Source organism: Anastrepha ludens, chromosome 2 (assembly GCF_028408465.1).
Source record: "Anastrepha ludens isolate Willacy chromosome 2, idAnaLude1.1, whole genome shotgun sequence".
NCBI classification, from domain to species: Eukaryota; Metazoa; Arthropoda; class Insecta; order Diptera; family Tephritidae; genus Anastrepha; species Anastrepha ludens.
This window is the reverse complement of record NC_071498.1, coordinates 134,228,062-134,289,009: the sequence shown is the minus strand read 5'-3', so window position 1 is coordinate 134,289,009 and position 60,948 is coordinate 134,228,062. Positions and strand designations below refer to the sequence as shown.

General features: G+C 37.6%; 7 protein-coding genes and 1 pseudogene across 7 annotated transcripts; 3 read left to right on the top strand and 5 right to left on the bottom strand.

Moving 5' to 3' along the window:
* Positions 1-3,369: 3,369 nt before the first annotated feature.
* LOC128855373 (gelsolin) lies at positions 3,370-30,336 on the bottom strand. The gene is made up of 11 exons (XM_054090228.1): positions 30,205-30,336; positions 12,443-12,629; positions 12,067-12,235; positions 8,978-9,052; positions 6,930-7,122; positions 6,139-6,432; positions 5,021-6,072; positions 4,716-4,961; positions 4,535-4,645; positions 4,339-4,464; positions 3,370-3,618 (listed from the first exon to the last, which is right to left on the bottom strand). Exons 2-11 carry the CDS (start codon positions 12,469-12,471, stop codon positions 3,544-3,546), a joined length of 2,370 nt encoding a protein of 789 aa, XP_053946203.1. The 5' UTR covers positions 12,472-12,629; positions 30,205-30,336; the 3' UTR covers positions 3,370-3,543.
* A 637-nt stretch (positions 30,337-30,973) lies between these two features.
* On the bottom strand, positions 30,974-33,374 carry LOC128855374 (ATP-dependent RNA helicase abstrakt). The gene is made up of 3 exons (XM_054090229.1): positions 32,460-33,374; positions 31,863-32,394; positions 30,974-31,790 (listed from the first exon to the last, which is right to left on the bottom strand). The coding sequence occupies exons 1-3, from the start codon at positions 33,291-33,293 to the stop codon at positions 31,288-31,290; spliced, it is 1,869 nt and encodes a 622-aa protein (XP_053946204.1). The 5' UTR covers positions 33,294-33,374; the 3' UTR covers positions 30,974-31,287.
* Positions 33,375-35,975: 2,601 nt separating this feature from the next.
* Positions 35,976-37,523, top strand: LOC128855370 (pre-mRNA-splicing factor RBM22). The gene has a single exon (XM_054090225.1). The coding sequence runs from the start codon at positions 36,107-36,109 to the stop codon at positions 37,367-37,369; it is 1,263 nt and encodes a 420-aa protein (XP_053946200.1). The 5' UTR covers positions 35,976-36,106; the 3' UTR covers positions 37,370-37,523.
* LOC128855371 (NF-kappa-B-repressing factor) lies at positions 37,420-39,175 on the bottom strand. The gene is made up of 5 exons (XM_054090226.1): positions 38,760-39,175; positions 38,424-38,631; positions 38,239-38,365; positions 37,814-38,172; positions 37,420-37,742 (listed from the first exon to the last, which is right to left on the bottom strand). Exons 1-5 carry the CDS (start codon positions 39,094-39,096, stop codon positions 37,526-37,528), a joined length of 1,248 nt encoding a protein of 415 aa, XP_053946201.1. The 5' UTR covers positions 39,097-39,175; the 3' UTR covers positions 37,420-37,525.
* On the top strand, positions 39,166-40,640 carry LOC128854995 (uncharacterized; annotated as a pseudogene).
* On the bottom strand, positions 40,545-42,034 carry LOC128855372 (28S ribosomal protein S22, mitochondrial). Its single transcript, XM_054090227.1, has one exon. The coding sequence runs from the start codon at positions 41,920-41,922 to the stop codon at positions 40,741-40,743; it is 1,182 nt and encodes a 393-aa protein (XP_053946202.1). The 5' UTR covers positions 41,923-42,034; the 3' UTR covers positions 40,545-40,740.
* Positions 42,035-45,120: 3,086 nt separating this feature from the next.
* Positions 45,121-48,061, top strand: LOC128855368 (uncharacterized). The gene is made up of 5 exons (XM_054090223.1): positions 45,121-45,729; positions 45,785-46,055; positions 46,303-46,425; positions 46,510-46,671; positions 46,731-48,061. The coding sequence occupies exons 1-5, from the start codon at positions 45,467-45,469 to the stop codon at positions 47,712-47,714; spliced, it is 1,803 nt and encodes a 600-aa protein (XP_053946198.1). The 5' UTR covers positions 45,121-45,466; the 3' UTR covers positions 47,715-48,061.
* A 13-nt stretch (positions 48,062-48,074) lies between these two features.
* LOC128855369 (nucleosome assembly protein 1-like 1) lies at positions 48,075-52,010 on the bottom strand. The gene is made up of 6 exons (XM_054090224.1): positions 51,807-52,010; positions 49,019-49,185; positions 48,830-48,953; positions 48,477-48,708; positions 48,332-48,411; positions 48,075-48,269 (listed from the first exon to the last, which is right to left on the bottom strand). The coding sequence occupies exons 1-6, from the start codon at positions 51,885-51,887 to the stop codon at positions 48,075-48,077; spliced, it is 879 nt and encodes a 292-aa protein (XP_053946199.1). The 5' UTR covers positions 51,888-52,010.
* Positions 52,011-60,948: the final 8,938 nt, after the last annotated feature.

Genomic DNA, 60,948 nt, shown 5'->3' with positions numbered 1-60,948 from the left:
TAATGCAACATTTATTTGGCAAACATATATTGGTTAGTTCATAAAAATATCGGGTCGTTTTTTAGCTGCATGAGATATAGATAATTATAGAGGTAGACAATTCTGTTCAGTAAGGTTTGTCCTCATGAATCGTTTAACGCCAGAACAACACTTCCAAATTCTGGAAATTTGCGTTGAAAAAAAAAATAAATTTGTTCGCAAAGTTAATAGAGCACTGGCGGCATCATCGGTCCTTACTTATATCGAAATGAGGAAAGAGCTCCCGTTATAGTGGAAAGCGAGCGCTAACGAGCCATGCTGACTAAATTTTGGTTTCCAAAAATTAATCAGCTCAACATCGATGCATTTGGTTTGAACAAGGCAAAGCAATTTGACTCTCGTTACTTGTAGCCGCAGCAGACTTATGCGGGATATCATATTCAAAAAATAAATTCAATGAAATTATCTACCAATTTATAATAAAAAAAAAAGCATTTCAACAATATTTCTGTTTTGTGTTATCATTTTAATTTATCAATCTCTTAAAAACCACCCGATACATGCGACAAATTACAAGTTACGGATGAGGTTCAGCGCACTAGGCAGGGCTAGTTTACTGGGGCGGCAGCCCAGACTTGGGGGAAGCCCCACTCATTGCGGTACGTAGAACCGGATGCCGAGGGCATTGTATTTCAAAGTGAACTTTTATCTCGTCAACATTTCTCGTTTTTTCACTATGAGGAATCTCCAACATTCACCCACTAAATTCACGGCAACCCTCTTTACCACCTGGTCGAAAGAGGTCAACCTGCAGCTAAAGCTGAAAGTCGATGACACACCAATATCGACCCTTAACAATCCCAAAATCTTGGATATCATCTTCGATAATTTGCTCTCCTTTTCAGCGTAATTGCCACTAAAATCCAAAATCGCAACAAGGTCCTAAAAATCGCTAGCTCGTAGCAAAATCGTGGCACTTAGGGCTAAAACAAGGAAATGTTGCTAAATACATTTAAAGCAATTGACCGCCGGTTCTGAATCATGCTGCTTCCATTTGGTCACCGGGCATTAGTGATTCGCAGTGGACAAAGCTCCGCACCTGTTGGATGGATGCAATCAAGACTGCCACAGGATGACTCCTGATGGCTCCTTTGCCACATCTTCCCAATGAAGCTTCCATGCTCCCGGTTAAGGAGCACAACAAAATGCTTAGTAATCAGTTTCTACTTGGGTGTTACCGTAGTACTCACGCCTGTAGACATTTGCTAGAGCCTGAGCCACCGCCAGGCGAGTCAGGAGTCATCTCTTCAACTACACTGACGAGATCCAGGACGAAACGCCACTGCAACTACTGGACCAGACAGTATATAGACAGACATTAGACGACATTCGCCGATATTCACAGGGAGACTCTCACCACCTTTTCCATCTCCCGTTATCGGAGGCCAACCACCTCCTATTGCAGATAAAGAGCTTCAGCTGTCTCGCGAAACCTGCGTAACTTTGGCTCAATTAAGTTCTGAATATTGTAGTAGGTTGAACTCCTACTTATCCAGAATAAATCCCGACATACTCAATATAGGTCCGACGATACTAATCCCCCCACGATACTAAACACCTATTCACATGCCCTCTTAAGCCCACTCAACTAACACCCCTCTCCCTCTGGCCGCAACCTGTTGAAACAGCACTACACCGTACTGGCAGAGCCGGCTGCAACAACTACAACTTACAAGTAAAATAAAACAAATATTAAGCGATGTAAAACTTTAGTTCCAGTTTTATTTCAAAAACATTACGATACGTATAGCGAAAACATAAAAAAATATGAAAATAAAAATAGTTTTTACACAATTCTTGTTAGCTTGAAACAACGCCATATTTTCTTGGTGTATAGAAAAACATAAAAAAGCTTGTATTGAATACTTTTCTCACTTCTTCTTCTTTGCAATCATATATTTTTTGTAACTAAATAGTTGTTGTTGTGGTTGTAGCGGCATAAAAGTTCCCCATACATTCACGGGAAATGCTGCTGGAGTGACAGTCCTTGGCCGGATATACAAGGTGGAGTTCAAAATAAACAAGACTGAGCTAAAATAAAAGCGACAGAAGCTTTGTTCTGATAACTTCGAGTTTATTTATTCAAAATAGTCCCTTCTGGTCTAGATACACTGCTTTGCGCGATCTAAAAGCTTTTCGAAAGAGTGTTTCAAATCATTAACCAGATTATCCTTCAGGTACAAGACTTTTGGATGGCCTCTACGGACACAAAACGTTTTCCTTTCATGGCCAAATGCAATTTTTCGAAAAGGTAGAAGTTACAGGGAGCCATATCAGGCGAATGCGGTGAGTGATTGATGGTTAAAATGCGATTTTTTGTCAAAAAATCAGTCACAAGAGTGGATCGATGAGATGGTGCATTATCATGCAATAAGCGCCAGCTTCCTCCTTCCCGGTATTCAGGGCGAATACGACGACTGCGATGCAACAAACGATTCAAAACGCCAAGATAGAAAATCGCAGTGACGGTTTGGCCCGTTGGCACGAACTCCTTGTGGACAATTCCCTTGGAATCGTTAAAACAAATGAGCATCGACTTGATTTTCGACTTCTTCAAATGCGATTTTGTGAGTGGTGGCTCGTCTGGGGTCTTCCATTCGGCAAAACGTGCACAGACCTTTCGTAAGCCCAACTCAACTCCGAGCGGCCCGTATGTTCATTGTCATTTATGTCCTCACAACCATCTCTGAAACGTGTAAACCACTCATGAACTCTGGCACGAGACAGACAATCATCGCCATAAACTTTTTTCATTGATTCAAATGTTTCGGCAAACGTTTTACCGATTTCAAAACAAAATTTGATATTAGTTCTTTGTGTGAAACTCATTTTTGTACCAATAACACAAACATGCTGACACTTTAGACGCAATAACTTCGCTTTCACTGAACCGAATGTCACCAAGCTTTCACTGGAAGTCAGTTAGGGATGTAACTTCCAACGCACTAACTCATTAAAAAGATGACGCCATCAAAAACAGTTTTATGACGCCAGTCTTGTTTATTTTGGACTTCACCTTGTAAATCCGGGTCGTTCCGGTAACGCAGAACCGACTGTCATGGGAATTTGTAAGTAATCATTAATTTGGTTCAAGTGACTTAGAATAACCCATTGAAACTTGCCGCCATTTACAAATATGGTTGAAGTGTACTTACCTATTTTTCTCTAGAAAAGGTAAACAAAGAAAAGAGCTAAAGCTATATAGATTCTTTTCATTAGGTTGATGGGGATTATCAGTGGAAGACTAAAAACCAGACCTACGTGCCATCTATCTGAAAATTATTTGAACTATTCTTAAGCCCAAAATCCTTACATCATTTATATACCAAATTAGGTAAACATTTTAAAAAGTCTGGCACATTTTTGATACCAGACCCACTTTTAATGTAGCAATTCAAACAAATTTCTTATACCAAACTTAAAAAGAACTGTTTTATTTATTGCACCAAAATTGAGTATTTTCCATTATTAAATTATGCGTGACGACTTTTTGATGAATCGCTTTTAAACTTCATTCAAATCGAAGATGTCGTTACTTTCCTCAACTTCCTTCCCGATCTCTTCGTTCCTTGGTGTTGTCTATTTCGATTGTAAAAAGGTATGCAAAATCAAAATAGTAAGTCATTTTGAAGAATCTATTTTATTTAAAAGCATGCAATGTTAGTCAAAGTGAAAGATATGAAAAATTAGCACAAATGCTTTAAAAAATAGTACAAATACGCGTGCGTGTTGTTGTTAAAGAGTGAATAAATAGAGTGTAATAAAAATGGTAAATCAATTTATTTGTCAATAGATATGGTTTGGTGTAAAATTAGAACAGAAAATCGGAAACTGGGTACGAGTAAATACATATGTATGTGGGTATTTAAATAAAATAGTTAGTATGTCTACTAATACAAGGCGAAACGTATAAAATGTATTTAATAACTAAAAAAACAAATAACATTTTAATGAAAGACACTACCAAAGAACTACCAAAGCAGAGAAGCTGCCCTTCCCTACCGTACTTTTACCAAATTCACAAACGTCATTCACCACCCTAAAAGCCAGTTCATGCCAATTATTTTTCTATTTCAGTTAGCAGAATGGTGAATGTCCGTTCTGAATTTTAGTGCAGAAATTGGCCGGAATTGCATCTTCTTCATTTTAGACAGTCTCTTCTACCACTAACCACCATAAATTATCCGTAGCGAAAGCGATCAGCGGTAAATAGAGAGCTGAGGTTATGTCATGCCGATGAAGTGAATTCTGAGAAACTTTTCGCTACGGAGTTCCTTGCTCATTTTTGCTCTCACTGACCTGCCAGTAATCGATTTCCCATGAGGGGAACATGCGTGTGAAGGCACGTGGCTCATTGCCCTGTACAATGCGTATGACAGTGACTGTGTCAATTGTGCGTTCAGTTGGTTCAGCTTTGATGTACTTCTGCATGTAACGAAAATCAATACATTTAACTTTTAACATCTATAAATGGCAAATCATGCGCAACACAAACCTCCACCACTTCAAGCATCATTCCATTATCTTCAGCTGTGGCGCCTGAGCCCACCCACATGTAGATTTCATCACCCGCATCTAGGAGCATTACATCGTTCGGATCGAGATCCTTTGAGCGTCACACAAATTAATAAGCTTTTAAACAAATATTTCAATTATGAATATCCATGCAAACCTACAGCTTGTTCGAAGCGCGTAATTTCCTCTGCTTCTAAACGTTTGCCAACCAAGCGACAATGGAATAATCTGGGTTCTAGCAAAGGCTTAGTAACATCACTCATGCTGCGATCGTAGATACCCTCCCCATGCAAAAGTTCCGAAAAGTCATCGGGCTCGGCACCTTCTTCAATCACTTCAACGACAGCATCAGGCCAATAGTTTGAAAATCTCTCTATAGCCATATCCTTCTCGAATTTGCTAGCTCCCTGCATTGCATCAGTTATTCATAAACATTCAATTTGCTAATATTATGATTAATACTCACTAAACCAATCCATATGTAGACTTTGTGTGCATCCATTGTTAATAAAGCGAAAACATCTCTTGAAGCTAACGACGATGAATCGGCAGTCACTTCGTTGGCATGCACATCGCTGGCTTCTGTGCCACGAATGCGGTATAATTGTGGATTAATGGGTATAGCGGTGTACGATGTAACAAGTTTTCCTTTGAACATCTTTAGGAAGTGACGCGGCTCGTGGTTCTGCGTTGTGCGCACTAAAATGGCATTACGTTCGACAGCCAATGCCATAGCATCTTCGAATGCGCGTTCCTTTGTGGCATGGCTAGCTTTCATGCCATCCCATACATAAATAATAATACCCGCTTCACCATTTTTGTTGTTATACTTGTAAGTAATCAAGTAAGAGGCGAATCCCAGAAGTGGCATGTTGGGCTGTAGTTGGACTACGTTGCGCACTGTATCCACACGCCCATGTTTATTCACGTACTGCACCACCTCTTTGATGTCGTTTTCGCCATTGTCGGGCATGAAACCGATAGCGCTACCCCCACTCTTTTTCAAGTCTTCGACATCAATGAGGTCGGCAAAATCTGAGTCATCGGAATCATAACCCATTGCAGAGCGTACCAAACGTGTGTGTGCCATGCCAGCGTCGCGCCAAGTGGCGAAATATTGCTTGAATGGCGCCGATTCGGCGCCCTCAACTACACGATGTACTTGTGTCCAAGCTGGATATTTTTTAGTGCGTAGAAACTCTTGTGCCTTGTTCATAGCATCCGATTTCTCTCTTTGTGTCGACCGACGGCCTACCCAAACGTAAATGCCAGAGCCGGTGTCCAAAATAAAGCAATCATTTGTGTCCAGCATTTCTTGACGCAATGGCTTCGTTGAAATTGGATCGATTTTCAGACCACTTTTGGCATCTGAGACCTTGTATAGAGTGACAGAATTAGCATCAGCTGTCTCAAATGCACCATCTTCTTGCTCGGAAGCCTCATCCGGCACTTGTGTGGGGGAGCCAGAGCCTAAAACCTCGAAAAAGTGTTGCTTATCCACATCCGAACTAAACTCATCTAAAGTGAAATGAAAAATAAATAAAATTAAAAACGCACGAAAACTTAAAGCGTATTCATACTCACCAACAATATCGACCCTGGCACGTCCGTTGTGATCTTGATCGCGAATTTGATTAGCAGCGCTGATAGCTTTCAGCTTCTCCACTCGCTTTGCTTGTGGTCCTACATAGACGAGTATCTCATTGCCAGCATCTAAGATGAAGCAATCGCCTTTGTTCATCGACGACACGGACAGATTAACCTGACGTACACGCACGTTGCGCTTGCCCTTCACCTGAAACAAGCGCTTCTCGCCAGCGGCATTGGTTTGCACATGCTTGAAGCCGGTTCCTACGCCGCCTTGCTCGTAGCGTACGCCTGAAAGAAACCAATGAAAAAGCGTATAAATGTGAGAAGATGTAAGTTGAAGATATTAGAGTCATTTAGCTCCGAAGCCCTGCGTAGCGAGAGGCTATATTCCGAATTTCCCTTATTAAATTGTGTTATAGAACTTTCTCTAGAACCGTCAACATACAAGCACGGAATTTTTGGTGTATTTCTGGAGCATTACAGGCACCATTCAGTATTTGCAAATTTGACTCGCTTTCCGACGTTTCTTGATTTGCATTGGTAATCTACGGCAATATTTAGCTCGTACCTTTGCTTGTACATATATATGAACATTTTTATGCATTGGCTTACTCGTATGTACATACATATGTACATACTAAATCAACTGATAACCACAGGGACTACAGCACGCTTGCAAAAGATTACGCGTTTTTATACATCTATGTAGATATCCACATGCATCGCAGTGCAATCCTTGAGTGTTCGCTTGACAAATGTACGCTGAACTGAACTACTGAACTTACCATTCCTAAAGTAACTAAGAAAGAGCTGTGATTCGTGATCCTGAACTTCACGGTGTTGCACCGGCGCGCCATTAAGCAGGTCATCCAGCTGCACAGCGTAAATAGCAGCAGCGCCAGCCTCGTCGGTGGATGTATCCGAACCAAGCCAAAAGTGAATATCCCAGGAGAGTTGTTTATCTTTACGTTCGATTGTCTGCCAAATGAAGAAAAATTTGTAAAAGGAAATAAGCAGATACGAATAAAGTAGCGAGTTGAATACAAGGTAAAGACAAAGGGAGCTATTTTTAATATACATACATACGTACATACTTGCATGTAGGCAGGATATGAAGCTGTAATTTTTGTCTAGCTTCCCAAGAAGAAAAAAATCGTGAAATGTGGGTTGAAAAAAAGTTCATCTTACGACGCTGTATAACGGTTATGGGGCATATGCTATATACCTAAATTTAATATGCTCTAGTCGATTCAAAATTGAGGGGTTTCATAAAAAGTGCAAGTAGAGGAAGGGTCAATATCTTCATAAGTCAAACGCAAATGCGTATGAGAGTAACACTACAACCCATTTCATGGCATCTGGAGGTTTAGGATAAGATTCAGAAATTGGTAATTTGGCTCCGTATAAACTGAAACCAAGAAATGTTCTAAGGCGTTTTACTGCGTCTGCAGGCCAAGGGAAATATAATAATTTTTGAAAGTAACCAATATAAGGTTTTGGAAAAATCCATGGAATCTTATGCTAAGTATGGCTAGGCAGAAAAATCTATAGTGAAAATGATTCGTTAGTAATGTTGTATGTTTGACAGGAACAGAAGGAGCCTAAAAACTGTATAAGTTATGCTAGAAAGCTTCTAAATCAGAAAAGGTAATGATCCGGTAAATAATTCTCATCCGAGTTATTCCTTTTCGCAAACAAACGAACAAGTTACGGATCAACATGAAGACCCCCACCAAAAATAGGAGAAGGAGCTCGGCCAAACACGTAACAGCCACACCTACACGCCAATTATTTTTTTATTTCTTTTTTTTTTAAACGAATCACTTCAAATAGCAATCGGATAGAATTTTAGAAGCAAAATAGGCCATAACGTTCATCCCATCTCGCCCTTTTCCACTTTCATTTGTTTCGATCGATGTGGAATGCTTCATCTGGAATAGGCTTTCGCTTTCAATGGAAAAGGGCAAAAAGTGGCTTGTTACGTTCTCGGACTTGAAAAATAAGTACTGTCCAGGAGTGGAAAATAAGCGGCCGCCGTGACCAAGTGGGTTGGTGCGTGCCCAAGTTCGATTCTCCGGGCATGAAACACCAAATGATAGAAAAAGTTGTATCTAATATCGGTCGCCCATCGACAGACAATGGCAAACCTCCGAGTGTATTTCTGCAATGAAAAAGCTCCTCATAAAAAATATCCGCCGCTCGGTGTCGGCTTAAAACTGAAGGTCTCTCATTTGTGGAACAACATCAAGGCGCACGCCACAAAAAGGAGGAGGAGCTCGGCCAAATACCAAAAAGGGTATAAGCGCCAATTATACATGTATATAAAAAATAGTGCAAAATATTTCCTCATTCTATGGGCAATGCTTTGAATAAAATGTTTATATTGTTCCTAATTTTGTAGGTAAAAGTAAGTACAAAAGTTCAGAAAAATATCTCAAAAATGTCTAAAAGAAAGAACTAAAGACAAGCAACAAGTCCGTTCATTTAACAAAGCTCCTGTGGTGGAATTGTCCGAGTTTTGTTTGAGAAAGGATCCCAGATTGAATCTTCTTTCCCTTTTGCCCCCTTAACTCTCATAGCTTAACGAATTTACGGAAATTAATTAGTTTCCATTTGATTAATATTAGAGCAAATTGGATTTTACGTGGAGAAGTAAGTTTGCGGAGGGAGCCAGGAACTAATAACTTGTTTTTGTTGTTATACGTTTCTTGGGGCAGTTTCTATACACTTGACGCTCTCTGACCTTTATTAGATTTTAGGAATGCAGTTTTAAAATTCTATGAGAAACTACTTAAATTCCAATTATCTAAAAAATATTAAAATAACAACTTACATTTAAAACGATATACGAATCCCCAGAATAAAATTTTCCATAGTCGTTTTTCGGGTAAGCAACTGGTTCGAAATTCTGCAAATAAAAGAATGGAAACAAAAATTACAATAAAATTATATGTACCAATATATCAACACTCGAATTATTTATTTATTTATAAATACAGTTGGCCCACCCTAACCTACTAATGTTAAGCACAAATAACTTTTTTATTTTTTGACATATTTATTTTTCTCTTTTTGTTGGTTATAATTGAATTGTTGGAAATTTCTTATGACATCCTACAGTACAACACAACGCGTTAAAATTATCGAGTTTTTCTATTCTTACACAATTAGCCACACAAATTGATTTTTTAAATAATTTTTTGATATCAGATGAAGCGTATTTCCATTTAAATGGTTATGTCAACAAACAAAACTGTAGATTTTGGGGCTCTGAAAATCCAAGGGCAACACACCAACATCAGTTGCACCCATCTAAATGTACTGTTTGGAGCGGTGTTATGGCCACTAGAGTTATCGGTCCATATTTCTTCGAAAATGAGGATGAAACGCCGGAATCGATTCCAGGAGCTTCTTACAGAACATTAATTGAAAACTTTTTGCGGCCAATGGCGGAGCGGTATCCTAATTTGTGGTTTCAACAAGATGGAGCAACTGCGCTTACTGCTAGGCAGCAGTCGTTAGTCATTAAGCTCATCCTGCATATAAGACCTCATTGTTATGGCGATCGGTAAAGCCGAGTGAGCTTAGATGTGACTACCTTTCGGTTAACCCGAGTTTCAAGCTCGCAGTGTACATGAAATACCCCTATACAAGAAACATTTCTACCATGAAAAAGCTTGTCATTAAAATTATCTGTCGTTCAGAAGCGACATAAAACTGTAGGCCCTACATTTGTAGGCAAACCTCCGAGTGTATTTCTGCCATGAAAAAGCTCCTCATAAAAATATTTGCCTTTCGGAGTCGGCTTAAAACTGTATGTCCCTCCATTTGTGGACAACATCAAGGCGCACACCACAAATAGGAGGAGGAGCTCGGCCAAACACCCAAAAAGGGTGTACGCGCCAATTATATATATAACTATATAAGCTGTCATATCATAACGTCATATTATCGGAAGTTATATTACGAGTATTTGTGCCAGAATTTTGCGTACAACTCTTGACGTGTGTCCCAACTTTTCGGTAATGCACCGTCACACCCTGCATTCATTATTCGAAACCATTTGGTCTAAAACTCGACTCATATATGTAGGCTGTAGAACCCTTCATATTCGACTTATTTAGCGACTACCAGACGATATTCAACAGTTGACCCTCCCGCTGGGACTGAAGAAGTGCTCCGCGAACTACCTGAGTGGTCGGCATTCGTCAGTAATCTTTCGAGATCAAAGCTCGAAGCAGAGGAGGATACCGCAGAGTGGTGTCCCTTAACACTTGCTTTTCAACTTCTACATCTCGAAGTTTCCCCAACTACCAGAGGGAGTCTCACTGGTCTCCTATGCTGACGATTATACGATAATGAGGTCGGGCAATGACATCGATGAACTCGCCAGCTTTTCTCGTTCTTTCAGTGCAAGGAATCTCCAACTTTCACCCAAAAAATTCACGGCAACCCTCTTTTACCACCTGGGCGAAGGAGGTCAAACTGCAGCTAAAGGGAAGAGCCGACGACACACCAATACCAACAGTTAACAACCCCAAAATCTTCGGCGTCACCTTCAACTGCCACTAAAGTCCAAAACCGCAACAAGGTCGTCAAATCACTAGTCCGCAGCACTTGAAGCAAAGGCAGGGAAATGTTGCTGGCGACATTTAAATCAATTGGACGGGCTGTGCTGAGTTTTGCTGCGCCTATCTGGTGGCTTGTCTCCAGTAATACCCCATAGACAAAGCGCAAGATCTGTTACAATACTGCAATCAACCACGGATACCTTCTTATGTCGCTTTTGCAACACCTACACAACAAGATTTCCATGCATTCCATTTCCCGCACAAATGCTCAGCAAGCAATTTCTACTTGGGAATACCGTAGGAATCACACCTGCAGACATTTGCTAGAGCCTTCAACTTCAGTGTCGAGATGCAGTACAAATCACAGCTACAACTACTAGACCGGACAGTATATAGACAGATGTTAAACGACATTCGTCGAGATACTCTTATCTCCTTTCAAAACTCCCGACCCCCGAATGCCCTTAGTCGGAGTCCAACCACCACCTATTGCAGGCGAAGAGCTTCAGCTATCTCGCGAGACCTGCGTAACTTTGGCTCAATTAAATTCTGAATATTGTAGTAGGTGACACTCCTACTTATCCAGAATAGATTCCGACATATTCGGCACGTTTTCTGGGTCTACCAGATGAGTTAGACGATGACTGTCGGTGATTGCACCTCACGAATACAACAACAACAACTTATTTAACTACGCTCCGCATCTAAATATTCATTAGGACAACTTCGAGGGCACAGTTTCCAGTCCGTAGAAAAGTTGAAGCAACGTTGGACGATTTCCAATATTTAGAGAATTTATGTAGAAAGCACGCTGGCATACATAAATTAATTTTTTTGAGGCGTATGAAATAAATTTGTAAAAATGAGCGCATATTGCAAAATTTATGAACAAATCACTTTTCTATTTGTATATCGACATTACCGATGATATTAGCGCATAACTATTTTTGGTTATTCAACCGAAACTGTTGCAGTCTTTTACGGTAAAAGTCGCTTTCCGGCCATGAACTTATTCTATCAGTACTTTCTTTGAAAAAATGTTGTTGCATTTTTATTCATCTTGTAAATTGCAATTGGCTTATCAGCTAAAATCACCAGACATTGCCGATGATACAAGAGCGTGTTGCGTGCGTTGGTGATTTGCATAAACAAATCACTTTTTAAATTTTCTTACAATCTGCTAAACACGCAAGACATCCAAAGTAGCAATAAAGAAAACGCGCGAATTTCGGGTTATGAGCATAGGCATGGATATATGTATATATATAATATATATGTATGTATATGTAAAATAAATATAAAACCAATATAATCAGGCTATAAACCCTTAAACAATTTATCCATAGCTTACCTCAACCCTCCAAATTTCCAAACCCGGCGTCCGACCTGCATTTGCAAATGCACGATGCATGACGCGATTCGGTGTTGATTTGCCGCCACTTTGGGGTTGGGGTTGTATTTGGGTCGACTGCACGCGAAAAGCTGGACGGCCCGGTAGCAGCACAAGTACAGCCAAAAGGCTAGAAAAATATTTAATATGTAGCACAAGTTGGAAAATCTTAGCTCAAAATACAACAAATATATTGCAGAACACATAACAGTTATTGCATTTAATAAAAGTATTACACTGGCAATTAAATCGAAATGCAAGTGAAATTCACTCTTAGTATCTCGAACAATTTAGTTGTGTTGCAAATTCGAAAAAGTGAACTATTCAATTGGATTACCTGAAGATTACTGCCATCTTCGTCGTCATTTTCAGCCGTAGTCTCAACAACTGTTAAAGCTGAGCTCGAAAACCTATTTTGTATTCTTTGAAATTGAGTTTGTTGCTTTACTTTAGGATAAATGCTCTCTATGTGGCACGCTCCACTCCGCAATCACGCGATGCTCAATGAGTTGTTTTACTTTTAGCTAAAAAGAAACATAAGTTAATAATTAAAATACATACAAACATACATATCACTATTATGTATTTGTATCTAAACTAAGCTGTTGTATCTTTTGACGTAAAAAGAAGTAGGAACGTGCAGTTGAAGACATTGCGTTTTATACCATTTATGAAAAATTATTATTTTTAATCGTGAATTGGGTTTTAAAACGACAATTTGGAGGACATTTTATATTTAGTCAATGAAATATTAGTTGTTTAACTTTGTGTGTACGAGTATGTATGTCTTATCTATAAACTATCATATCGACAATTTTTATTTTTCGATTACACATCTTTTTAGAATTTGTTTACACAGAAGTTTGCAGCAAATAATCGTGGATCATTACACAGGTCAGCGATGTTTACAAATTCTTCATCTTAATTACATAGATTAGTTCGTCACACTTCTAGAGCACTTCGTGAATTTTGATAATGAAGTGGCGCCGTTAGATTACCATATGGGCGTATGTCTTCTGTTAAAAAAGTACCCGGCGTTTCTCATTTAAATATTAGTCCATTGTTTGGATATCACTTTGAAACATAATGAGTGGGGTGGGTATTCGAACTATCTTTCTTAACCAGTCATTGCTTGGTGTATTCAGCGAATTTTACTTTAACGAATTTATTTCACCAAAGAGTATATCCCTTTTTTTCTAACAAAAGTCATGTGCGAAGGTATTAAGAAGGTTACGTGTAGCTTACGGAGACTCGGCATTTTGCATTGCCCAAGTAAGCGAAGCGTACAATTAGTTTAGTGTGAGGTTGTGCTTAACGATTAACTAATTATTTTCCCACTGTAAAAGACGGCAAAAAATCCGTCCCGCCCGTTTTGGCAGGGAGTCAAAATTAAGAAAATCAGCATCAAAGAGGTAGTAGCCAATATTGGTGATTAGCATGGTGAAAAGATGTTTAATGGTGTGGCCCATATCAGGCCGTTAGCTGGCTCTCAGCGAATTTGACACACTCAGCAGATGGGCTGACGTAGTAGGAGTTACGAATCGGTTTGTTTACGAAAAAACTAAGAATGTGTTAGTGAGCCAGGAAAAAATTAACACAATGTCACTTGGGTGACGTCTGAACAACGACAGATTTGACGAGTGTGTGAATACATGTGAAATGATCGTGGAGAATTTGGCTGGCGAATCACCCGCGTAGGTGGCAGCCGAAGTTCCCCACACAATTTTGTTTTTCACCATAGTTATTGGCCACACCTAGTAATCTAACATTCTTGTGCGTGATACACAATCTTCTAGCGATAGGACGAGTTGAAGCGTGACTTTGCGCCGAAATTGTTTTTTTTGCAAGCCCAGCATCGTATTGTTGTCTATAAGGAGCTTATTTCTTTGAATCAAAATGTTATCAAAGATATCGAAACGAAGTAACAATCGTCGAAATAGCGCTTCCTAGACTTTTCCAAATCCAAAATACAAAGTCGATTCAAAATGAAAGATTCGTGTGTCGGCTTCTTTAATTGCCGTGGTGGGATCCACTTTGAATTTATTACGTTGTTGTTGTTGCTGTTTTTGTTGTTTAGCCGGCTATAAGTCCGGGTCGTTCCGTAAACGTAGAACCGGCTGCCGGAACGGAATTTCCTCTGCCAAACCAAACAGTAAATAAATAGTATTATGCCAAATTCTACGTACAAATTTGATGAAGCCAAAAGGTAATGAAAGTTTGCACCTTCCGTAACAAATCCCAAACGAACTTTTAGCTTATAGATCTAAATCTTTTTCGTACATATTAATGTTGGTGATTTAAAAAAATGTTTTTTTTTTCTGAAACTATGCTAGAAAGTTATAATATCTCTTTGTTTTTGGGCAGTAAAATTAAGTTCGATATTTTTTTTTATTAAAAAAAAAAATTTTTCGCAAACTATTCTGAAAAGTTATTGTATTTTTCTAATTTTGGGGTAGATGAATTTATTTTTGCTATTTTTTTATTGAAAAAAAGTGCAGTAACAGAAGTGACATTTTCAAAGCAGACAAAGAAAAAGGGAGAGACCGAGATGGAATGAGAGAGAAAGAGAGAGGGAAAGAATATATATTTAAATAAATTCACAACATTTGTAGAGAATACAAATAGACAAAACTTACAAAAAACGGAGAAGGGTCGACCGGTGTAGGTGAACCCCGGACACAAGCCGTGGCAACTACACGCACTACTCCGAGCGTTTATCACCCGCACAAACGCAGCGATTCCAGGACCCCAGCCACGACATAAATTACCGCAAAGGCAATACCAATAAATCCGACGCCGGAATGGATTGCACTTTATAGTACGCACAAGCACTAGCCAGAAAACGGAAATAAGCGCCAAAAAGTGGGCCACCAAAAAAAAACGGCGGAAAAATTGGGACCAAAAACGCCCCAAACAGTAGGCACCCAGGAAATATAACGCCAAAAGGTAGGCACCAAAAATATATTTCCTACAAGTTTGCACTAACAAGCGGCAAAAAGTAGGCAGTTTTATTTCTCACTAGAAATTAGCAACCACAAGGAAAAAATCTGGAAAAATAGCCTAAAGTGTATCTAAGATATATATAATTTATAGCCCTCTCTCTCTCTTCTATTCTTCTACGTTATATCTTTTTTCTCTCTCACGGAACGAAAATGCCCAAAACGTTGCATGGCCTTGAAATGTTACTCTCCATTCTCGCTCGCCCATCGACGCCTAAGAAGTTTCACTTCAAAAATTTATTTTTACTAAAAAATCCAGTATTTTTGATTTCCATTTCATTCTAAAACTTATTCTAGGCAATGTTTTAAAAATAGTTTCATTATTTTTAATAGAAAAATAGCATTATCATGAGAAAAAAATTGTATCTTAAATGTTTTATGGGATAAAAAAAAACGTTTCTTATAAAGCAAATAACTTATTTAACAAAATTTTAGTTTTTATTGCAAAATACGTTCCTTTATTTATATTTTAAAGAATTATGATGTGGGAGTGCAACAAAAAATGGCGAACAAAATATTAAAATGAAGTCCAGAACACTTCCAGAAAAAGAAAACATTTTTTGATCGATTTTTACTAAATTTTCCTTTCGCTGTATAGCATTTCCTATATCCGTATCACTGTGCTATTGGTTCCGAAAGTACCAGAATATTGGTTACAGTGAATATTACTTTGGTGAGAATAAATAAAGTATAATCATAAAAATATCAATAAATAATTGAACGATTCTCGTTTTATTAACAAATTCCGGGTGCTTTTTAATGAGCTACATTTTCTTCGTGTAGTATGATACAATTGGGAGGTTATATATAATATAGGCATAGTATTTTTTTAATTTTTTTGTGCCCTAAGCAAATACAAAATATAAAATATGAAAATATGCGCACAGCGCAATAAATACTCTGATTATTAGCTTTCTAATTTGCTATATTCTCATATTTACAATGAAGTAATATAGAAAAGTATTTAGTGAATGTACCTGCTGCCAATATTGAAAAAGATCTCTCTGTATCTCACATTTCTCATTTAAAACCCAACAGAAAACAATAGTTCAAACAATAGAATAGAACGCATGAAGCAAACTCGTCAATCATTTCAAAGTAATTGAACAATCATTTGAAAGAAATGAGCTTGTCAAAGAATGGAGCGGTGTGAGGCGTTAAACATAAACAATACAAATTGATTTTAAATATGTGCTCGTTTTTTTTATTCGTACCATATACGTATAAGTTGAATACTTGTCGGCAAAGAGTCATGCACATTACCAAGACAACTCATAATTAAACGTTTGTCAACTCAAACCGCAAATGCTTACTACGAACTTGGCACTGACACTGTCCTCCAATGTACGCGCATGTGATCATAGTAGACTTTACCAGCTACTACGTCTTACATATATTTTATGTACTGTTATTTCACAACTTTTGCCGGGTAATAAAAAATACGCAAAAGTTTCTATATACAGTGGCGACCACAATACATATGAAGTGTTTCAAGCTAGAATTTTCTTCTTATTTTTTCTCTAAATATTGCTCATTCTTTAACAAAGCCATACAAATCAAATTTTCAAACTTTATAAAAAATTTAGAAAAAATCTTCTTCTTCTAAATTTTGAATTTTCAGTAAATTCTTGAGTGTAATGTTACATGCATAGAATTTTAGTAAAACAGGTGCAAGTTTTAAACTGCTGAAAATCGCATTGGTTTTTAATATTTTTATTGTTTTTTGTGTTTTGCTGATGGCTTTTGCGGTTTTTTCGTATAATTTATTAAAACTGTTACAATTTATTTACAATTTATAATTTTTTTATTTTTTTGCAAACGGTCTTGCGAATTTTCTTCCAGAAGAAATTTATTTCTATTTATATGAAATGAAGAGCAAAAAGCCGCCAGCAAAAAACTTAAAAAAAATATTAAAAAATTACCCTTAAAAATTTGCGCTTGTTTACTAAAATTTTATGGACCATTTAACTGAATACCTAAAGATTTTCTAGAAATTCGGATTGAAGCGTTCAAAATTTAGATATAAACTGGTTGAATTTCTCTTGTAGTTTTTTTTTATATGGTTCTGGTTAAAAATTAAGAATTAAAACAAAAACAAAAAAAAAAACAATTAAAAATGAAAAATGGAAAAAAAGTTCTAACTAGAAAAACCATTGAAATATTAGTTTAGAGAAAAAGAAATACATTATTTTTTCGTAGAATTTGTGCGTAAATGGCTTAAAACTGTTTCATGATCGGTCTTTAGCTCCAAGGCGATGCTACGACTACTAACGTGCCGGGCAATTTCGATTATTTCTGTGATTTTATCGACATTTCCTTTCACATAAAAAATGCCGGGACGGAATCGACGAAACCAAAATCGCACGTAATTAGACAGTATGGTGCTCACTCTCACCAACGAAAACGTACGCCCGTAAGTCAGTATGAGCTGACTCGATGAAACTAATGAGAGCCCCATGTAAATGATTTCTCATCACCGTTTCGTTCCATAGTATCATAAATCGTTGTTTCATCGAATCAGCTGATACGGACGTACGGGCGTACGTTTACGTTGGTGAGTGTGAGCACCATTACAGTATCGGAACCATAACCACCATTCACAATTTCAGCGCCCTGCCTTGTATTTTCACTTTTATCAAACAAAAAAAAATGTACCGAATTTTCTCTTTTGTTGACTCACAACTGAATGGAACAAACAAAAAAACAGCAAAGAAGTTTTTTAGTGTGAAACGTCAACTTGACAACGAGCATTAACTTTAAATTGTTTGACCGATACTTTACGATACTACAGCCATCTGCCGAGAAAATATTGGACTTATTTTTTCCCCGGCCGCCGTTGCCGAATGGGTTGGTGCGTGACTACCATTCGGATTTTAGAGAGAGAACGTCAGTTTGAATCTCGGTGAAGCACCTAAATTAAGAAAAACATTTTTCTAATAGCGGTCGCCCCTCGGCAGGCAATGGCAAACCTCCGAGTGTATTTCTGCCATGAAAAATCTTCTCATAAAAATATCTGCCGTTCGGAATCGGCTTGAAACTGTAGGTCCCTCCATTTTGTGGAACAACATCAAGACGCACACCACAAATAGGAGGAGGAGCTCGGCCAAACACCCAAAAAGGGTGTACGCGCCAATTATATATGTATATATACATTATATATAATATTACAAAAAAAATCATTATAAACTCAGAGTTATGACCACCACTGTAGGCAAATGTCATTGAATGTACGTGTGTATGTATGTAAGCAAGTAAATTGGTGAGTAATTTTATATAATATGCCAACATATACAAGCACATAAGTATGTATGTACATGAGTATGTAAGTAAACATGTAAATGCGTCCTTAACTTTATTTTAAACCTGAACGAATAACACGTCTAATATTTACAATATCTGCAACAAAGCATGCATATAAATGGGAAAAAAATCTTAAGATCACGACCTATAGATTATTCTGTGGTTAGTAGGCGATAAGTCAAAAGTTTTTTTTTTATTGAGCGAACGGTAAATATTAAGCCTTATGAGCTTGAGTTGAAAGAATTTGTTTTGTTTCGATTTACTTAACACATTTGAAAAATATAATACTTTACAGAAGTTATAAGATGGGCATCGCTTTGCGAAAATTTTGAAATCAAATATTTTTAATCTAAGAATAAGAATATTTTCAATCTATTATTCATATTTTTTTCCATCTATTATTCATATTTTTTTGCGAATGTGAAAAGTATTTTCCAGAGTTGGGTTTTTTTATACGCCCAAGCTAAAGCTAACTATGTATTGCCATATGTATGTATGTAGCAGTATAAAATCCTGTCTAAGTTCGTAACTCTTAAGCCCAACACAAAGCAGCCAATCAAACACTCGATCTTTCATTTATTACATTTGCCTTAAAAGGCATCCGAGGCAACGAGTGAGCCGACGAAACAGCTCGACTTATGCCATCAACAAGCCCTTTGTTTCCAGTTTCCATGGTTCCAAGCTAAATGAACAAGTAGGCGGATGCCTTCATTCTGAAGGAATAAATGCCAACATCTCATTCCGGTTACCGGATCACTGTAATGTATTTCAAACTGAAATTCTGCCTATCAGGGACTGCCTGCTAGCCCTAAATAAAAGTGTCTTCACCACAAGAGATATAAATACATATTCAGATAGCCAATCGGCCCTGAAAGCTTTAAAATCGCCTAATATTAACTCGAAGACAGTAAAAGAATGTATCGTCGTTTTGACAGAACTATCACAGTACTTTGTAATAAACCTGCTCTGGGTACCAGGTCATAGAGACATAGAAGGTAACTGCAAAGCAGATGAACTAGCGAGATTGGGTACCACATTAAAGATCTTACCAGACAAAGCGAACAAACCTATACCTTTAGCAACTTGTAAGATGCTTATAGATAAACACACTATCAGTCCTGCCAATCGGCTATGGTCTCAGTCCCTGACCTGTGCAACTTGTAGAATGACGTGGCCGGAATTTAACACGGCCCCGCACAAACTGACTGTTGAAACTAAACGGGAAAAGTATGCGAAATCTTCTCGAGGTCCTAACAGGGCATTGCCTGATTAGCAGGCATGCCAGTAGATTGAGAGTACCCTATAACGACTATTGCAGAAGCTGTAACGACATTGAAGAAGAAGAGACTATAGAACACTTTCTATGCGGGTGCATGGCTCTGGATAGAAGAAGGTTCAATATTTTAGGAAAAAGTTCCCTGAATAACTTGGCAGAAGTAGCCAATATAAAAATAACAAGTCTTGTTAGATATATTAAAGCCAGGTTGGTTCAATGAGGACAATGTAGAGTGAAGAGAGGGGACAGCCCTGGTATATCACAATGGGCCTACAGCAGTCCTAGGTGTGTCAACCGACAACCACTATTCCTACCTAACTACCATGGTTTCATATGACTTGACATATGAATAATAATACAGACTCTTACCAAACTATCCAGTTGTAGATCCTGGGAGCTAGTACTCGTTCTCGTATTAGTTTTAATTTTAAATTATATGTATACTAATTCTAATAAAAAAACAAATATTTGCTTTATTTTTTGACAAATCTTCCATGATAAAAATAGAAATTTTTTGCGGCAATATCTAGTGAAGGCGCTGGCACTATCGGCTAATATTCAGTGCCAAGGCATTCCTAATTGAATATGTAAATATCAGCTTGACAGGGGTGGTACAATACAAGCTTCCACTCAAATTTGTTGCACGACACGTAATGTTCGGTGGAGATTCTACAGTTGGAGAACCTACAGACGGGAATGCTCTCGGAAATGAGCCATTACATGCGATTATGAATTAAAAAAAAAAAATTCTATAGTTTTGATTTCCGCTATCGCTTTAGAGCTATTGGGTTGTCCGGATAGAAATTGCTGATTTTTTAAAAGAAAGTAAATACATTTTTATGAAAACTTATAAAGAACTTTAATCAATTATATATTTTCCATTTTGTTCGATAACCTTTTGCAATCTTTCCGGCAAATTCATTCTTCCGCGCTTATGGAACTTCTGGCCTTTATAGCCTCGTTATTGCCGAAAGCTTTAGCATTAAAGGAGTTCTGCAAAAACCGAAACAAATTGTAGTCTGACGGTGCAAGGTCAGGGCAATATGATGGATGCATCAAAGGTGAATATCAGTCTATTGAAGTGGTTTGTGGCGCTTCATCATGCTTGGACCATGATCGTTTTCGATTGTAAACAATCCATTTTTCATCATCAGTGATAATCCGCTTCAAAAACGGATCGACTTCATTGCATTTAAGATACATATCACAAGCGTTGATTCGGTTTGTTAAATGAATTTCCCTAAATTCATGTGGTGCCCAAATATCAAGCCAGTCCAAGACTCTTTATACGCTCATGAACGCTTGATTTTGGTATATTTAACTTCTCTCCAATCTCACGCAAAGTTACATGACGATCCAATTCGATTAAGGCCTTGTAACGTCTTCATCAAAATCAATCGTGAAAAATCTCCAGAAAGGAATTTGATAAACCTATTTCCACACTGTGTTTCTTTTAAGGCTTTATCACCATATAAATAATGCAACTTTTTAGCAACCTTTTGGTCCTTAGAGTAGAATGTACACTAAGTGCCGTTAAGATATCTCACTTTTAATACGAGTTATCGTATTACAGAAAATGTTGGTCTAAATATGTTCATATAATATTATATATCTCGATTTCGTTGCGCTATTACGAAGAACCATTATGTGCACAAAATAATCTAAAGGGTGTTTCAAAAGACGCGCCTAGATATTGTTTTAAAATAAAACATGTAAAAATTTAGATTCTTTGAGATTTCACTATTTTTATTCAAAGTACGGCTCTTAACAATTATATGTTAAAAACGGGATCATTTAAATGTCCACCATGAGCACGTCTACAGTCGATTCATGAATGCCTAATTGTTGAGAACGTCGAGATATCGGATAACGACGTTGAAAGTTGTTCAGCAACACATTGCGCTACAGCAGCAATATTCTCAACAGAACGTCCAGTTTTTGGTCTGCCGACAGAATCAGTTTTTTTCAAGTTTTTTCACCAACCCTCGAATTGTCGACTCATTCGGGATCATAGGGCCTCTTCCATCGTATACGGTTCTGTGCTGTTGTTTTTGCACCGTGCCATGTGATGTCGGCATTTGCTAATTCGCGCAACATTGACCTTCTCCAAGTATTTTTTGGTCGACCGCGACCTCTGCTTCCTAGCGGGTTCCAGTCCAGCGCCATTCTCGTGATGCAATCTGGTGATTTTCTCAATGTGTGACCTATCCATCGCCACTTTCTGCGTTTGATTTGCCTAAGAATGGGTTCCTCATTCGTTAATCTCCACAGTGCGTCGTTATTGATGGTGTTTGGCCAGAATATTCTGCACATGATGCGGAGGCATTTGTTGACGAAAGATTGTGACACACGTACCAGGACCCGAATAGCACAATTTCCACAATAAGTTTCAATAATTTTAACATGTTGTTCTATATTGTAAAATTGTAGGTACATCTGTCTACTTGATGAATATCAAAGATGACATAAAAAAGGTACTGTCTAGGAATTATTCGCTATTGACATCTGAGCGACACTTTTGAAAGGCCCTTTTTGTAATACCTTAATGTACTAATGCACTTACACAATTATAAAAATAGCTCTCATCTGTGGAAGAAATATTCTAAAAATAATTCACAGAGCTTTATTTTAATTATTTATGAATAAACTTCGTATAAGAGGCACGTCATGCGATTAGCTCTAAGCAAGACTTTAAAGAGCAACAAAAAGGCTTTTCCTCCATCAACAACGAGTAGCGAAGCGCAATTTGATCACAAAGTATGATATTTCGAATGCCTAAGTGGATGACTAAAGTACAATTCATACACACATACATACATACATAGAAATGTGTGCATATGCAAATACTTTCACCGCTTCGAAAAAGAAAGGCGTAACATTTTACGTTTTTTTTAGTAAAAACATTTGTACACACATACATACATATGTATGCGTCTTCAAAAATAGTAAATTAAATCTTTTTTTTTTATTATCTTTTTTCATTTGCGCATCTTTTTGAAATTCGCATGTTGCCAATTGGTATACATTTTGTTTTTTGCGCTTTATCTTGCTACTTTTTTCTATACAAAAGTAGAAAAGCAACCAATTTACTTTAAAAGTTCGAACAAAATTTATGAGTTTATGAGTTGAAATTCTTCTATAAGCCTATAGTCTTACGTTTTACTACATGAATAAGTGAATGAATAAAAATGTAAATAAATAAATAAATAAATAAAAATGAGTAATACAATACGAATCAGTCGAGATTTCCAATTAATATTGTGCCGGAAATAATGATTTGCTTTTGTGAATATGTAAATATTTGTTAATTCTGAAACGTTTTTATTTGCAGCAAGCAGAACTAAGAGGTTCGTGATTTTATGAAACTAATAAACAAACTAACAGATAAATTATACTACACTTAACACGTAAGGTATTTAAATAATTTCTTATTATTATTACTTTTTTTCTTTCTTAAATTAATGCATAATTCCTCGAGAATATTGCGTCAAGGCAGTTGGAGCAAAATTTACGAAATTATTTGAGCGTCCATTGCTCTAGGTTTCTATTCCTGCTCGACTTTAAGGGGTGCAGAATTTGCAAAAAATCTAAATTTCGATATTTCGAAAGTATAGACGCTTAAGAATATACTGTGAAATTGTCATGCGGAAATTCTCAATATTACAGCTTCTACAGCCCATTAACTAGGTAGAGAGCGGTCCGCGCGCTCCTGTACCTCAAACTTTAAACTCGTTTTTCTCGAAACGACCTTTTTCCGGCACGACCTGCATGATAACTCATGCAGTTTTTAATATTTTTTGATGCGGTTTTTTTTAAATATTCGAAAGTGTTTTCTCTATAGATTTGATTTTTGATATTTTTATTAAAAAATTTTATAAACATAATTAAAGTGTGGCATTTATGACGTAAAACGCATACTTGTTTTTAAAATGCCGTAAATTGCAAAATTTTTCAAAATTCAAAAATCCGTCTCGACAGACTATAACTACAACTTTATTTAGAAGAATTTTTTTACTTCATCCATCAACATTTCAAGTAGAAATGATGCAGCCCCTGGAGCAACTTTTTTTGATTGTACTTTGGATCACGTGATTTTTTATATACTAATTTTTGTAAAGAAAAATTAAAATACATTTTTTTGTAAAGTTTAAGTACAAATAAACAATGTATACAATTGTTATTCCTTATTAAAAACAGTCTCTCCTTCAACGCATTGTTGGCACTGCTGGACGTATGTATGTAGTTCATTAACTTTGTTCTGAAATTTTGAAGCACGCCAAAATCTACTAGAGACCAGGAATTGGCAACCTGCGGCTCACGAGCGACATGCGGCTCTTTGGATTATTTGGATATTATTTATTTTATCAAAAAAATTTGAATCGTTCTGCGTCGATTAACGAGGATTATGCGCCGATTCTATCGCTCAGTCACTTGTACTCACTGACTGTAAAGAATTCGAAAAACGAAATGGATACTCAGTATTCCGACGTCCTTCATCACAATAAATGCGATGGCATTCGAAAGGTAAAGTATTGAATGAAAAAAATACATCCCTAAATGAGAGAAACAAATTATTAATCACCCTGAATAAGAGAACGACGAAGGTGGCAAAAATGAGCTGAATCTCAAACTGCAAGGAAAGGGAAACCCAGCCTATGCTTTGGTAGAAGAAAAATTAATTATTTTTACAGAATATATTCAGAGCTGTAAATTACCTCACTTTCACTTTCTAAAGCAATATCGCGATAAAACCAGTGCAACTGTTGAAAGGAATTACTTCAGCAGTTATAAAAAAAATTAAAGGTGACAGATTTGAGCAATTCAGAACTAACAAAACCGCGCTAACGTTCATAGTAGCATACAACCAAGTTGGAAGAGTGGGAGGTCCAGAAAGGTCCAACAAAAGTGGGCAACTTTAAAGCAAATGCCGCGAGTTGAGCCCTTATTATATTCAACGTATGGAGTAGTCTTTAAGATTGCTACAGTGGGGTGAAGAAGTTGGCATTTGGAGTGCTGACTATCTTCGGATCGACATATTCGTGCGACCAAACGTTCTCTTGCATGAATATAATTAAAAGTACAGTAAGAAGCCAACTGTTTTCCAAACGGAAATTTTTGCCATCCTGAAAGTACCCGAATGGATAATCGAGAGGAGATGGAGTGGGAAACCGATTGGAGTTTTCAGTGACAGTCAGGCTGCACTGAGGACACTGGAGAACGCGAAGCAAACCTCAAAGGTTGTTCAAGAATGTAAGAAGAAGCTCAATTCTGTCGCAAGACAGAACAGGCTTGTACTTATATGGGTTCCAGGACACTCCGGTGTTCAAGGAAACGAAATTGCCGATGAATTGGCCAAACGTGAATCAGCGGTTTTCAGGCACCAATAATCGGCATCAGTTCCGCAGGAATCTTGAATTGAATCAACGATTATGTATGCAATTTACATAAAGAGCGATGGTCCGGTCTAGAACGCTGCAGAACTGCAAAGAGTTTTGTGACAAGTCCGAACAGAAAGCTGTCAAACTTTCTACTAAAACTTGGAAGGAAAGACGTTCGGTTGATGGTCGGTATTATTACTGGACACAACCCATGGGGTCAGCATATGACCACCATTGGAATAATTGAGGACCCAGTGAGTCTGTCTTGCTTGGTGGAGGCGGATAGCACTGAACACTTTCTCTGTGAGTGGCCTGCCTTCGCTAGAGCAAGGCTACGAATTTTAAGTTCCGATGTCGTGAGAATGAGTAATATTCGTTCTCTGGAGGATATTTACAGATTTGCCAAAGAATCTGGAAAATTCTCAAAGGACTAACTATCTCTATCTCTGTCTCTATTCTTTAATATCTCTTTCTCTGATACTTTTCTCCTTTCCTCCTTGACTTTCTACCCTCTTTCCAGAGTTCTTAATACAATGGGCTTTTTAGCCTTAGTGTTTTAGGAGCCACTAAATCTCCTGGTGCTCCTTGGCTCGACCAATTCAAATTTCAAGAAGCCAACTAACGAATAAAACTTTAGAGGCCGTGTTTGAAACTTGAAACAACAAGGTTTGAGCCAAATTTATCTAAATTTTCTAAAACCATGCAAGGCCATCGCTCCCACTGAATTTGTTGCGGCTCTTTAAAAACTTTGAAATTTTGTAAATTTTAATTTTTGACTCCTCCGACTCAAAAGGTTGCCGACCCCTGCACTAGACCAATCGTTTTGAAATTTTTTACGAAACTTTTCACATAATTCACCGGATATCCCTAGGAGTTTTTGTTTGCTTTTCTTTCAAGTAAATATAAATCTCTAAGCGTTACAAGAAATTATATTAATAAAAAAAAAGGAAACAAAAAAATTGTTCTTGGGCTACCTCGAAATATCTCCTTTACCAAATGCACTTTAATTTTTTTATTTCATAAAATTCTGTTGCGGCTTTTGATACGCGCCGCAAGACTACTTTTTCAAGGCACCTTCTGAGATTTACTGTTATTCGCTCAATTTTCAATATTAGCAATGAAAATTTAGGAAAATAAAAATGTAGGATTATTATACTGAATTTGACTGAATAAACTAACACTAACTAAGTTGATAACAAAAATCTTAAAACCATGCCTCTTATCTCCCCTTTAACCTTATTCTAGATTGAAAGAACTAGAGGCACTGTTGTTGTTGTTATAGCAGCATAAACATTCCCCATATATTTACGGGGATGCTGCTGGAGTGACAGTCATTGGCCGTATATAAATCCGTATCGTTCCGATAGTGCAGAACCGACTGCTATGGGAACCTTGGGATTGTTCCTCATGACATGCCTAGCTTCTTCCTTTCAAAATTTGTACTAATGAGAAATTAAAGTTCGTCTTAAGGGGTTAGACCACTCTAGGATTTTCAAAATATCGAAATTTTTTTTTTTTGCTTAAAAGATGCTTTAAACTCTTTAGAATATAAAACAAAAAGTCCTATGCGTGAAAAAAATGTTTATCTCTAATATTTCGCACTTTTGCGCGAGCGCCTCTGACGTCTCTGACACGACTATTCAAATTTAAACCGTGTTTATCTCAAAACGTGATTTTTCAAAACTGCACGCAGCATAACACAAACAATTTTTAATATTTTCACTTGTAATTGTACAAGGATCTTTAGAACATTATTCCGCACTGAAATACGTACGGATTTTTTTATTAATTAATTAATTAGAAAAATTTTTATAAACAATTAACGGTTCCATTTTAGATGAAAAATTCTACTTTTGACTTCAAACATCTGCAAAATACACAAATTTCAATATTTCTAAAATCCCGTACGTATTTCTACAGCTACACTCACGTCGATTGAGAAGAATTTTTTTAATTTGGTTTAGGTGGACATTTACGTCAGTTGTACTGCGTGCCGTGAAGTGCCTTTTTCGCAGGGCGCGTTCAGAGATTCACTCCAAAGGCGCCATTTTGTAATATTTTTCAATAAAAATATTTGTAATTACACTTAAATACATGCTTAATAATATACTTAAAAAGTTTTTTCCTAGCACCTTTCTTTCAATGTAAAAAAAATCCTTAAAAAACTGCTTTTTTTACAGTAGCTAGAGTGGCGTAACCCCTTAACGCAATATAAGCCATAAAAGTCATATGTCTGACATACTTACATAAAATTCTCCAATATTCTAAGAAAAGAAACTATAATAAAAAATACATATATATATAGTGCCGGTGAAAATAAAAGCACCAAACAAGCAGCCCCCTTTATTTCACAGTAAAACTTGACTAAAAGGCATTTGGTTTGCAGCTATTTTTTCTTGTCTTACTGACAGTCTCTCTGATTTAGGAGAGCAGAAAACATAACTAAAATGATAATGATAAAGATTCTTCTCAAAAGAAGCAAAATTGAAAGGGGAATGCAGAATAGCGCGGTAAAAATAATAACACCAAGCACATGTTTTTGTCGAAAAAAGCACTTGCGCGAAAATTATCATTGGGAAGCGCACGTTTTTGTTAGAAAAGGTGATTTTTTAAAAGACAAAACAGATAAAACATCTAATTAATATCAATTTTTCAAATATGGGCCGCGGAAAGCACTGTAGTGAAGAAAAAAGGACAATTATTAAAAAAATTCTTGAGGAAGGCAAAACCTTCGCCGAAATAAGTCGGTTACTGGGCTGCTTAAACAAAATTATTAGTAATGCCAAGAAATGTGTCCAAAAAGTAGAGTCTCGTGGACGAAAACCTCTTATATCGCCATTACTCGTCAAGCGATTAGTTAGACAGAGCAAGAAGGAGCCATTCAAGCTAGCAACGGAGCTTAAAAAGGACCTAAATATTGCTGTATCTGTTGAAACCATTTGCACTCGATTGAGAGAAAATAATTTGAACGCTTGTAGTTCGAGAAAAGTTCCGCTTTTGACTATTAGACACGCAGCTAAACGTGCTAAGCAACACTCCAATTGGCCAGTGGAAAAGTGGAGAAACATATTGTGGGCAGATGAGAACAAACTCGTGTTGTATGGAAGGACTGGTTCTCGTAGTTACGTTAGGAGACCACCAAAAGAAAAATATAGACCGATGTACACGAAAAAAGCCATTCAACACGGAGGTTCCAGCATCTCAACACAATTGCGAATTTGTAGACTGATGTTAAAAAGACAGTTCACACTTACAATCCAACTAGTAATGTGACCCTTTGGATAGTTGTAAAGGAAATTTGGGAGTGAATTCCGATTACTAGATGCCAGGAGTTAGTGGATTCTTTGCAAAGGCGCTGTGCGGCTGTGATTCCCAATAAAGTATACTCAACAAAGTATTAACACACTAGGTATGGATTAAAAGTACTTTTGTTTTACATTTTTAAGATAATTTTTTGTTTTCGCCATTGTGATTGAAATAGTGCTAATTTTGTTACCGCCTTACTTTGACTGAAATTACTTATTAAGTGAATATATTTTGAAATATGCAAGAAATATGGGGTATCTTCTTATTAAAAATATGTAGATAGATTAATTAATTAAAAAAAAATTAAAATTATTTTATATTCAAAAATTTGCATTCCTTTCAAACTTTTCAAAGTTTAAATTTCGCAACTCCCTATAGTGCTATTATTTTCACCATAGTTGTACATACATATGTACATATATATGTACTTATGCATACATAATCATAAAATTTGTTGTTGAATTAAATTCAAAAGAACATCCTTAAGGGGACAGATACCTGTAAAATTTCGAAAAAAAAAAATTGTTTTTTTTTCATAAAATGTTAATGTAATCCTTTAAGAATGTGTCAAAAATTTTAGAACGTAAATTTAAGTATTTCTTATATTATAGATCGTCAACCGTAACGACTCTATGGAGTCACGTTTTCACGACAGTCGGTTCTACGTTACCGAAACGACCTGGATTTATATTATTCAAGGACTGTCACTACAGCAGCATTCCCCGTATGTAAATATGTTTATGTTTATAAATGTTTATGCTGCTACAACAACAACAACTCTATGGAGTCGTGTTTTTCTCAAAACTATATTTTTCGAATTGGCGTACACGATAACTCGAAAAGTTATTGACCGATCTCCCTAAAATTTTGCTCACATATTTTTCATGATATTGCTTTTTATGTGAATTTAGAAGTTTTCGAAAATTATTCAAAAAAAATAATTTTTTCGAAGCAAAAACAGTAGGAAAATTCGCCCCAAAATTAATTTTTTTTTTGAAACATTTTATTCCGCGATTTTTTTTCTCCATTTTTTTAATTCATATAGAAATTATGACAATAATAAACAAACAAATTTTTGTTTTTTTGTATTCAGGTCACTGACGCCGATTGAGAAGTCCCGCTGCGACCTTTCTGGAAGAATTGAGTGTACATCCGCCGTTTTAAATGATTAAAAAAAAAAAATTTACATTATTTGAATGAATATGAATAAACTGTAAGCCAATTTTGAAAAAAAATATATTGACTTCTTCATTTCAAACAATTTTAATGAAAATCTGGGAAATATGGCCGTTTACAGGTATCTGTCCCCTTAAGTATGGAGAGAGACTTGCTAGCCTGTAAATACTTATAATATCGGACTTGAACAATATTTAGGAATCGCCTGCACTGGTCAGCCCTTCGTCACAAATATCAATATGTAAGTAAAAACACGCATACATATGTACATATATACATATCAAATTAGTGTATTTGAACAAACAGATGATGGACTGCACAAAATATTATTTGCTTAAATATTTAAGTGCGTAAAACAGTGTGTTTCCAAAGGCGACTTTAATTACACTACACTACACACAAGTACATCATTACATACAAATGTACATATCCATATCGTACCATACATAGATATGAATGCAAACAGCTTCATAACATATGTATGTACATACATACATACATACACATATATGTATGCATATTCATAAAACACATTCATACGCAAAAAAATACGTAGCAGCAACAACCAATAACCAACAAATTTCTTCCGGTCATAATTAGCGTATATAAATAATCTTCAAAAAATATGCTAAAACTTATTCAAATCACAGCACATGAAAGATACCTTTTCCCACGTATGATTCCAACAAAACACTCGCGATTTTCGCAATACAACTAGCTTACTGAGACACTTTAAATGTTCAAGACAATTTACTTTTTCCTAAGACAGATTTTGAGCGACTGAACTGTTTATAAACTCCGAAGCTCTATATATTCAATTTTTAAATTTGTCTGGCTTTAAGCTGTTCTCTCGCTCAAACATTCAATGCATCAGCCACTGATCGGATTCATTCTTTGGTATGCATAAAAATTAGCTTGACTTCGGTAGATCGCTAATAGGCTGGTGACGCAAATATGGAATCTCTTTTTGAAAATAGAGAGTAAAGGTGAGGATTTCTAGAGCGTAGGAGAAAATACATACATACTTATGTATATGTGCGAGAGATGTTGCTGATAAAAATTTGGTATTTCCTAAGCTGGGCGATTTCGCTTATCACAAACGGCGGCTTAATTTATTATTTGCGAGAATCAGTGACTTTGGAAATAGTGAATTGTTTTTCCAGAATTTACATAAATAAGCACCGAATCAATTTGGTTGGAAAAAAGGAAAACCTCACTATAATCAACCATTTAGCGGGATATCGGAAGGAAAAAAAGAATAACGAAAGCAAATCAGTATTGGACAAATGTTCTATTATTAATATATCGCCGGCTGAGTGGAAGATCGCCTTGAAATTCTTGAACCTTGTTGAGACTATTTGACTTCAATGAGGCTATTTTGCTCCATGCAAGAACAAAATATTTGTTTCATCTCATCGTATCGCAATTGCCCAAAATTTATTCAAGCCTGCAGATTACTTTGTTTACAAAAAACAAAAACGATTTCCGAGAATTGTTTTTTCGTTCTTTCTTATCAATTAATTTCACTGGAAATAGGAATACCCGACAGACAAATGAACTCTGTGACTAGATGGCATTTCCGCCATTTCACTTTTTCACACCGTTTTGCTGTTAATGTTATTTATCATGTATTAAAAATATTTTTGTTTTTTAATTTAATGCAATTCAAACACATCTACTGAGTCAGAAGCTTATAAACTACAAGTAAGCCTACGCAACTGCATAACGTTAAAATATTGAGTCGTGTCTAATAATCAGCAGCTGTATTTGATAAATAATCCCGACGCCCAATATTTGAGGCTTGTTTGCTTTGTACTGCTTCCAGTTTGGGACATTCAGTGATGCGATGACCTAAACCTCCACAATAGCTACAACCGTGCGAATCACCAAGGTCCAAGTAATTTTCTGGTTCTGGACATAGTTCGTTGAGAAACTCAGGCACTTTTTGCTTAGCTTCAATTAGCAGATGCTTCAAATCCAACAACACTGACTGTTCGGCAGTTTTATTGATAAAAGTGGTGGCCAGGCCCTTGGTGTTCGAACGACCCGTACGACCAATACGATGCACATAGTTTTCAACATCATCGGGCATATCATAATTTATGACGTGCTGCACATTTGGAAAATCTAAACCTTTTGAGGCCACATCGGTAGCTACTAGCACATCCTTCTTGCCATCACGATAAGCTTCAACTGCACGTGAACGTTCTTCTTGGTCTTTACCGCCGTGAATTGCTACTGCTTCAACGCCTAACAAATTTCGATATGCATTAGTTATTTTGGATGAGATTTTTACAAGATGTAATAAAGTCGGTATATTACCTTTGAGCAATAAATACTCGTGTATGCAGTCGACGTCCTGTTTCTTTTCAGCGAATATCAGCACTGGTGGTGAAGTTTTCTGCAAACAATCCAATAGGTGAACAACTTTAGCCTCTTGTTTAACGTACTCCACTTCCTGTGTAACATTCATCGAAGCCGCACCAGCACGTCCTACATTAATAGTAACGGGTTTTACTAGAGCTGAACGCGCAAAGTTCTGTATTTTCTTGGGCATAGTCGCTGAGAAGAGTAAAGTTTGTCGTTGGCCGCGGAAAAATGAAAAGATTGTACGCACATCTTCTTCAAAACCCATATCTATCATACGATCTGCTTCGTCCATACACAAGTAACGACATATATCTAACGTAGCCATTTTCTTTTCCAACATATCCATTAAACGACCGGGTGTTGCAACCATAATGTGCACTCCTCGTTGTATAATCTCCAATGAGCTGGAAACGGGTAGACCGCCGATCGCGAGACAGGCACGTATTTCAGGCATACCGCATTGTTGCAAATGTCGGCTATAATGCTGCAAAATGACGACTAGTTAGTTTATTATCAATGACAGTGAGCACATGCTTGAATTTAACTTACCATTATAATATCGTAAGTTTGTTTCGCTAATTCACGAGACGGACAAATGATAAGTCCATATGGGCCTTCATTACGCTCGAAGGGGAGGCGATATTCTTGCTCCAAAGCAAACATTATGATGGGGAGTACAAAAACAAGTGTTTTTCCCGAGCCCGTAAAAGCAATCCCAATTAAGTCACGCCCAGAAAGTACGGCTGGAATGCCTTGCAATTGAATTGGAGTAGGTTTTTTGATACCCTTTGCAGCGAGTCCGTTTAATATGCCTTTAGGGAATTTCATTTCCCGAAAACTATGTATTGGCGGCGCAATGTTCTCACCCTCTACAAGAATGCGTAAACTTTTACGTATAGCATTGCGCCGTTCTTCTGGCATGGCTGCCAGGTAGCGTGGTGGACGCCAACTAGTTTTGATAGGTTCCTCGTATTGAATACCTTTGGCCAATTCAGCTACGCCCATTAAAGCTTTCTGTTGTGTTACACTTTCCAGTATCTTTTCTTCTTCCTTTAATTGCTTTTCAACAGCACTTATTTTTTTAGCTTCAGCTATTTTCTTCAATTCGGTGTGTTGATCCAACAAGCTGATGTTGTATTTACGTCCCCAAAGCTCCGCTTCAGTGGCACCTTGTGACTCCTCGTCACCTTCATTTTCACTTGAAGACTTTGGCTGTGCCGCTGCTTCAGAGGTAAGCTGCACAATTCTACCAAGTTTCATTAGCTGCTGTTTTTTGCGCTCCTTAACTGGTACATACGGCACATAATCCTCGTCTTCATTTTCATCTGACGATTTTCCTTTATCATCGCGGCGATAACGTTTAGCCTGTGTAGCCTCTGCCATTCCCAAAAATTTGTTTACAATTGGTTTGCGCTGTCCAGATGTTTTTGAAACATTTCTTCTTTCTAATTTTCCTAACTTCGTTTTGACTTATGTAAACAGTGCTGCCAAACAATTATTTTTACATAAAGTTCATATGACTTCAATTTAGTAGTCAGTTACTTAAACAGTTTACACGTTCACTGAATGCACAAAAATCGATGGCTTCCTTATTATTGTTTTGGTACAATTAAAATTAATCATTATGCTAGAGTGTAGCATTTCATGGTTCCATTAAAAATAATAGAATATCGGTCTAAAAACTACAAACTAATATCTTTAACCGATAAAATGTACAATAACACATATGCTTTTTTATTGATAAATGCCTAAATTTGTGCAACATTTCTTAAATATTTTGATTAGATTTTTAATAATTTTCAAACGTTTTTTTGTGCAACTATGTTACAATGTTATGTGGCAAAGCGTATGGGTCTGGTGGTGAACGAGGACAAAACGAAGTACCTCCTGTCGTCAAACAAACAGTCGGCGCACTCGCGTATCGGCACCCACGTCACTGTAGACAGTTATAATTTCGAGGTTGTAAAAGACTTCGTTTATTTAGGAACCAGCATTAACACCGATAACAATGTCAGCCTTGAAATCCAAAGTAGAATCTCTCTTGCCAACAAGTGCTACTTTGGACTAAGTAGGCAACTGAGCAGAAAAGTCCTCTCTCGACGAACAAAACTAACATTCTACAAGACTCTCATCATCCCCGTCCTAACGTATGGCGCAGAAGGTTGGACGATGACAACATCCGATGAAGCGACGCTTGGAGTGTTCGAGAAAAAGATTCTGGACCTTTGCACGTTGATTTTTGAACCTTTGCACGTTGGCAACGGCGAATATCGCAGACGATGGAACGATGAGCTGTATGAGCTTTACGACGACATAGACATAGCGCAGCGAATAAAGATCCAGCGGCTACGTTGGCTGGGTCATGTCGTCCGAATGAATACAAACGCTCCGGCTTTGAAAGTATTCAATGCGGTACCAGCTGGTGGTAGCAGAGGAAGAGGGCGGCCTCCTCTGCGTTGGAAAGATCAGGTGGAGAAGGACTTGGCTTCACTTGGTGTGTCCAACTGCCGCCGGTTAGCACGAGAAAGAGACGACTGGCGCGCTTTGTTAAACTCGGCCAAAATCGCGTAAGCGGTTATCGCGCCAATTAAGAAGAAGAAGAAGATGTTACAGAAAATACCATTTTGAAATCAGTTGACCCCAGCTTTAAACATTTTTTGAGAACCAGAAGAGAATGTTTGGACTGATGGATTTGCATAATGCGCATGATAGTTAGCTCATATTGAATTTAGATAAATAATATTATTAACATGGTAGAAAGGTAACAATTCAGCAAATTTATATAATGGAATCGACCGCCAGTAGCAAACATTTACCAGAAACCAGGAAAAAGGTATTGGAGTTGAAGGAAAATTGAAAGAATCTCCACCAAATTTTTTTATTTGGTTCGCCCATTTCCGGTAACTTTTGTCTTTTTTATTTGTTGACGTTCCTCCTTCGCTTCAAAAAATAGTTAATAAATAATTGAAAATAATTCTACTTTATTTTTTAATTCACAAGATAACGCTCACTCTTGAATTTTATCATTGCCATAATATTAAGAATGATAGAATTCAAGATTGCACCTTGCGAATTCACGATGTTGTCAGACTCCATGAATAAACAAAAAAAGAGGTTGTCTGTAAAGTCGGTTTAATTTTAATTTTATTTATTTTATAGATGTTTTATATGGATATACAGAAGGAGGTAAATGAAATGGATCAAGTTACAAACGTGAAAAATTACGGAACTTTTATCAAACTCATAAAAGATATGTTCAATTTCGATTGTGCATCAGACGTTAATAAGTCAACAACACTAAGAGGCCCCATCATCGATTTGACTTTTTCAAGACACCCTTTCATTTCCTACTTTTCCCATCATCATCATATTCTCAACAGAGAAATGGTTCATTACCATGCACACAGGAAGAAGGCATATGCAAATACAAATAGGTGAATTTATATACATATGTGCATATAAATATATATATTATATATGCCCACTCAAGTAGGAGAGAGCCAGATGTCGAACGTTGCCGAACGCGGGGCCGATTGTGCCGTGTCGTTCGTTCCGCGCTCTCGCTTGCAGTTCAAGCAAGGTAACGACGCATTTTTTAGTGCGTACAGCCGGCTACATCGAATTATAAGAAGTTATCACGTAAAAAAAGGAAATAGAATTACTTATTTGTGGAAAGGAAAAGTAGGCAAACGCAATCGAGACACCAAACACAAGTAATTATAAACATACTTACTTGCCACGACGCCGTCTGCAGAAAAATTGCATTTTGAATTTTATATTCCTTTGCGCTTTCACAATTTAACACGCTGCACTTCGTTTTCATTAGTTTGTTTAGCTTAAATGTCACAAACCACAATATTATCAAACCATTCACTAAATTTTTACAAGCATACACATTCTCTTCCTTTTGTTTATTTTGTGTTGACGTTAGATCTGTCAAAATAACGAAAACTAAAGTAACTGTTTTGGGAAGACGCCACCTCCAGTACTCAATTCGCCTTGCCGTATTATGAGAAATATTTTTCAGTATGGCATCCCCTAAATATTATTTGACAATTCTGTTGTCATATTTTATAAATTTTAAGATTTGGGTTTTGCATCGTGTTGATAAATTTTATTTGTTGAAGAATTTTCAGTGCTCAAGTGACTTCACATTATTTGCTTGTGGATTGTACTGAATAAAATATCTATCTACGATGTCTATGTCAAAGACAACAAACACTTATAATAGGCAAAATTGGGAAGATGCTGAGTTTCCAATATTGTGCCAAACTTGTCTTGGAGATAATCCGTACGTGCGGATGATTAAAGAACGATTTGGTAAAGAATGTAAGATATGTACGCGCCCGTTTACCATATTCCGATGGTGCCCTGGAGCAAGAATGCGTTTTAAAAAAACTGAAATTTGTCAAACCTGCGCTCGTTTGAAAAACGTGTGTCAGACATGTCTACTAGACTTGGAATACGGTCTGCCAATACAGGTGCGCGACGCTGCGCTCAAAGTGGCCGATACAATCCCTCAGAGTGACGTGAATAAGGAGTACTATATCCAGAACATCGACCGCGAGTTGAGAGATGGTGATGGTACTGAGGCAGCAGGTACAGTTGGACGTTCATTAGCCGCCAACGAGATGTTAGCAAAACTAGCACGAACTGCGCCGTATTATAAACGTAATCGTCCACATATTTGTTCATTCTGGGTGAAGGGCGAGTGCAAACGTGGCGAAGAATGTCCATATCGTCACGACAAGCCAAATGAACCGGATGACCCACTTTGTGAACAGAACATAAAAGATCGCTACTATGGGCGAAACGACCCAGTGGCTGAAAAAATTATGAAACGAGCTGCTACGTTACCGACGTTGGAGCCACCTGAAGATCGCAATATTACCACTTTATATGTTGGTAATTTGCCCGAAGAAATAACAGAACCAGAATTGCGCGATCATTTTTATCAATACGGCGAGATCAGGTCTATTGCATTGGTTCCACGCCAGCAATGTGCATTTGTGCAGTATACTAAACGTGGAGCTTCAGAATTAGCAGCTGAACGTACTTTTAATAAATTGGTGTTGCACGGGCGTAAAGCAACGATCAAGTGGGCACATTCTCAAGCCAAACAGAGTGGCTTGGCAAAGACAGATAGGCGTTTTGAAGTTCCCGCCGTACCCCCGACGCCTGTTGCTAATCCAAACGACTTTTTCAATCTTCAACAAGAGCAGGTGACCGTGCTGCCTCCTGGTATGAAACTACATCAAATACCACCCAGTCTCATACCTGCGTCGTCGTATCAAATGTACTCGCAGGCGTATGCTGCACCATACTCAAATATTCCAATGCCATCTACCTCTGCAACGGCTTTGGAAGGTATTCCACCACCACCAGCTGGCCAAATGGTGCCTGGCCAAGTGCACTACCCTAGTCAGGATCCAAGCCGATTGGGTGCGGTGAAAAAGTGACATCAAAGACTTTAAAACATCTTTTATGTATGCATCTTCGCTTAGAAAAGTACTTTGAATAAAATTTTTATTTCATTTACATACAAATATTTGTAGCAGTGTTTTTTCAGGACAACATATTTAATAAATACTATAAATGTCTGCAAATATTTTACATTACATGTCTAATTCCAGTTTTTCAGCGTGTTCAGGGTAGAAACGAGCTTTGGATTCCGGAACTTGCACGAAATATTTGTCAATATAGCTGGGATTTTTTTTTAGTAAAATTTCGTTGAGAATTTGATCGTTAGTAATTGTCTTCTTTGATATAACCAAACGGCGCTCTTCATCCTTTCCATGACTCGTTGACTTTAAATTGAATTTTCCTGCGATCCTAAAATTACAAGTATTTAGATACATACATAATTATATTTCATGTAAATTCGTATTTAGAGCAATTCTTACTCGTGCAGCATTGCGCGTTCCTCTTTAGTGAATGTTGGTTCGAATTGTAGCTCGCGTATATCATCCGATTCTACATAATTTTTCAATATCTGCCTAAAGTAATTCCGATCCAATTTACATGATTCATTTCCAAGGCCGGCGCGATTGTTTTTTAGCAGGTATCCTACCGGCTCCTCTCTGCCTTGCGTTTTTGACCCTAGCCCACCGCCTGTCCATCCCATTAATTTCATCATTTTATAACCTTTATTCGAAGCATCCAACTTTTTATCTTCGGCATTATCAGCTTGCTGCTTAGCCACTCCGCAAACAACTTGATTATTACTTTTATTAATTTTAATGGTATCGCGCAATGCATTTGGCTGATAAATGTAGTTGAGTTTTGAAATCAATATATTGTAAATTTATGATAATACAGCATTTTTTACCTTTATGGAATAACATTTCTTCTGCAAAATATCTAGAGCATTACTGAAAGCCTTTAACTTTGTCGCTTTCAAATTTTCATCGGAAGCCTTGGTTACGAGTGTGTCATTCACGAATACAGAAATTTCTCTATGAAAAAAAAAAAGAGTTAAATGCATTAGCCTTAGTTAAGTGTAATTATACATACTTTGACGCATTTAGTCCGCTATTTTCCCTTTCTTCATATTCCATATTACACCTTTGCGCAGACGTGCGTAAACAATTGCGTCCGCCATTTAGGAATACAACAAATTTACCGAATGTTAGGCCTCCAAAGAGATCGTTACTAGTTCTGTTATGATTATAATTAGTTGAACTGTTATTTTGCTGTTGTTGCCCTGAGCGCCCACTCCTAGCTGATATTTTTGCGTGTCGATTAAATGAAAAGGAAAATTTTTTAATTGGAATATGCTCCAGATTAAATGTACTCACATCTACTCTTAAACCTAAATCGAATATTTTACATCTTCTTGCTATCGTCTACCTTTGACGCGTGCCTCGGCCGCTTCTGAAGCCCCGACAAAAGTACGCTTAAGACGTGATTCCCGACTTTTTCTGTAATCTTTCACAACTTCTTTCGACAATTCAGCAACCAGTCGCATAGTTTCGGATGGATATCTGCAACCCATGAATTCCATATTCGTAAATACCGCAGCGAGGCAAACAAGCCGGTCCTCGGGAAATTTATCCTTATGTAGCTCCATAAAGCGTCGCCTCATTTGCCAATGTTCTTCACTTTCGTGATCAGCACGGTAGTAATCAACGTCCCAGTCAGTGGGGAATTCTGCATTATTTTTCACTTTTTTCGACGTACTAGCCATAAAAAATCACTTATAAAATATCCACTAAACAGTATTCCCCGAAGAAACAAAAAGTTATCTATGACAAAAATGTGTCGAGTGGAGAGCAGATGTAAGCGAATTCATGGCGTGGCGTATTTACTAAGGCGAATAGAAAACAGAAGGTGGCGTCTTCCGGAAAGCACTACTTTATTTTTCGTGATTTTGACGACCGTTGACAAAATGCATTATAAAAATACAAAACAAGAGGAAAATAATTTACATATGTATTTGTAAAATTGCACGAGAATACACCAAAAAAAAGGAAGGGGAATTATTTTTTTGAGAAGAGGAAGAGTAGGCGAAAGTAATGGAAACAACCAATCATACAAGAAATTTCACACACACTCCCTTGCCACGGCGGCTTCCACATATAAACGCAAAAAAATTCTTTTGGAGGCATTATATTAATTTATGCTTCCACAATTTGGTAAGGGACCTGACGTTAGACTTGTCAAAATCGCAATAAATAAAGTAACTGTTTTAGGAAGATACCACCTATAGTACTCAATTCGCCTTGTGTTTGTTATACACTATCGAAAGGACCCGGATATATATCCGGCTAAGGATTGTCACTCTAGCAGCATTCCCCAAACATTTATGGGGAATGTTTATGCTGTTACAACAACATGTAACCACAAGAAATTATACACTCACGCACATGAAATATGTAGATATTATGATAGAACCTGAGCTGGCTTTGTTTCAATTCAAACTGATAGCCGCAACCCTCTAAGGGATTATGGGGAGCAGACAGCGAATATGTTTAATCAAGAAGATATATGTAGGTAGCCAATGCAATTTCGAAATTGACGCAGACTATGATGGTGCGCAAACAGATTGTAATCCATTAGAAGAATGTAGTGGTAACGAGAATCAAGCATTTTCAGAGTTTTTGTATAAGACCACTACATCATATCGCAATTATAAAAACAAAAGCCTGGTGTGCGGTTAAATCTGCGCCAATTCACAGCACACACTTTCTCATGTGACGATACATAGGGGACCGCCTATCACTGTGATATATGTGGCTAACAATTTGAGCATGCAAGTATTTTATAACTGCATAAATCTAACATTAAACAACAAGAGAAATATATGTAGAAATCGAACTCTATATCAACATTGTTTGCGTTACTCATGTGAACTAATGGTAAAATCAAAACTGGTAGTATATAACCTTTAACTAACTTTAGTTTTCTACTGATGTTTGTCCGATTTCTTACGGAGTTTTCGTATAAGAGGTGACACCCGACAACATTTCGCACACCAAAAGAGTTGCTCTCCCAAATTCTCGCCATTGCCTTTGCTCTATAAATCAAATCCAAGAAAAGAAGGTAGAATTTACAAGAGATATATCTTAAAACAGCCATTAAACCAAAAGTTAGATGCATTTAAAAGACCTCTCCGATGTTATTTCATACAATCGCTTCGTTGTCAAATTTGTCTGACGAGATGTTTGAGTCCACCTTTATTTTGCCCGACATCGAAGAAAATGTATACAAATTTTCGCAGACAGACTATAAAATAAAAATATATAAAGTATTTTCTTAAATACAATACAACAGGTTTATTTTTAAACTCCGAATTTTACTAAATAATTTCATAAGAGTAAATATATAGCACTTAAGAAACCCCGTGGGCTTTGTTTAGGCCCTCAAACAGTTGCCTTTTTTCCGCATTTATTTCTTTTATCGTTTGTGTTGCCAACTCCAGTTGAACTTTTTTTAGTGCGTGCTTGCTGATATAATCTTCTATAAACTGCAGACATAAACTATCTGCTTCGAAATCTGCTTGTGTTTTCCCGATAGTCGACTCGATATCCTCTTTAACATTTTTAGAAGCACGCTTCAACTCATTTTGGAGTTCCTTCAAAGCCAAGTCTTCTTCTGGTCTAATTTGGTCTAATTGCTCTAAAAGATCCTTATAGTTCGATTTGATGTCGTGTAATTTATACAAAAGTGAAATGAGCTCTGCCGCATTTTGGAGATAGTCTCTCCTCACCATGTCGTAAAGCAAGTCATCAATACAACGATGCCAGGCATAAAAGAATGCCATTGGTCCAAAATATCTCGTAGAGCGTAACACATCAAATTGTTTGGTTTCATTGATATGTTGATAAACCAAACTGCTAATGTGATGGAATTCCGGTTCATAGGGCTCGAATTGCACCACCATACGGTTCAATATAAACAAATATTTTTGTTCTTCTAAACAACGTTGTAAATGCTCACCTTCAAACATTCGAGGAACCCGTATACTGCGTCCATTAAGTGGGAAGTATAATTGGCGCATACGCTTTGTTACCTCCATAGGAGCGTACTCGAGGGTTCCATCAGTTTGTCGCACGACTACCTTGCGTTCTGACTGACGTAACCCATAAGTTATATCTGTTATAACATATTTAGAATCTGAGAAACCACTTATGGCTATATCATTTGATATTATTTGCCTTTCATCTTTTTTTATTTGCACTACTGGCGGCATCTCTAAACGTTTCTTTGCCCGTTCAATGGTTTTACGGAATTCCTCTTCCAGCATTTCGACAGTCATAAGTTTGTAATCTACGGAATTGTCCGGTACCGTACTCTTTTCGAAAATTTTATCCAGCTGAAGTTGTGTCATCGATTGGAGTAGCTTCTGTGTTTCAGGGTCAGTAAATTGTACTTGTGGATCACGTTCGTAGAGAAGGGTCGTAGAGGAAGTGTCGGTACTGCCAATTGATGAGGTTGCACGTTGAAATAAACGAAAACTTCGTCGCAGATTGCCGTTATTCGATAATTGACGTAAGAACATTATTGTAGACATTTTATTTCAGAAATCTAATCAAATTCAAATTTTAACCAAAACGTAACCAATCCACCAGATTTACTGCTCCATATCAGCACAGCTGTTACACACAAGGTATTTGACTGCATGAGGCTGCCAAATGGTTAAAATTTAAATATAACATAACATGGACGTCACACGATCAAGAACTTATAATCAGCATATATACGATGCGTCCAGCTACGACCACACATAATCTTTATTTAACCCAAAAATGAGCTACGATATAAGTTCTATACCGATTTAAACTGTGCTAAAATTTCTATGCGAAATTTAATTGGAGGAAATATTGAAAGTCAAAAGTCAATTTTACGCAATTTATAAAGTACAATATCTCGTAAACTGCCCATTTGTACAACTAGTAGTATTTTAATCTTCCGAAAAAACGTGTTAACATTAAAATATTGTAGAAAAATACGAAAATTCCAGAACTCCCTGGCAACAAAAACATTAATTCGTCTTGACACCAAATGACTAGACAGAAGAAAGCGGGACAGAAGTCGCCGAAGATACGAGTTGCCAAATATAGAACTTACTATAGTTATTAATCACATGCATATAGGCAAAGGTGAAAACGCATTGAGTATTCAGTCGCATGTTAAGTATGTGAACTTTAAACTTAAGGTCAAGCTATTATGTGTTGAAATTAAATAAGGCAAGTTGTACTGCCATTAGCATGGAAAACTTTACAATATATATCATATATATACATTTATAATAAAGTCCTATTATTCTGCAGGGAGCAAAGGACTACAACAAGTTTCCTCCATTTATTTCTATCAGCATATTTATTACGCCCTATCTCCAAACGATCTACTCCGCACACTCCTGTCTTGAGGGAATATGAATAGAATATATTTCGAACCCAACAAGGGTGTGTTTTAATCAGTTGCTGTGCGGATTATCTCAAAGTTTCTAAGGCTACTGGTGTGTCCGTAGCTTATGTAATGTATAAGGGAATTGCTTTCAACATATTGGATTACACGAATTTGATTGAATGGATTATTATACACGGTCTTCAGCAAACTTTGAGCCATTACTCTTTTTTGTTTACATTCTGGATTTGTTTACATTCACGACAATGTACATATGTATATGTATGCCCACTTTCAAAGTGAAATTGCAGTGAGTAGCTTCATTTACGATTGTTAATAATGTGGCGGTTCAATCAGCAAAATTTATATTTTCCTACCTATTAAATCATCTGGCAGCACTACGAAAAACCGATCTGTCAGTTGTTGTACAATTCTCTCAAGAGAAATAGGTCCTCTTTATCCTGTGGCTACCAAATAAAGCTTCATCACGCCTTCAAGGTCATTTCAGAAGTATTGTAATGTTGTGAACCGTAGATGGCTAGATGTGAAACTCTTTTTCTCATGAGAGCGCTGAAAAAAGTGCATTTTTGATAACATTTTCCAATATTGCCACACCGGTAGAAACATGAATTGGGTATTTTTGAACCAAAGATCTGGAATTTTTAGTTTCCACGCCACCATTGAGGTTAGTATTTAGTGTGCGGTTGCCCAATAGCCTTATATCACTCGTAAACACCTACATATACTAAAAATAAGCACAATCCGTATGAAATATGTACATAAATAAGCAAAAAATTTAAAAATTTATATGTAAATGAAATTATTTAAAACTGAAATACAAAAGCAATTTAATAATAATAAAGTAATGTACGCGAAAACATAAGTTATAATTAAAAACATGACTTATTGCGATTTTTTAATATAACACAGAAATTGGGTAACAAAAAAAAAATTCTCAAACAACGAACAGAATATGTTAAAGCAGATTACCTTTAATTTTTGTAAAATATCTCAAATACAAATTCAGTTCCCTTACCTACGCTTTTCAACCATAGAATATTTACGTATATACAAATTTACATAAACCAACACACAGTTTTCAATAAAATTACATTATGTACATAAGACTAATTAAAAGTAGAAGTCGAAAAGGATATAACGAGCTTTGGATTCTACAAACTCACTTAAATTTAAATTATTACATTTCAATTGAATTAATTTTAAGGCAAATAATTATAAACATTTCGACATGTCATTTCTCCATTAAGCAAAAACGAACTGTTTTCGTCTGTTATTTTTGGCGCGTTTCTTCTGGCAGTCTGCCATTTCGCCTATCAGCTGTTCAAAATCCCATAATGTGTGAGTGCTGCCAAGTTTTGAAACGTCCTCATGGGCGCGCTCTCTCTCAAAATGAATAAGTTTCACATCTAGTTATCTATGTTGTGAATGTTACCATAGATAACTAGATGTGAAACTCTTTTTCTCGTGAGAGCGCTGAAAAATGTGTATTTTTTATAACATTTTCCAATATTGCCACACCGGTAGAAACATGAATTGGGTATTTTTGAACCAAAGGTCTGGAATTTTTAGTTTCCACACCACCATTGAGGTTAGTATTTAGTGTGCGATTGCCCAATAGCCTTATATCACTCGTAAACACCTACATATACTGAAAATAAGCACAATCCGTATGAAATAGGAACATAAATAAGCAAAAAATTTAAAAATTTATATGTAAATGAAATTATTGTATTTAAAACTGAAATACAAAAGTAATTTAATAATACTAAAGTAATGAACGCGAAAAACATAAGTTATAATTAAAAACATGACTTATTGCGATTTTTTAATATAACACAGAAATTGGGTAACAAAAAAAAAAATTCTCAAACAACGAACAGAATAAGTTAAAGCAGATTACCTTTAATTTTTGTAAAATATCTCAAACACAAATTCAGTTCCCTTACCTACGCTTTTCAACCATAGAATATTTACGTATATACAAATTTACATAAACCAACACACTGTTTTCAATAAAATTACATTATGTACATAAGACTAATTAAAAGTAGAAGTCGAAAAGGATATAACGAGCTTTGGATTCTACAAACTCACTTAAATTCAAATTATTACATTTCAATTGAATTAATTTTAAGACAAATAATTATAAACATTTTAACACGTCATTTCTCCATTAAGCAAAAACGAACTGTTTTCGTCTGTTATTTTTGGCGCGTTTCTTCTGGCAGTCTGCCATTTCGCCTATCAGCTGTTCAAAATCCCATAATGTGTGAGTGCTGCCAAGTTTTGAAACGTCCTCATGGGCGCGCTCTCTCTCAAAATGAATAAGTTTCACATCTAGTTATCTATGAATGTTACACCAAACACTTTCATCTCGCGTTTTGACTCCATTTCATTCATATAATACGTCTGTTCAATTAAACAATAGTGTAAAGAAAAAAATCACCTTTTTAACTTTCAAGCACCTTGACAACCAATTTCTCATTAAAAAAATCCCTTGTGTAAGTTGAATTGTGTAAACAGCCTTTTACTGCTGGTATAATTTAGCGTATATGCGAATGCTATATCGATTGTGAACAAATTATTTGATCGACATATGCATAACAACACATCTCTAAGTGTTTTTAAGCGGTGAACTATATTTTTTTTTGAGTGCTGCATAAAAAGTGTGAAAGAAAGTTTTAAATATGGACGAAAAGTCACCTCAATCGATGGCTAACTCCAGTGAATCAAGAACTCAACGAAAGCGACGCCACTCTGAGTTTGATGAACAGCTGAATACCAGCTGCGTGCCAGCTCCGAAAAATGGAGTTGTGGCGGACTACATTCCTTCAACAAAGGTCCGAGGCATCGACTCTAGCAACAAATTCTCCCTCACAGAGTTTCCCGATGAACTGCTTTATGAAATTTTCAAGAATCTCGACTCTTGGTCCTATTTCCTCCTTATGAAGTAAGTAATTTCGTTTAAGAAGATCGACAACTATTATATTGCATTCTCTTAACAGCTGTTGCAGTCGTTTTTGTTCATTATTGATGGATCGCCGATTTTGGCAGCATATCGATCTCAGTGAGCAGATACTGCCCCTTGGCATACTTGAAGATGTTATGGAGCGCACACATAAAGGCACAACTTGCCTGAAGTTGCGTGGTCCCCCGCGGGAATATTTAAGTACTGAAATAAAGAAGTTCAACAAAACTTTGGCTGATAGCTTTGCCTTGCGGTGTACACAATTGAGTATTTTAGAACTACGTGGCGTTACTGTAGATCTAGGAAATGTAAGTACATAACTTCCGACTAACAGAGTAACGTGACGAGTAAATATTGTTGTTGTTGTTGTTGTTGTTGCTGTTGTAGCAGTAGTACTACTGTTGTAGTTACAGTTGTACTACTGCTACACCAACAACAACGACGAGTAAATATATATTACAAAAATCTTAAGTTTCCTTTTTTCTTTCTTTCATTCATTCAAATTCTGTATTTGGTTTGGTGTACGGTGCATTACGAATAATATTTGTTTTTCAGGTACGCATTGTGCATTTTCCTAAAACCTTAAAACGGCTTGTTCTAACAGAATGCAACATCTGTAAACTACCACAAGAACAGACTATATTTTGTGGAATACACACACACTTAGTACATTTAGAGGTAATTAAATTACATATTTCCATATAATTATTTGCTTATTATTTTATATGTCTATAATATATATTTATTACTTAAATGTTAAAGGAACTTGGAATTGAGTTTAGCAATTGGTTTGAGCCTTATTATATAATGATGATATCAAAGATACCTTCACTTCGTTGGCTTAGCTTAAAAGGTTCTCCGCGTTTGGGGGACTTTATTCCGTATGGCAGTATGGCGGCGCGCTTTGGATTTAAAAAATTAGAAGTATAAAAATAATATAAAAATTTGTAACAACTTTTGTAAATCTATTTATACATTTCTAGTACTTGGACTTGCGGTTTACACCTGTATCAGATTCTGACGTGCAATGTTTCAATGTTGTGCCAACTTTGAAGGAGCTTCTTCTTGACTGCCCCTTAAACTTGCGTGGGAACGAGACAAAAACTAACCCAGAAACCAACGCAGAGCGTAAGGACACCGAGGCCTATGATAGTCAGCCCTCTACGTCGAAAGCATCATCCTCCCTGGCAGAATTAAACACCTTTTTTAATTCTAATAGTGAGGAAGACTCGCCCAATACTTCTGCACAAGAAGCACAACAATCAACAGATGATGAACAGCCATCTTGTTCGAGCCCACAACTTTCGTCGTGCTCGTCTTCTTCTTCGTGCTCTGCGTGCTCGCCGCCAGCATCACCTCCACTCCCTAGTTGCAATCTACCTTCGATTGGTAGTAATTTACCTTCACATAGCCGATTTTTACCACGACCAGACCAAGTTATTTTGCTAGAGTTTTTAAGCCGTCGGCCACATATACGGCATGTTCGGCCGCCAGTTATAGATAATCATTTCGATCAAATGATGCAACACCCACTATTCTGGAACATAATAAATCCTCTGGGACGTGGAAGTGAATCGAATTGTTCCAGTTCCTTGGCAGGATCAGTACCACATTTCAATCATCACTCGTGCTTTCGACCTTGCCCTATTTCGGATCGTGCCATTTGTTGTTTTGGAAGACCACAAGATCCGGTTGAACACGGTATAATTTGGATACGCATTGGCAATCGCCCGGCCGAGAATAGCTTTGTAAGACTTAGTGTCCGAAATTATAAAAAAGTTACCGATATTTCGCTGGAGCATCTTGTTCAATGTTCACCTGACCTGATCTATTTGGACTTGAGTGGCACCAGCGTGACACGTGAAGGTGTGCAACGGTTTAAGGCCAGGAAACCGGATTGCCAAATCATAACCGATCACCTTGCTGAGGACGTTGATTGTCCCGGTCAAGAGTTGACGTCGGACTAATAACTAAGTACGTTTTTATAGTTGGTGCTGTATTATTTTGCCACCTAACCTACTTATGTAGATATTTTTACTTGTAAATCAAACCATTTGTATAGATCGTATACAGTTGCTACAGCTCACGAACATGCGTTGCACACTATGATCAATGTAGTATTAATTATCTATGTATGTGTAACTGATCTCCATTGACGCAAATAAGTAATTTTGGTTACTAAGCTCATGCGATTTTTGTTAACAAATTTTATTCAGACAAATTGCAAGTTTACATGCATATGTATGCACATACATATAGAAAGTATAAAAAATGAGTTAGTTTTTACAGTGTTTAAAATTATATTTGAATAAATATAGAAAATAAGCTCAAACATCGTTCAACTCATTGGTGGAGGAATCGTCATCCTCGTCATCATCATCGCTATTTTCATCGTCTGTGTCCTCGGGTTCTGAGTCGGTACTTTGACAATCGGCTATCTCACCGGTGAAAAACATCACAGCCTTTGGTATTACGCGTTCCTTCAGGTAGAAACCGAGCTCAAAATCATTTTGTAAAATTGCCTGGTGATGCGACGAAGTTGATATGAATAAATACTAACAACTAACATTAAAATAAAACTTACATTTATGTCACAATAATTTGGATCTTCAGTATCATCTGGCAGTGTTGGCGGATTAAAGAAGTCAAAAAACGAGGAATAAGCTGAAAATAAATATCGGCAATGGTTTAGAAATTGATTTGCGGCTTTTATGCAGTTCTAAGTATACCCTTTTTATCCTTTTCGCTATTGCTTTGCTTCCAATCAATTTTACAGCCCTCGCATTTGTAAATTTCAGCACCATCATATGAAAGCGGATCGTCAACGTCGGGCAAACAATTCAAAAAGTACGTTTTAGTCAGAATTCGGTTAGAAAAAAACTCATTCGGTTCGAAATGAAATTCGATAACAAACTTTACTATTGGCTCGTTGCACAGTTTTGCGCGTATATCGGTGAGATACTGCGATATGTGAACGAGAAAATCAAACCTCATATAGATTACAAGATAGTAGAAATCAACAAGCAAAAAAACAAAAAACGTAATAATAATGAAACATTGGTGATGAAAATATGCGCCATACCATTAGTATTTCTTCATCTTTTTTGCTTATGAATTCTGTGTATGAGGCCTTAAGTACCCGCAACCAAAAATTTGACATATTACTTTCACTGGACGATACGCCATGTGTCTTTCTTCGAAAATCGCTGAAATAAATATGAAATAAGATTTTCGAATTTCTGGTTTTGTGCATTTTTCAAGTGGAATTTACTCGAGTATCTTGTAACGCTTTTCGAAAATTTCATTATGCTTGGCCTCAAATGACTTTTCCATATTATAAATTTCTTTTTGCAACTCCACGTCGAGCTTGATTGTTTCCAAGTAGAGTTTTTTCAGTTCACTTATTGCCTTATTCTCATCCTCGGTCAGCTTTTTAACCTAATGGCGGAAACAGTTAGTTCAAATAAAGGGGAAGGAGATAACAGTATGTAGGGGAAGTAAGAAGGGGAATATATACAAGGCGAAAGCAGTAATAGAAAAACAAAATTGACATGTTTTTTTTTTGCAATTTGGTGGTTTGAATTCCAAAATTTCAATCAAAAACTAAACAAACGAAACAACAATAAAAACAAACATCGGTTAATCAGGGTTGGGCATTTTTGCATTGCCACTAAATTGCACTACCAGTGCCTGTTGTTGTTGTAGTAGCATTGACATTCCTCATACATATGTATATGGGGAATGCTGCTGAAGTGACAGTCCTTGGCCGGATATAAATCCGGGTCGTTCCGGTTACGTAGACCGACTGTCGTGGGTGCCTATTCAGTGTTGGTTCAAACGCAAAATCCATTATCACTGAACATTTTTTATCCTTGTTCACTCCTCTCGGGAGCAAAGGGCCTCGACAAGACTCTTCCGACTCGTTCTCCAAGTGTTTTTTGGTCAACCGCGACCTCTGCTCTCTTGCGGGTTCCAGTCCAGTGCCATTTTCGGATGCTATCTGGTGGTTTTCTCAATGTGTGATCTATTCATCGCCACTGGGTTCCTTATTCGTTAACTAAAAATTTAGTGATGTGAAAAAAATTGCATTCTCACTAAACATTGAGATTCAAAAATCAAACCGCAGTAAAAAAAACAGTATACAAACAGATAAGCCAGATAAGAGACCAAATCTCAAAACAGAGGGAAATAAAGTGAGGAGTTCCGCAGGGTGGTGTCCTTTCACCCTTGCTTTTTAACTTTTACATCTCGAAACTCCCCCAGCCACCAGAGGGAGACTCCCTGGTTGTTGTTGCTGTAGCAGCATAAACATTCCCCATACATATATATGGGGAATGCTGCTGAAGTGACAGTCCTTGGCCGGATATAAAACCGGGTCGTTCCGGTAACGTAGAACCGACTGTCGTGGGAACGGTCCCTGGCCTCATACGCCGACGACTGCACGATAATGACGTCGGGCAATGACATAGATTGCCTGTGTACCAAGGTAAACGGCTGCCTCGCCTGCCTATCTCGCTTCTTCACTGCTAGGAATCCACAACTTTCCCCCACTAAATCCACGGCGATCCTCTTCACCACCTGAAAAAAGGAGGTCAAACTGCAACTTACAGTAAAAGTCGATGGCACACCAATTCCGACTCTTAACAACCCCAGAATCGTGAGAGTTATCTTCGACAGTTTGTTCTCCTTCTCAGCGCATACAACGCTATAGCCCCTAAAGTCCAGAATCGCATCAAGGCCCTCAAATCGCTTGCCGGCAGCACTTGAGACAAAGACAAGGAAATATTGCTATCGACATTTAAGGCAATAGGCCGGCCGGTTCTAAACTATGCTGCGCCTGCCTGGTCGCCTGGAACCAGTGATTCGCAGTGGACGAAGCTACATACCTGCCAAAACACTGCCATAAGGACCGCGGCAGGATGTATATGCTTCCTGTGAAGGAGCATAATAATCTGCTCAGCAAGCAGTTCCTGCTAGGGTGTTACCGAAGGTCTCACCCATGCAGACCTACCTGAAACCGGCTGCCAAATCTACGTACCTACCTAAAACTAACGTTATTACGGCAGCCTACCAACTTCTGGTTAGGGCGGAGCAGCCACCAGTCGCCGTAAAACGCATCTAACGGTAGGCATAGGAAACAAAATTCTTCGACAGGGCGTGACCAAAGTGTGGAATTTTATTAGATGTGTGGGCTTAAATGGGCCTGGTAGGAGGTGATTGCTGTCCGTCCAGCCAAAGTTTTCAAAAGACCATACGGTTATACAAACAAATATTAAAAGATATACATTGCGAGACCCTAGTCACCTTCCTAAACTCCCGAACCCTGGATGCCGTTATCGGATTCAAAGCACCACCTATTGCAGATGAAGAGTTTCAGATGGCTCGCGAGACCCGCGTAACTTTTGCCCAATTACATTCTGGATATAACAGTAGATTAAATTCGTGTTTATATAGAATCGACGCTGACATACTCAATATATGTTCCGCATGTGAAGACACACCGCACGACACTAACAATGATTCACATCTCCTATTAAGAGTACTCACCTAACACCCTCTCCCTCTGGATCCAACCTATCTAAACAGCACGTTTTCTGGGTCTACCGTTAGTTGAGTTAGACGAAGATGACCGGTGACTCCACCGCACTGACAGGGCTTAGAAAGCTGATATAACAACAAAACATAAAAATTCGCCATAAATGTTTGGGCCTGCTGCTGGATTGACAGTCCTTGGATATAAATCCCAAACGTGCCGGTTACGTAAAACCAAATGTCGTGGGAACAAATAACCTTTGCATCTGTTACATCCCCAAAAAATTGTTTATGTGCTGTTTTATGTTGTTACAACAAGAACAACAGCAATCAGTAAATCAACTACGTCTCTTTTTATCTACCGAAAATACAAATGGAAAATGGTCTAAAAAGGCAGTTCCCTTAACGAAGGATATATATTACTATTACTATTTGCATTCGTTGTGCTTAACTGTTTCTCCAAATCTGCGTGTTTAATACATACGTCCGCGTATACAATACTTAATTAGCTGTTGGCCGCTACTCACCACCGTTTTCTTGGCGCTTGAAACTGAATTCTGTTTAGCAACCGGATTTTTTGGCCCATTGCGCATCTTAATCGACTCCATATTCCTTTGTTATTATTATGGTTGCCCCCGAACTGAAGTTTTGGCAATTATTGAAATGTTTTTGAAAAAAGCCAAAATTATTTTTTTGAAAACCTTGACTTTAAACGGCATGACAAAGGTATTCTCAACGATTGGTGTCGTCCGCGTGTGCCTTTATGAGAACAAGTAAGCTGTCAGGCGGCAGCAGTACTGGGATTCTCCAGGTACGAAGCTCAAGGATTGTGTGCTCCCAAAGCCGTTTCAAGTAACGTTGCCTGGAATGCAAGCTTCGCTGGTGAGTTATAATAATTCCGGCAGCATTATTTTTCATGAGATGGCATCATGTTCTGACACAAAATGTTCGTCACCAACTAATGAATTAGGCGTACAATTCGATCATCAGCGGCGGAGGCGGTGCAGACACAATCCTAGCTAAGGAATCTCATAAAAGTCCAACGATTAGCTAGTGTAGGTAAACAGGTGCGCTCCGATCGACTACTCAGGCGTCCTACAAATCTGCTTTCGGAATTAAAACAGCCGACATGCTAAACAAAACAAAAAAACGCACGGTCATGCATCAGTGCTACTATCTGTGGAACACTTGTAAGACGCATCGACAGACTGTCTGCTTCCCAAGATAGATCTGAAAAGAGAGTATAAAATACAAATACCCGACAGGAAGGATTGGCAGTCCAGAGTCATATCAGATGATGGTGATCACCATATTTATACTGACGGCTCAAAGATGGACAATGGCATGGATCGGGAGTGTACTCGGAACAATTGTCCTTAAACTGCTCCTTTAGATATCCAGATTGGTGTAGCGTCTTCTAATCTGAGATCTATAGACTGATAGGCTTACCTCCAGCAAGATTTTCCATTTCTGTAGATAGTCAAGCAACGATCAAGGCGCTGGCGTCAACGCGCATTAATTTAAGATGTGTTAAAGAATGCAGGAGGTTGCTCAACAGGAGGTTATCCAACAACACAAAACCACACTTTGTTGGGTTTCCGGCCGCTCTGGTGTGGAAGGAAATGAAAGAGCGGATGAGTGTACAAGAAAAGGCTCTGAGCTTGACTTTCAACAAGTGGTAGAAGACACAAGCATTCCTCTAAACGAACTATACTCTGCGAAAAACTCGAGGGTAGTTCCGGGAACCGATAGAAGGTTGTATCTGACAATTAACGGCAGGGTCTCCAAGCCGCTCTGGCCGAAACTGAATCTTAAAAGGACAAAATGTCTGCTTGAATTCAACAGATAAACCAGCAGCGTCCTCACAGGTGTTACAACGGGCCACTGCACTATTGCCACCCTAGCCAGTGCAATGGATGAACCTCCTCCTGCAGGAGCTGTGGAGATAAAGAAGCAATTGAGTCGGTGCAACACCTCCTCTATGAATGTCCGTGCCTTCAAATAAGCCGTGCCAAATATCTTGGCGATTATTTCTTTGAAGACCTGGAAAAATTGCGAAATGTCTCACTGGAGGGATTAGTTACCTTCTTAATAAGATATAAGTGGTTTAAGAACTTACATAGTTTGGGGATGCATTTTAAATGCAGGTATCAGAATGGGCCTTATGGCCACCGAGTGTCTTGTCTTAGACCTGCAGCCTGGTTAACCTAACAAAACCTACTGCTTTTCAATTCTGAGTTAATTTTGAATTTTTAAAAGTTTAATGGTTTGCCGTTCTACGAAAAAATGGCTGTGGGAACCCAGAATAAGACATTGGCTTTGCACTGCGGTATTTAAGCCTCTTCTCTACTATGTTATTGTAGTATGGTGGAATACCCTGGAGAAGGGAGTGAACATTAAAATAGTTGACAAGGTTCAAAGATCCGCATCTGTTCTCATAACTGGAGAAATGTCAACTCCACCATCGAAAGCATTATATGCGACATTACACCTTCTCTGGGTAGATCTGTAGGCAAGATATATCGCGCGCAGTGTCCAATAAGGTTGACTACGACCCCGGTAAACTCTTAGCTGGCATTTTGGAGCATCCTAGAGTGGTGGAGTATGCAGTTCTGCCTACAAATGCCATTAAAACGAATCTTTTACCCACAAGGGAATAGTTTGAGCGCTGTAAGACAAGGCGAGTCCATCCATGTATACACAGATGGTTTAAAGCTCGAGGGCAGGTTAAGCATAGGTGTATATGCCGAAAACGGCGTAATGAAACCACATGCAGAATTGCCCGACAATTGTGGCTGACTCTCAATGCTAAATACACGGAATTTCTCCTAATTATAATATCTCAAAATCTCATAATAAATACAATCTTAGCGCACTGATTTACAGCAGGGTACTGCTTAATAGGCAAACACGATCAGAGGATGGGCGTGCAGGAATGAGGAAGAGACGATCTCGTTTATTCTGTGCCATTGTCCTGCTCTATTGAGACGCAGATTTACCATTTTAGGTAGACAATTTTCTAATGAATTTGAAGATCCCGGTAGTGTGGAAGTCAGAAATATTCTAATATTTTTGAAAAGTAACCAATGGTTTTAGGAGATATACGGGCAAGTTCCCTACACGGCATCATAGTGGGCTGTGAGCCTGAGTAGTAGACAACCGCTTCAAACTAAACGAACTCAACCCTCTAGTGCACAAGGTCGTTTCGCTATATTTCTTCATAGCATTTGATGATGCAGTACATTTCCATCGTTATTATTGGAGGCGGTGGTTCCACTTTGCTTGGGAAGTCACTTGCTTCGTCATGAGATATTTCCAGACAAAGCAGTGATAGCAGAGAAACGCCGAAATCTCCTAAAAATTTTGGCTTCAAAAAACAAAAACAAAAAAAATGGATTAACAATTATGCAAATACGAAAATGGAAAGGAAAACATATGGCTCTCATACAACTTTTGCTGTTGGATATACAAAGGTAGTGTTCGTAAGCATTGTACATTTGTACCCGAGAGTCAATAGCGAGCAACTCCGCTGGCTGCCAGTTACAAGCCTACCTGGCAGCTTAGGATATTTTGCAATAGCAGTATTCCGATGCTTAACGATCGGGATCCGGATACAAATTTTACACGCAAATGTAACAACAACGATGTTATCTTGATAGAGACTCTGTTTCTCTCAGAATAATAACGTCGCATTGGTTATGCTTGAAAATAAAACAAACGGATTACTCGCCTCTAATTCTTATACTTCCACCTTCGGTCGCTACAAGTCAAAACCTTTTTCTCAGCAATAACCGGTAAACATCGATTTCTGTATGTACATATGTATGTTGAAGGAATATACTGACATCAATTTCAGAAGTCTACCTCGCTATATGCAACAGGTACACCTAAAATGTGAAAATTTTCGTATTAAGCACCGATTTTACTTTGTCTGTCTTAAGCTGCAAGCGGCACCACTACCTTGCCATAACTGTAACCATAGCAATCAGCTATTCTGATCAAACATATGGCCATCAGTGTAAACGATTATAGATGGCGCACCATAACGCCATAACCGTAGCCGTATGTATCTATTGAATTTTCCCTGTAATCGCAAGCAGCTGTTAAATACTTTAAATTTCTTTTGATATTTCCGATGAAAATTTGAATATTAGAATTGAATGACGAAAAATTAATTGACATAGTGAAAAATTATCCGTATTTTTACGACAAAATGCTAATGTTGTTATTAATTCTACTTTAAATTCAATGGTTACGGCACTAATTGTGGCTTCGACCTGGCGATTACGCGGGACAGTTTTGCGAAAACAACCATTCTACTAATATTATACATTAACGACTCTTTCATTGCTTTCGCCACTCTCTATGATTTTTCGACGAAGGTAAATTTGGCAAATGATTTGACGTAAATGGCAAATTCGGCGAAATTCGCGAAACTCTTACCTTGTTTAATCATATAAGGCGAATAAATCTATTTTAATTTGGAGATTTTGTAAGTATGATGTTATTAAAATATAATTATAAGTAAACCCAAACAAATCGAAGTCAGAGGACGTAATTTGTACGAAGCGACACTAACGGCGGTTGCATAAAAGTTAATTGCTTTCATAATAGTCTGGACACCTACGTTTTTTTCTTTCTAATTCCTTGATAATAAATAATATTTTTATAAACTTCAATGGTAATGCCCTGGTATTTATTTTTGAATATATTTGACTGCTTTTTCCAATAAATCTGGCCGGATGGCGGCAGAATATTTACAATAGATCGATTGCTAAGCGCGCTGTATGGCAAGTTGCGCCGTCTTATTGGAACCAAATGTCGTCAATGAGAGATTTGAGGTTCTTTGAGAACCTGTGATATTCTCCTGGAAAGATTGGCCGCTCGACAACTCAGCGAGCGCTAAGCTAAGGCGTAAACGTGCAAAGCTCGGGGGAACTTCTAAGGCTAATAAAGCTGCAGCTCTCGAATTTGGTAAGCATCCTTACCGGACATTGTCCGTTAGGTGTCTATGCGGGGATATTTGGGATTGCTTCAATTACTTTCTGCAGAAGCTGTTTGAGGGATGAAGTGGAATCACATCAGCACCTTCTTCTCAGCTGCGCTGTTATCATCGGGTAAAGATTTAGACATCTGGGCTCTCACATTTTTACTGCACCTGCGGATATTGCGGGTTTAAATATCACACACCTGGTGAAACTCTTCAGTAGCTTAAAGCGGTTAATACGAATGTCATTATCCACTGTTGGTCGTCATTCTCTAATAAAAAGCTCTTCTTCCTTTTCCACCTGTTTGGCTCTTTTCCTTAGATGTAGTACTTATTATTTTTCTGATGATAGCCTCGATGAGTGGATTTCCAGCACAACAATGCAACCGTTCATGCTTCCAAAGCAACAAAATAGTTTTTAGTACTGAGAAAAATACCAATATTGGAATGGCCTGCCTGCAGCCGCGACCTTAACTCAATCGAAAATTTATAGGCAATAATTTTGCAGTCGGGTTTCGAAAATGCCAGACAATTTTATAGGCGCACTTCTACCAATGTTGAGACGATGCCTCGACGACTTCAAGAAGTTATAATCAATGGAGGATCCAACACAAGGTATTAAGCCTTCAATTTTTAACTAACCCCAAATAAATCTATTTCTCTATTCTATCCTATACTTTTCCTTCAGAGATGGAGAGAGAGAACAATCTACTTTCCTCTTTGACTAGCGTAGATAGTTCATTATAGATATCATAGCAGTTCACTTTACAGAGCTTTAAATATATACAATGGGATTGTAGTCTGACTATTGTAGGAGCTACCAAATCTTTCGGTGCTTCTTGGCTCTACTTTTAAAATTTAAATAAGTTTGAAGCGTTTTTCCGAAGACTTTTATTTAACCAAAAATCAATAATTATAACAACAAGTTAAACAATTATGTATTCGCCGTTGCTGTTTGCCTCTTCCCATCTCCTGACCAATTAGTTGATGTCATTCCGCCAAAAATCGTCTGGTCTGATGTTAAAGAAGTTGTTGAGCCAGTTTTTAAGGACCTCTTCGTTATCGAAGGTAAGCCCCTTCATATGGTTTGGCAGAGAGCGGAAAAGGTGGTAATCGGTCGGTGCAAGGTGCGGAGAAAACGACGGCAAATTCCCATTTGAGCTCTTTGATGACTTGTGCAACATGCGGCATGGCGTTCTCGTGATAGAGTATGTTTTGATCATGCCGATCAGATCCTTTCAGTCGAATAGCCCCATTCAAACGGTGTAGCTGGGCAATGCAGAGCTTCTTGTTGACCGTGGCATTCTTTTCGAGCATTACCTAGTGAACCATGCCCTCCCAGCTCCACCAAACGCATATCATGGTCTTCTTTGGATGAAAATCCAGCTTGGCTGTCGGCTTTGGCGTATCTCCTGTAGCCACCCACTTCTTTCTTTGCATCATATTGATGTATAGGCACCATTTCTCATCGCCTGTGACGGTTCGGTGCAAAAAGCGCTATCTATGACCGCGTGTTGCTTGATAGCGGGCAAGATGCTGAGAAGCAATTTGAAGGCGACTTTATTTGTATTTATTTCCTTAAGCTCGTGAGGCACCCAGGTACTCAATTTTTCGGTAAATCCCATTGAATTAAGGTGATTGAGAATCGTTTTATGATCGTAGTTTATTTTTACCGCCCATTCAGGTCTGGTTTGGCGACCGTTCTCCTTCAAAAGTGTAAACTATTTCCGCACTGTAGACTCGCCTATGATACCTTCTCCATGTCTCCATGCACGTCGTAAATGTTCCGGGCTGCTTCAGCTGCTTTTTGACCTCGTTGAAAAGCAAAGAAGAGCAGGTGTCGAAAATGTTGATTTTTGGGTCCTGGATACTCCATTTCTAAGCCCCAAAGCTAATAAAAAATTAAATAATGCAAAAATACAACTAACATAGTTTTGTGGAGCAGGAGGTGTTCTATCGAATGAATATTTACCCTTTCCTATGAACGCTATGAACTTATTCCCCAACCCATTAATTCTATTTGTTTGTGTTAAATATAATAACATTGGCCCTAACTTTTTTCCTTCTATAGATTTTACTTTTCTTAATAATTAATTTAAGCTTCGATTGGGTGCTCAGTAGGAAAAATTAAAGTGTTTTTTTTTAACGCATACCCTCTTATTTTGTTTGAATGGTCTCAAAACATCTAAAAATAAAGTTTCGTCTACTTAGAATCACGGCAACCCGTGCCGAGTTGCGCGGAAACCTAACGGTACTTGTATAGTACGGCGCGCGCGAACTGTCGGATTGATTGCGTGTAATTACTTGTTTGTTTTATTAGTAATCGCGGGTTTTTCGTGTAGTCAACATGTCAGTGGAGTTACGAAGTTCCAAAAAGGAGATATTTTTAATAGGGGACGTAATTCATCAAATTACCGGTTCTAAACTTCCCTCTAACGGGCAAGTACTGGCAGTTTTGTTCTATAATATTCGTGAAGTGAACTTAAGTGTCAATGAAAGTGCAAATCTCACAATTCGTGAGTGTATTATTTATTGGGAAAAGGCACGTATACCGACCAGATCAATATCTAACTGTGTTAAGAAACTAGTTAACTTATACCAAGTTTGGAGAGAATTGCAAAAAAATGCGAAAAAAACTCAAGAAGTGTTTGAACTGCGTCGACAGGAGTTTGTTTCAAACTTAAACAATTTGTTTGACATCGCACATGCCAATGCTCTTCAATCGATTAAAATAAATGAAGATAAGATCTTCTTGCAGCGCCAAAGAGAACCAGGTCGGCCCGGTCACTTAGCCGGAGTGGACAAAAAACTAACAAAAAAAGAGGAAAGGACGCGCCTTAGAATCATCGAGGAGGAAAAGCGACGTGCTAAAAATTTTTCATCCTTAGCACCATTAACATCAACTTGCGAACCATCACTAGAAAAGTCATCTTCTGATCCTGAAATAATAGAATTAGAAGAAAATAGGCCCAGCGCAAGAGAAGCCTCCTCTTAGCCCGATAAAACTTCTATGCGGAAGAATGTCATAACTCCCAAGTTAGTTGCCGCATTAGACAGGTGTCAGTTAAGTGTGAGGGATTCTGTCTTTATAATTGAAGCTACTATTGAGGCTCTGGGGCACAATACGGATGAATTCCCTATAAGCAAGTCCTCTATCCATAGAGTTCGTACGAAAATGCGAAAAGAACGGACTGAAGCTATAAAAATTGATTTTCAAAACAAGGTCCCGGACACGGTAACAGTCCACTGGGACGGAAAACTGTTGCCAGCTGTAGATTCACGTAAAAGTAAAGAAGAACGCCTACCGGTAGTTATTACGTACGATAATAAAGAACAAATTATTGCTGTTCCGAAATTGGATAGCTCGACAGAAAGGGAACAGGCAGACGCAGTTTGGGATACTATTATGAACTGGAACCTTGAAGGCAAAGTGCAGATTCTCTGTTGTGATACTACTGCTTCTAACGCAGGCCGCATAAATGGAGCATGTGTGCTTCTCGAAAAAAAACAGGGTAGAGAAGTGCTTATTTTTGCTTGCCGTCATCACGTTTACGAATTAGTCCTTAAAGCCGATCCCGAGAAAATGCAAAGCTGTACAGAAAAGTTCTTGTTTTAATGTTTCGGAAATTGACAAACTGCTAAAATTGTACAAAACTGAATTAACCAAAGAAATCGTTTGAGATGACTATCGCGAATTAATTGAGCTTTCAATTATATTTCATGGCGGAGATTCAGCGAAGGAATTTAAGATTCGGCCTCCAGGTGCTATGCACCAGGCTTGATGGATGGCGAGAGCCATTTATTTATTAAAAATATCGTTACTTAGCTCTCAATTCCGAATTTCAAACAAGGATAAGGCAGCTCTGTTGGACGTATGTCTGTTAATCGTGACATCCTACGTAAAACCCTGGCTCCAATGTATTTTGGCCGTATCAGGATTTGTGTTTTTTGAAGGCCCTGAAAAATTAAGAAACAATAGACAAAAACATTTCAAAAGCAGCTTTGCAGAAGTTTTGCCAGCATTTGTGGTATTTGACAGATGAAGTGTCTATTCTGGCTTTATTTGATGATGATGTCGATCTAGAAACTAAAGTAAAAGTGATTGCTAACTTAACTAGAGAAAACCCAACAGTCCACAATAAACGCTACATTGCATCCAAAGAAGAACTCTGTGGCCCACTTTTTGGTACGTTAATTAAGCTTTGATTTTATTCTTTTACTAAGTTTCCTAATAGGTATATTTGATAAGTGATCTATCTGTTTTAATTTCAGAGAAAAACATTGATGACATCGTCTCTGTCGAAAGCAAGTTCCTGTTTAATCGACTCCAGATTGACGACAGTTTTCTGAACAAGTGCCCCTCTTCGTGGTCAAATGATGATTCGTTTCTGCAGGCTAAAAGGAAGCTGCTAGGACCGAAAGCAGTTAGTCATACGGCAGAAAGAGCGGTTAAGTTAATGTAAGACTTCCATGGTTTGGTCACTGTTCAAGAGGAGCAAAAACTATTTTTACCACGTTGCGTACAAGAACACAGACAGGTATATCCCGACTATAAAAAGCAAACTTTGAAAAGAAAATTCGATGATTGATATCCTTTTTATAAAAAAAAGAAAATAAATACGAAATATGTGTTTTATTTTTACTTATTTACTTAATCTAAAAATTCAATTAAACTTTTCTCT

Excerpts from the sequence above, each read along its gene's own strand:
- LOC128855373 (XM_054090228.1), bottom strand. The coding sequence starts at position 12,471 with ATGACGACGAAGATGGCAGTAATCTTCAG. Across the intron at positions 9,053-12,066 it reads TGGAAATTTGGAGGGTTGAG|AATTTCGAACCAGTTGCTTA; the intron begins GTAAGCTATGGA and ends TTTTATTTGCAG. Across the intron at positions 3,619-4,338 it reads GGGAAATCGATTACTGGCAG|ACAACACCAAGGAACGAAGA; the intron begins GTCAGTGAGAGC and ends CAATCGAAATAG.
- LOC128855374 (XM_054090229.1), bottom strand. The coding sequence starts at position 33,293 with ATGGCAGAGGCTACACAGGCTAAACGTTATCGCCGCGATGATAAAGGA. Across the intron at positions 32,395-32,459 it reads AAACTTACGATATTATAATG|CATTATAGCCGACATTTGCA; the intron begins GTAAGTTAAATT and ends GTCATTTTGCAG. Across the intron at positions 31,791-31,862 it reads CGAGTATTTATTGCTCAAAG|GCGTTGAAGCAGTAGCAATT; the intron begins GTAATATACCGA and ends GAAATTTGTTAG.
- LOC128855370 (XM_054090225.1), top strand. The coding sequence starts at position 36,107 with ATGTCTATGTCAAAGACAACAAACACTTATAATAGGCAAAATTGGGAA.
- LOC128855371 (XM_054090226.1), bottom strand. The coding sequence starts at position 39,096 with ATGGCTAGTACGTCGAAAAAAGTGAAAAATAATGCAGAATTCCCCACT. Across the intron at positions 38,366-38,423 it reads AGCGGACTAAATGCGTCAAA|AGAAATTTCTGTATTCGTGA; the intron begins GTATGTATAATT and ends TTTTTTTCATAG. Across the intron at positions 37,743-37,813 it reads GAACGCGCAATGCTGCACGA|GATCGCAGGAAAATTCAATT; the intron begins GTAAGAATTGCT and ends TTGTAATTTTAG.
- LOC128855372 (XM_054090227.1), bottom strand. The coding sequence starts at position 41,922 with ATGTCTACAATAATGTTCTTACGTCAATTATCGAATAACGGCAATCTG.
- LOC128855368 (XM_054090223.1), top strand. The coding sequence starts at position 45,467 with ATGGACGAAAAGTCACCTCAATCGATGGCTAACTCCAGTGAATCAAGA. Across the intron at positions 45,730-45,784 it reads TCCTATTTCCTCCTTATGAA|CTGTTGCAGTCGTTTTTGTT; the intron begins GTAAGTAATTTC and ends TTCTCTTAACAG. Across the intron at positions 46,672-46,730 it reads TTGGATTTAAAAAATTAGAA|TACTTGGACTTGCGGTTTAC; the intron begins GTATAAAAATAA and ends ATACATTTCTAG.
- LOC128855369 (XM_054090224.1), bottom strand. The coding sequence starts at position 51,887 with ATGGAGTCGATTAAGATGCGCAATGGGCCAAAAAATCCGGTTGCTAAA. Across the intron at positions 49,186-51,806 it reads CAAGCGCCAAGAAAACGGTG|GTTAAAAAGCTGACCGAGGA; the intron begins GTGAGTAGCGGC and ends TTCCGCCATTAG. Across the intron at positions 48,412-48,476 it reads TAGCGAAAAGGATAAAAAGG|CTTATTCCTCGTTTTTTGAC; the intron begins GTATACTTAGAA and ends ATTTATTTTCAG.